This window comes from Macrotis lagotis, chromosome 3 (genome assembly GCF_037893015.1).
Source record: "Macrotis lagotis isolate mMagLag1 chromosome 3, bilby.v1.9.chrom.fasta, whole genome shotgun sequence".
NCBI classification, from domain to species: Eukaryota; Metazoa; Chordata; class Mammalia; order Peramelemorphia; family Peramelidae; genus Macrotis; species Macrotis lagotis.
Genome location: NC_133660.1, coordinates 18013764 through 18084969, shown reverse-complemented (window position 1 = coordinate 18084969; position 71206 = coordinate 18013764). Strand labels below are relative to the sequence as shown.

The 71206-nt window shown below is 47.2% G+C and overlaps 1 protein-coding gene across 1 annotated transcript; it reads left to right on the top strand.

Moving 5' to 3' along the window:
• The first annotated feature begins 27267 nt into the window (after window positions 1-27267).
• Window positions 27268-70583, top strand: MFHAS1 (multifunctional ROCO family signaling regulator 1). The gene is made up of 4 exons (XM_074228230.1): window positions 27268-29681; window positions 29734-30429; window positions 68937-69063; window positions 69910-70583. Exons 1-4 carry the CDS (start codon window positions 27296-27298, stop codon window positions 69941-69943), a joined length of 3243 nt encoding a protein of 1080 aa, XP_074084331.1. The 5' UTR covers window positions 27268-27295; the 3' UTR covers window positions 69944-70583.
• Window positions 70584-71206: the final 623 nt, after the last annotated feature.

Sequence of the window (71206 nt, the reverse complement as noted above, 5' to 3'; positions counted from 1 at the left end):
TGAGCTCATGGGACCTGAGGAGGGCTAAGTGCCCCTGAGTCAGTGTTAGGGGCTAAGCTGGCAGAAAGAGAAAGGATGGGCAGAGTGCCAAGTCATTTGGCCACAAAAGCCTCAGAATTATTAAGAAGGGGGGCAAATTTAAGAACTCATCTCCATGGCCATCCAACCACACATGTGGCAGAATGGGATTGTCATCCAAAGCCTGAGCCCAGAGTCCATCTGTGAATCCCCCATCCCCTTGCCCAAGAGCACCTAGCATCTCCTCCCAGAGTCTCTTTCCAGGGAAAGTTTTACATCCATTGATGGGAAAACAGGAAAACAGTCCAAAATTGATTTTAGGGTCAGACATTGGATCCTGCAGTCAGTTTACCTTTGTGGCCCTGACTAAATGATTTCTCTGTGAGTCACCTCAGATGTAAAAAGGAGCTGTATCAGAAGGTTTCTTGGGTCCCCTCCAACCCTAAAATCTGCGAGTTCCTTGAACTCCATGGAGGCGGCAGAGCCACACTCTTCATTGGTTGGATATGTGTTCAGTTCATGCCTCTGACTATGGAACAACCAGGGGTTGTTACTATTTTGTTGGTTCTGCAAGACTCTGGACTGTCAGAAGCCAGGATGGTCTCATCTTTTAGGAGAAAATGAAATGATCTCTCTGATAGAAAGTGCATGTGCAGCTCCCCACAAAAGGCTGTCCTGGAGTCAGGGCCCCACTCTCTGCATCACCACCCACTCAAAAGTGTAGCGCAAGATTCTCCATCCATGACTCCATCCTGAGAATGCACGAGGTCCAAACAAAGACTCTTAATCAAAGATCATAGCAAAGAAAATGACAATATCCAGGCATGCACAGAAACATGGGGGTGAGTGTGAGGAATCACAATTGTCGAAGCTCACAGCTTTGGGGAAACTTCCTTCTTCATACACACCAACCAGCAGGAAAGCATCAACCCCTCTTTGCTTATCTCGGTGGCTCCCAATGGTTTGGGGCTTTCTTGTTTGTTCAGTGAAACAGTTTTAACAACAACAAAACAAGTGTTGGGGACTCACAAGGTGATTTAATATATTAATCAAATATTCCTTACATCAATATATTGCCTAAAGTGCCAGAAAGAACGTTTAACTCAAAGTCCTTAGACCATCATCATGAACCCCTAAGGAGTTCTCAAGCAACCAAATAAGAACCACACCTTTATCTACCTAGGACAGAAGTCTTTTCTCTGTCTCTCTCTCTCTCTCTCTCTCTCTCTCTCTCTCTCTCTCTCTCTCTCTCTCTCTGTGTGTGTGTGTGTGTGTGCCTGTCTCTATCTCTATCTCTGTCTCTCTCGCTCTGTCTCTATCTCTCTATCTCTGTCTCTCTGTCTTTCTTTGTCTCTCTCTCTCTCTCTCAAAAACAAATTGTAAGCTACTTGAGAATAAGATTGTCTTTTGCCTCTATTTTTATCCCCATTGCTTAGCACAGTGCCTGGTATAGAATAGACTCTTAACTAGTGCTTATCAATTGATTTCTGCCTTGTAAAACTCATGGAGTAAAGGGTGCAGCTGTCCAAGGGAGCCAGCCGAGCAGGCTGCTGTGGCATAGTGAACAGCAGATTTTAGTGTCTGGAACTGGGTTCTACTTCTGCCTCTTAATGACCTATAATAAGTCACTTAATCTGTGCTTCACCTAGAAAATTGGGGGCTTTCAATAAAAACTTCTAAGGCTCCTTCTCTTAGAAGTCTTATAGAAAGTCTTTGATGAAGCATTTGGGCCTCATTTGAAGTATGATTTGGGTAGTAATTATATATTTGTTGTGTTTGGCACATGACCCCTAATAAATCACCTGAAACAGGTGCATCCTGGAGGCAGATGAGGAAGGAGCTAAAATGGACTCATGCTTGGAAGTCCAAGCATGGTGTTTCGCCCAGTTGGGCTCATCAGGAAGTGATTGTAAATCCTGAAATTTGTTTGAAAATGATTTGGCAGGAGAGTCTCCTGAAAATAACTCCCATTATCCCAGGGGGCTCAGCCTCCTGTCAGGACTCCCTTCACAGGACTTCTTCAGAGCCTTCTATTAGCTGGGGCACCATTGTATTTTTCTAGTTGAAAAGTCAAGCAAAGTAGCTTATGTAAGCAATAGGGAAGGTGTTTTGCCTTTTAATAAGAGTTTTACCCAGGCACGAACAAATCAAATCAGAGATAAAACACTAAAGTGGAGCTATGCACCCAACCCTTGTGGTGCCAAAGCACCAGGAGGTACACATCTCACCCCATCCTTGCCTTTCTCACTTCCCATGGCAATAGACAATCTGGCAAGATTTGGTCCAGACCTCGTGATGGAAATCTAAGCTGCTAAAAACTAGGAGTTGTATTTCCTTTCAGTTCACAAAGATAGGACATTATGGAGTGATCAGAACTAGAGGAAGGTTAGAGTTTTTCTGAATGAGCATGAGATTTAAATCTCTCTGGAGAGGGAGAGAGTTAGAGAGCAAGAGACCCACCAAGAGGAGGGACCTCAGCAATGGAGTTATCTTCCCCAGCCATGGCTAGGATTTAATGAAAGGAGGTCCAAATTGGAAGAGACAATGGAGAGCCATCTCTAGACATCTCAGGGCAGAGGACTCAGGCTGAAGTCAGTAGCTGGCCTACCTATGCAAGAACTAAAGGAAAGGATTTCTTCCCCTTCCTTCCTCCTTGTTCATTAAACAGACCCTGTAGCACACTCTACCCATTTCTTTATCTCCAACACTTCCAAGAACCTGAAATTTTGTCTCAACCATAAAAAAGTCCAAGAGTTAGCTAAAGATAAACATAAATTTAAACTGAGATAAAGAGATAATTTTCTTCCTAAATGTTAAGAAGTTTCCTCTTAACCCCATTGCCTTGTAAAAACTTTAAAAAAAAGTTTCCTAACAGGAGACTGCTCTTAACTCTTCATTTAATATAAACTCTATAAAGCAGTAGGAGATGGGGGAAGGAGGAGGGACCTAAGGGTTCATTATAATTCCCAGGTGCTAAAAAAAATGAGTCAATTGTTGTAATAGAATGTTGCTGATTAAATCTCCAGAGACAAAGGAGATGGGGAAATAAGGATCTTGAGGACTTACACCCACATCCACAGGAATTACACTATGTACAAATGCCTATGTAAATTCACTATGGACCTATGAGCTGAGCTAAGAGCTAATCCAACACAAATATATGACTGAATACAGGGCAAGCTTTTTAACCAGGGGTATAATGCTAAAAGTTTAACAACAAGCTCTCCAGGAAAAAGTCTTACTTTGAGCTTTAATTCACAGTATTGACATTTTATCCAATACTTTCTTAAGTCTAGAAAACCCACAAAACCATAAATCAAGCTCTGATTTGGAGCCTTTGTGGTTTTGTGAGGTATAGATGCTCCTATTGAAAAATTTAACAATCTCTGAAGCTGTATTGAACCAGTTCAAGCACCCATGCTTCTAACCCTGGGTCCATGCTAATGGAGCAGGTTAAGCCCTGAAGAAGTCTGATATCTAGAGAGCTCGGCCCTTTTTCTAACTCTCTGGTTCTTTATATCCCCTGGAGCTGCAGGAAAACATTTAAATTTTAGTTTTGGCTCAAGTTTAGGAGAACTAGAAAGGTCTTGAATGTGCAATGCAGACCAGACATAGGACAGCTATTTATTGCTCCCACACAAAAGAAAATCTTAAGCCACAAAAGATCCACAACATACAAACAACTTAAATGTGAGGTGGTAAATTTTAACTACAGTTAAGACTCTCCTAGAAGATTAAGAGTTTAAAACCTGAAGCACTGGGTGGGAGCAAGGTTCTGATCTCACCCTTGGACTGAGCTCCCATGGCTGCTCTCCAGGTCTGGTGTTTAGGCAAGCCAAGTTAGACACACCCTCCTGTTGGTTGTCTTCTCCAAGAAAGGCATTTTCATTTCCCACAAGGCAGCTGCCACTGAGGTTCTGAGAACCCCTCATCTTCTCATCTTGGTGAGGCACTAAAGAAAGGCTCTTGTGGAAGAGCTGCAGAACAGAAACTCATGCTGCTGTCTCCCAAGGAAAGGAAGGTGTGAGATCTGTCTCAGTAGAGAGAGTAAGTCCATCCATGGCAGCATCACAGATCCATAAAGCACCCCAAGCCAAAGAAAGGTAGATCAGTGTTGCACATAGGGTCACAGAGACCTTTCAGAAACCTGAAATTCTACCTCTGGACCTTGTTTTGACATTGTCTCATTCACTGATCTTCTTGGAGCCTCAGTTTTCCCATCTATAAAATAGGTTAATCATGTCTGTCTCCTAAGGATGTGAAAAGATGCTGTAATTTTCTCACATGCTTTGAAGATGAAAAGGACATCATACATCAAACCAATAGAATAAATTCCTTCCCATGAAAGTGTAGGAAACATGGTGACCTCTCACTATCCCAAAAGTGAAGAGTCAAAATGAATTGGGGTCCTAAGTTTAGAACTGGAAGAGAATTTAGAGGTCAGGGAGTTCTATCTCTCATTTCTACAGATAATAAAACTGAGTCCAAGGTTTTCAATTCCAAACATGCCTTTATTAAATACCTACTGCATACTAGGCACTGTAGGAATAACAGAAGATCAAAAGACGCACAAAGAAACAAATAATCCCTTCCCTCCAGGAGCTGATATTCTACAGAAGGTAAATACATGTATAGCAATAAATACAAAGCAGTTGGGAGGAGGGAGTGAAAAAATGGAGAAGATGAGGACGATCTTCTTGCAGGAGGTGGCATTTGAACTGAGCCTTCAAGGAAAGTTGGAATTCCAAGCTTCTGAAGAGAAGAGGAAGAGCTATCCATGAATGAGGCATCCTGTGCAAAGGTCTGAGACAAAATTCCACATGAAGAGAACAGTGAGCAAGCCAGAGTCATTGAATCACAGTGTTTAGAAGGGAGAGCAATGTGAAATCACTCTGGAAAGAAAGTTGGAGTCCAATGGGAAGAGCTTTAAGTACCAAATGGATGATTCTGCATTTTATTCTAGAGGTAATAGAGAGCCACTGGTGTTCACAGTGCAGCGGAGTGACATGGTAAGAGACAAGCATGAGAAATATCTATTATCAGATTGTAGAGGAGGTACTGTAGAATGGGGAGACAGGATGGAGGGAGATAAATCAAGATAGTCCGGGGGGAGATTTGATGAGAGCCTGAAGTAATATGGAGATGCCTAGTGGAGAGAGGGTAATGAATGTGAGAGCGTGGAGATGTGACTTGGAAAAGGAGGGGAGCTAGCCAAACAGCAGGAGTGAAGGACAAGAGAGAGGCAGAGAAAGCCATCTGGTACTTCAGGCAGATGATCCATGGAGGCAAGAATTACTCAGGATGGGGCGGCTAGGTGGTGTAGTGGATAAAGCACAGGCCCTGGAGTCAGGAGTACCTGGGTTCAAATCCGGTCTCAGACAATTAATAATTACCTAGCTGTGTGGCCTTGGGCAAGCCAATTAACCCCGTTTGCCTTGCAAATACCTAAAAAAAAGAATTACTCAGGATGGAGATGGGAGAGGGCTGGTTGGGTTACAGGTGGGGAAGGAGCACTCCACATCTGAGAGATCACCCATTAATCCCACTCTCCAAGCCTGAGAATGAAGAGCCAAGCTGACCTCTCTCCTCAACTCCAGACCAGTATCTCCACTTGCCTTCAGGACATCTCCATCTACCTTGGGCATCCCATCAGCACATTATTTTCAAGATAATGAAAACCCTGCATTTTACCTTTTATCCAATCAGTGACTCTACTCTGTTTCAAAATCCATCCCTCTTCCTCACTTTACTACTTCTATTTCTGGAAACATCATTCATCTTATGGTCTAGGGCAGTAAGTCACCTCTCCCCACTATTAAGTCCTGTTCATTGTGAGGATCCAGCTCAACCTCAACCACCATTGAGAACTTACTATATATATAAGGTATCATCCTGAGTGGTTGTTGTTCAGTCCTTCAGCATGTCCTTCATGACTCCATGACCTTTCCGTCCTCCACCATCTCTTGAAGCCAAGTTTGTTATTTCCATGAAACCATCTATACATATCATTCTCGTCTGTTCCTTTTTCTCTTTTGCCTTCCCAATATCAAGATCTTTTCCAATGAATCCCATCTTCTCATTATACGGCCAAGGTGTTTAAATTTCAGCTTCAGTATTTCAGTGAATAGCCTGAATTAATTTCTTTAAGTATTGAGAGTCCATGGGACTCTCTCTCATTGCTACAGGAAAAATCATAGCTTTGACTATGTGAACCTTTTTTGGCAAGGTTCTGTCTCTGGCTGTCAAGATTTACCATAGCTTTCCTTCCAAGGAGCAAGGGACTTTTAATTTCATGCTGCAGTAGACATCTGTAGCAATTTTTGAACCCAAGATATAAAATCTGACACAGCTTCCCATTTTTTCTCTTCTATTTGCCAGGAAATGATGGGGACCAGTTGCCAAGATTTTAGTTGGTGGGGTTTTTTCATGTTAAGCTCCAAGTCAGCTTTTACACTTTCCTCTTTTACCCTCATCAAGAGGCTTCTTAATTTTTCTTCACTTTCTGCCATCAAAGTGGTATCATCTTCATATCTGAGATCATTGATATTTCTTTCAGCAACTTTAATTACAGTTTGAGTGGAGGACAAGCTACAAATAGTTCCAGTACTAATGAAACAGCTGAGCCAAGACTTTAAAGGAAGCTCATTTTCAGAGGCATCTGGTGATGAAAGGAATAGTCTGATGCTATAAAGATCAATAGTGCATAAGAACCTGTCATGTAAGATCTCTGAACCAAGGTAAGCTGTGTGGTTAAACAGGAGATGGAATGATTAGATCCAACAACTTACGTGTTAGTGAATTTAAAAGTGAAATAGGTGAAATTAATTCAGGTAATTGTTACATATACTACTGTAAGCAAGAACCCCTAGAAGAAAAGGAGTAGCTCCCATGGTCAATAAAAGGATGAGAAAACTAGAATTGGAGTATAAGCTCAAAAATAACAGAATATCTAAGGAAAATCCACCAAGAGAAGTCTATGCTCTGACCACTGATGCCAAAGAGGCCAGAGTTGATCAATTCTATGAAGATGCACAATACTTCTAGGGGGAAAAAAGCACTAAAAAAAGATGTCCCATTCATTGTAGGGGATTAGAGTGCTAACACAGGAAATCAAAAGATAATTGGAATAATCGCTAAGTATGGCCTTAAAAGTACAAAATAAAACTGAGGCAGAGACTGCTAGAATGTTGTCAAGATAACTCCTTGGCCATAGCAAGTAATCTGTTTTAGTAACAACCCAAAAGGTGACTCAACACATGAACATCACCAGATGGCCAATACAGAAATCAGATTGATTAGATAATTTAGTCAAAGATGGAGAATTCCTATTCAGAAGCTGACTGTGATTTATATCATAAGATTCTTTTGGTAAAATTCAGACTGAAATTGAAGAAAGCAGGGAAAAACCATCAGATTAGATAGATATGACCCAAACAATATTCCTTACAAATAAGATAAGTTATGGATGGTAAGGGATTAGATCTGGTAGAGTGTCTAAAGGACTATGGACAGAGGTTCACAATATCATACAGGAGGCAGCCACAAAATCTTCCCAAAGAAAAAGGAGGGCAAGAAAACAAAATGGTTGTCTGATGAGACTTTACAAATAGCTGAAGAAAGAAGGGAAGGGAACCCAAAAGGAGAAAGGTTAAGACATATTCAAGTGAAGGCAGAATTTCAGAAAATAGCAAGGAGAAAGATTTGTTTATTTTTGTTCATTTGGGCAATGTAAAGATGAAACAATATAATGGGGGAAAAAGACCTCTTCAAGAAAATTGGAGATGTCCAATGAAAGCTTCATGTGAAAATGAACGTGTTAAAAGACAAAAAATGAAAAAACTCAAAATAAATAACATCTTTCTAAAAATAAAATAAAATAGCTGGGAAAAAGACCAAAATGATAGAGACTTAACAGAAGCAGAAGAGTTAAGAGATGAGAATACACAAAAGATTAGGCAAGAGTGAGTGCTGACATGAGAAATAGTCCTTTCAAGAAGTTGACATTCTAGTCCACTTCTTTAAGAATTTTCCTAGCCATTGTCCTTGATCTGGTCAACTGCCACAACCCTGGTATAGGTCCTTAAATCACCTCAGCTTGTTGACTCTCAGGACCACCCCCAACAGAGCTTTCTATCACTGCCCTTTCCTCCTTCCAAGTTATCCCTTCACGTTGCTACCTGAATAATCTCTCTTTATTAAAGTTCTAGTCATGCTACTCTTCTACTACAAAATCTTCAAGGGTTCCCTATTGCCAAGCAGTGTGATCCTGGGCAAGTCACTTAACCCTCCTTGCCTTCCATCCAGGGGCATCTCCAATCATCCAGAGAAGAAAGTGAGACTGTTGACTTAACATCGGTCCCCATCACTCAAGTCCAGTTCATTTGCTTGCTGTGGCTTTAGCTCCTGGATATTATGATCTTCTTTGAGAATGAAGGTCAAACATCATCATCACCACCTACAGAATAAATTTAAAACCAATTTTCTTGATATTTGAGACACTTTTCCCTGTTCTGTCTCATCACTCCCCTCCCCTCTATCACAGCTGAACAGAAGCACTCTATGCTTTTGATCTCTGTCCACTGAACCTGGAATGTTCTTCCTTAGATACCTCCTCCTCCACCACCATGTCAATTGAATTCCTACACATATTTTAAAGCCACACTCAACTTTTCTTCACAAAGCCTTTCCTAACCTCTGGTGACTTTTCTCTTGGGTCTTCAAATCACCCCTCTCTCTGTGTGTCTTTTTCATGTACTCATAATATATCATTTGAGTCCTGGAAGAAGGGTTCAGGATCTCCCACGAGGTCATTCCCACCATAGGGGCAGGTCCTTACTCATTCCATGTCTGCCAAATTCTCATCCATATCCTTCCATCCATTTTTCAGATGGACATCACTCCACATGGTGAAGGCCATGATTCTTCTGGGGTCTTTTAAAATTCTATGTATACTATACTGACCTGCCTTCTCTTCCAATAATGTTCATTTTTAATGACTCTTTTAGACCACTTCTTGAGCACAAGTCATCATTTGTGACTTTACTGACTGTAAGTCACCTGCAAATCTGTTTATAAAATCACAGACTCTCAGAGTAACATGTAGGCTAACCCCTAGCCAAAAACCTATCTCCCTTCTCCACTCTCCACTAAGTCTTTGCTTGTATGAGGGGGACCCTAAGATCTTGAGAGGCAGCACATTCCTATTTAACTCTGTTGGTTGAGAAGCTTTACTGATGTCTCTCTTCCCCAGGGACATTGCCATGGTGACTTGGAGGAACAGGCATTATTCAGCATTGCCTAAATTACCAAGACTTAGGGTCTAGTCAGAAGAGAAAAAGCATCATCCTCTGACATGATAGGCAAAGACATGACCAGGTATAACAGGAAAAATGGACTAGGGTGCAGCTCTGTTTGATTATCCTCAGCTGCTTTGGTTGGTAAGACACCAGAGTCTAGGACACAGTATTTTCTTGAAACAAACATTTTAGGAGAATTCTTTTTTTTTAATTAAAGATTTTATTTTTGAGTTTTACAGTTTCCCCTCCAATCTTACTTCCCTCCCCCACCCCCACAGAAAGCAATTTGTCAGTCTTTACATTGTTTCTGTGTTGTACATTCATACAAATTGAGTGTGATGAGAGAGTTATCATGTCCTTAAGGAAGAAACATAAAGTATAAGAAACAGCAAGATCAGACAATATCAAGTTTTTTTCCCCTAAATTAAAGGGAATAGTCCTTTGTTCAAACTCCACAGTTCCTTCTCTGGATAGAGATGGTATTCTCCATTGCAGACAGCCCAAAATTGTCCCTGATTGTTGCACTGATGAAATGAGTCCATCAAGGTTGATCATCGCCCCCATGTTGCTGTTAGGGTGTACAGTGTTCTGGTTCTGCTCATGTCACTCAGCATCAGTTCATGCAAATCCCTCCAGGCTTTCCTGAATTCCCATTCCTCCTGGTTTCTAATAGAACAATAGTGTTCCATGACATACATAGACCACACTTTGTTAAGCCATTCCCCAATTAAAAGACATTTACATTTCCAGTTCTTTGCCACCACAAACAGGGCTTCTATGAATATTTTTGTACAAGTGATGTTTTTACCCTTTTTCATCATCTCTTCAGGGTATAGATCCAGTAGTGATATTGCTGGTCAAAGGGTATGCACATTTTTGTTGCCCTTTGGGCATAGTTCCAAATAGCTCTCCAGAAGGGTTGGATGAGTTCACAGCTCCACCAACAGTGTAATAGTGTCCCAGATTTCCCACAACCCTTCCAACAATGATCGTTATCCTTCCTGGTCATACTGGCCAGTCTGAGAGGTGTGAGGTGGTATCTCTAGGAGAATTCTGTTCCTCTTTGCCCATCTGACAATTTTTCTTCCTGTTTCTCCTTTGACCAGTGGGCAGAGTTGTAAGTCTGGAAAAGAGATTAAACTCCCTCATCCCTGGATGCAGCCATAGAGGCCTGTAAATCCTTCAATGCTCCTATACTCTTTGAAATTGCTATTAAGGGGGCAACTAGGTGATGTAGTGGATAGAGCAATGGCTCTGGAGTCAGAAGGACCTGAGTTCAAATCCAGCCTCAAATACTTAATAATCACTTAGCTGTGTGAGCTTGGGCAAGCCACTTAGCCCCACTGCCTTAAATAAATAACATTTTTAGACAAAATTGCTATTAAACTTATGATTATTGTGCCTAAGTTTGTCACTATATTTTGGATTCAGGTTGGTTTGTGTGTGTGTGTGTGTGTGTGTGTGTGTGTGTGTGTGTGTGTGTGTGTGTGTAGAGGGGTAGAAGGGTGGAGGGCTGGGGATTGGAGAGGGAGAGACTTATTAGAAAAAGAATTTCTGCAATGTTAATACTCTCTGAGCATTCCACTCCTGCTATAGTACTCACAATCTGGGGAGATAATTGTTGAGGAAATGAGTCAATGAAAGTAAGTAACATGGTCTGTTTACAGAATCAGCCTGTTCCTACTCACTTCAAGCCTAAACTTTTCTCTTTGGAACTTCTGTTTTCTTGAGACTTCCTTCCTCTCTTTGGGAGGAGACTAAATGATTATCTGGAGTGGGTCCTTCATGCACGGAGTCTTATGATCTACAATGACTATGCAGAAAAATGCTGGAGAAAAATATATAAGAACTATAAATGGTTATCTTCTAATGTTTGCTAACTGTGAGACCCTAGTCAAATGTCAAATGTCTCTAAGTCTCAATTATTTCCCTTGTAAAATGGGTACATTGATATCTATAGCTTTTCTCTTCAAAAGTAGAGTCAATTTTATCTTCCAAATTAGATTTTTCCATCATTAGTATGTACCCATCATTTTGGAAATTGAATTTATTGTTTGAAAAAGCAATTATTCATTCCCTACATGTACCAGTAATGGACAGTCCTCAATGAGTTTTCTCGGGTGAGTAATTCTTCACCCTCCTTTTAAGTACCTGCTAACTAATTAACCAACACAGGTGATTGTCTTTTGTGGACAAAATTCTTTGCCACTTGTTTACTTTTTCTTTCCTGAGGCCTCCTGCAGTCCACCCAGAAACCTCAAACCTGTAATTACTGCCTTTAACCCAATTTAGGCACAAGCCACAAACATACTGGGAAAAAGGCAGCCCTTTTTAGGTGAGAATTTTCAAAACTATGGGGTAATGGGCTTGCTGTGGTTAATTAACAACAACCATTTATTATGCATCTGCTATGTGCTTGGTTTTGTGTTAAAGGTGATGAAGCCATGATCATAGTTATTAGATTGGCTCCAGTACAACTCTTTCACCAATAAAACCATTTTTTTTTTCAGTAAAAAACGAAAAAAAAAATTCAGTTAAAAAACACCAAAGGCAAAACCAACGTGGAAAATTTGCTCCAAATGACATTGAATGTCGTGATTATTTAATAACGAATGCAAATGAGATGAACTTGAGGGTATGTGATTTCTGTCACTACTTGGGGAAAGTAGGGCTTTCTAAACAATCTTTGTGTGGAAGTGAAGATTCCCTAATAATTCTATTATTTGTCATTTTCATTCATTTTGGCAAATACAAAAAAAAGCTAATATCTCTAAACTTGTAACTTAAAAGAAATAAAAAAAAAATCCTATATAGCTTATATATCTCAAATGAGAACATATATGAAGTCCTTTGCATACCTTAAAGCTATATAATTGCTACCTATTATTATAACATGTAACATGTGAGGTTTTCATTAATTAAATTTTAATATTATCTCAAATGTTTTCATGTATACAAGTTTTTTTTTGTTTTGTTTTTTTTAGGTTTTTGCAAGGCAGTGGGGTTAAGTGGCTTGCCCAAGGCCACACAGCTAGGTCATTATTAAGTGTCTGAGGTCGGATTTGAACCCAGGTACTCCTGACTCCCGGGCCGGTGCTCTATTCACTGCGCCATCTAGCCGCCCCCTCTACAAGTTTTTTTTAGTTAAATAATATCCTTCCATGATGGACAAACATAGAACTAGTTAGAAGACAAACATCATTGAAACCATTAAGGTGAGTATAAAATGGAGCCAAGAGCATAGAAATGGTTTAATAAATGCAAATTAAGTCCTAATCCAGCAAATGTATTCCACTCTCTTCATAATTGAATTCCCAAGCATTTTTACTGATGGATCAGAAAGGCTGCTTTGCTTACTTTGTGGAATGTGCTTTGGTTACAGACATCATGGAACCTATTAAATTGGAACAGTATAGAAAGCGTACTGTAAAATTTACCAGCAAGACAAGAGAATTTTTCCAAGGAAAACAAGATGCTTTTAAATTTTTTTCTAAAAAAAAAGCCTGTATCATCAAAAATTGCTTGCACATATAACATTACTGACAGAATTGTTAGGTATAAAAAGTCTCATTCAATAGTAAAAACATCAGTGCTACTAGTAGCTATTTATATAATGGAGATGATGCTTGATGAACCATATGCAAAACACTGGCAAATGGTTCCACTAGCATACAATATGATGGGAAAGAGAATTGTCCATATGTCTGAAGACCTCATCTTATTTGAGAAATTAAAACTATTCCTATATTGTACCACAAGTGGATAAAACAACAGATATACTTTAAGATGTTCATTTGATAGAAAGATAAAATATGCTGTTGAAAGTGATGTTGGAGGGGCGGCTAGGTGGCGCAGTGAATAGAGCACCGGCCCGGGAGTCAGGAGTACCTGGGTTCAAATCCGACCTCAGACACTTAATAATGACCTAGCTGTGTGGCCTTGGGCAAGCCACTTAACCCAATTTGCCTTGCAAAACCTAAAAAAAAAAAAAGTGATGTTGGGAAGCCTTGGTACCTTACAAACCCAATGGTGGCAATGGCAATGCCATGACAAAAGAGATTTTTGATGACACTGATGATTTTTTTTAAAAAGATACAATATAGAAGATTTTATTGGACTTTGCAGTGATGGAGGCTAGTTTTGATGTCAGAACAAATTATAGGTTTGGAAATACTCACTTAAAATGTGATTTCTTATCATTTGGACATGTTCACAGATATTCAATCATATCAAGAAATAAAAGTGAAGGGGTGCAGTGGATAGAGCACCGGCCCTGGAGTCAGGAGTACCTGGGTTCAAATCCGACCTCAGACACTTAATAATGACATAGCTGTGTGGCCTTGGGCAAGTCACTTAACCCTACTACTTTGCAAAAAATACCTAAAAAAAAACTAAAAAAAAAGAAAAGTGAAGCACTTTGTACAGTTTTCATGTTGCAAGAATAATCAACTTTATTTAAAAGAGTTCATTAAAGAGAAAATTCTTTGGAAATATGTGGGATTGCTTAAGGGTAGACTAGAAGGCAATACTATTGTCTAGGTAAGTAGGTGGTACTGCATGTAGAATATCTGATTAGGAAACTAGGAGTGCAAATCCAGTCTCAAACACATACTAGCTATAGTCCCTAGAAAAGTTATTTAATTTCTCTGTTCCTCAATTTCCCTGTCTGTAAAACAAAGATAATGGTTTCTATTTCCCAGTGCTGTTGTAGAGATTAAATGAGGCAACATCTGTAAAATGCTTTGCAAATCTTAAGGCATTTTATAAATTATATTATTGCCATATATATTAATATTGTATTGTTACCTATATATTATATTAATACTATAATTTTATATTTGTTACAAAAGATATTAGCTTTCCCAAAGGACTTTACAGGATGTTTATGTCCAAAGCAAAAGTTACCATTTTTTTAAGTGAATTTTCTCTTGAAACTCCTATATATGGTGTATTGTTTTGGATTAAAAAAAAACCCCGGTTACTATAAAGAATTCCAGGTAAGAGTCTCAAAATTGTTCTCTTATAGAAAGATCAAGTAAATGCATTTACGAAAAATATAGAAATAAAGGTAATAAAAACTTGTGGAAAATGTCCCAGTTTATACTAATGAATTGTTGGTAGAGTTGTGAACTGTTCCATCCAGAGTGATTTGGAGCTATTCCCAAAGGACAATCAAACTGTGTGTACCCTTTGATCCTAGATCTGTATCCCAAAGGGATTATAAAAAAAGGGAAAGGGGACTACATTTACAAAATTATTTATAGCAGTTCTTTTTGTGGTGACAAAGAATTGAAAATTGAGGGGATGCCCATCAATTGGGGAATGGCTGGACAAGTTTTGGTGTGTATGGAATATTACTATGTTCGAAGAAATGAGGAGCTGGCTGACTTCAAAAAAACTTGGAAAGACTTGCATGAACTGATGCTAAGTGAAGTGAGCAGAACATGGAGCCTGAATGCAGATGGAAGCAGACGATTTTCACTTTGGGGTTGTTTTTTATGATTTTTCTCTTTTGTTCTGTTTTTTCTATCACAACATGACCAATGTGGAAATATATTAAACAGGATTGTACCTGTATTATATATCACATTGAAGGGGGGGAAAGGGAGGGAGGGGAAAAATTTGGAATTCAAAATCTTACAGAAAATGAATATTAAAAACTATCTTTACATGTAATTAGAAAAAATAAAATACTATTAGGTGTAAAAAAAGATACTACTAGGTGTAAAAAAAAAACAGATTCCAGGAAAAAACCTGGAAAGACTTCTACAAACTGATGCTGAGTGGAGTGAGCAGGACTTAGAGAACATTGTAATGTTAACAGCAACATTATATGATTATTAGCTATGGTAGACTTAGTTCTTCTCAGCAAAACAGTGAACAAAGACAATTCTAAAGACCTTGTGAGGGAAAGTGCCATCTACATCCAGAAAAATTAGTATGGAGTCTGCATGCAGATCAAAACACACTATTTTCCCTTTGGGATTTTTCTGGTGTGGTTTTCCCCTTTTGTTCTACTCTCACAATATGACTAATGTGGAAATATGTTGAGCATGATTTCACATGTATAATCTATATCAGATTGCTTGCTGTCTACAGGCTTGAGGAGGGAGGAAAAAACTGGAACTCAAAATCTTATAAAAATGAATGCTGAAAACTATCTTTACATGTAAATGGAAAAAATAAAATACTGTTTACAAGAAAAGAAAATTATTCCAGTTTAAACATGCCAGTCCTGAAAATGAAATAGAAAGGCAAATCCTTCTGGTTAATTTCTTCATTGATCTATTGGAAAGCATTCCCATTTTATTGCAAAGGCCCAGGCATTTTCTTTTTTTTTTTGATTTTTTTTCAAGGCAATGGGGTTAAGTGACTTGCCCAAGGCCACACAGCTAGGTAATTATTAAGTGTCTGAGGTCGGATTTGAACACAGGTACTCCTGACTCCAAGGCCGGTGCTCTATTCACTGCACCACCTAGCCGCCCCACGGCCCAGGCATTTTCAAATATAACTAGATCAGGAATTCATTTGTCATTTGATCTCAATAGCAGCAACAAGAATGATGTAGAAGCAAATAGAAACAAGACCTCAGCTACGTTAAAAGAATTAAGAAATGACATTATTATGATTCTGATGAAACAAGAGACTACATATAAATACATATTAAGTATTTTTAAAATTTTTGAACCATGGGTTCAAAAATTTTGTGTGTCACAAACCCCTTGGGCTGTCAGACTAGTGAAGCCTATAGATATTTTCTCAAAATCATGTTTTTAAAGGCATAAAAGACATAGGACTACAAAGGAAATAAATTATATTGAAATAAAGATAGTATGGTGGAATTTCACTGTAATCCCAACTCTTGGGAAAACTGAGGCTGCTGTATCTCTTGGGCTCAGGAATTCTGAGCTAAATCTAATTGGGTGTTTTGCATTAACTTGGAGAGCCATGATGTGTGTGAATGTGTGTGAGGGGGAGGTATGGAGGGGGGGTGCTAACAGTGCCAGGCTAGAGAAAGAGCCGCAGAACCATTCCCCTATGTTACTCAGTAGTGGGACTGTGTCCATGAGTGGGGAGAAAAGGGAAGGGAAAGAAAAGGGGAAAAGGAAAAGGAAAAGAGAAGGGAAGGAAAGTTAAAAGGAAAGGAAAGGGAGAAAGGGAAAGGAAAGGGGAAAGGGAATAGGAAAGGGGCAAAGGAAAAGAAGTGAAGAGAGAAAGGGAGAATTTTTTTTCTATGAAAGTTTATGCATCTCCTGAAATCTATCCACAGCCTCCTTGGACCCCAAGTTAAGAACAACTATTTTGAGCACTATTTAATAATAATAATGATTGTTGTAATATTTCCCTTGATTAGAAGACTTAATCACTTTCAGGGACTGACATGAGTTCCCCCTAAACTAATTTCTTAGAGAGGGTTTACTTTATTTATGGTGATCAGAGTAGGAATGAGAATGTCCTTTGACTTAAACCAATTTTTTTAACTCAAGTATAATGCTTCACATTTATTTCCATTCCATTCCATTTCATTTTATTGAATTCCGTCCAGTGTTCAAGCCCAATAGGCTCTTTATAGATCCTAATGCTTGTACGTTATCTCTTCCTCACAGCTTTGTGCCATCTGTAAATTTGAAAAACGTGTTGTCTGTATCTTTATCAGAGTCCTGGAAAGAAATATTAAAAAGCCAAAGGCCAAGCCCAGATCTCTTGGGTACTATCATATAGAGATCTTCACAAAAATTTCAATTTAACCAAGAGTGACTTCTCTGAATACAGTCACTCAGCATGTTCCAAAAATATTTAATATTTTAAAATATTTTAATGTTCTCTCATCTAGTCAGTCTGTCTCCATCTTTCATAAGAGTAGAATAAGATACTTTCTCACTTGTTAAAATCTAGACAACCTGTATCTATGGAATTCCCCTGATCTACAAAAGAGATGTCAAAGATGCAACCTACGTCACTGCCGAATGCCACTCAAAATAGATTAAAATGCAATCAAGAAATATTTCGTTAATATTTAGTTTTTGGGTGATACTCAAAGTCTAGGAACATGACCTGGTTGATGATCCAGCAAAGGAGACAGAACAAATGGTCAGTAAGGTAGGAGAACCAGGAGAAAGTCATGCCACCAAAACACCTACAGGAGAAAGGACTTTGATGGGGTCATGATATTCTCCAGACCCAAACAGCAGCATGTCCATAGGAGTAAAGGCGGCAGATGGTCAGAGTGACCTAAAATTGAAGTTTGGCTAGACGTTTGGTGATATGGGGGTGGGGGAGGGATTCGAGTTTAGAGGTTAACATCAGGCTGAACTGGTTTGAATCAAAATAAGAAAGGGAGAAGAGTGTAGAAAATACAGATGTTACCTGGAAAACAACTGGTGGTTGGAGGGATAGAAGGTGATGAAAAAGATAAAAAACAGCTTTAGGTCTTAAGGGAAAGGAAAGAGTTGAATGATAAATGACAATGATCAGATAAAGGAATTTCAAAGTTCATAAAAATGGAAATGGTGTATTTATGGGCAAGAGTAAGATTTAGTTTTGCTATGTCTTGAACATTTCAGATTGGATATCCTGTAGACATCTTAAATTCAACATCTCCAAAACTGAACTTATCACTTTCCCTCCAAACCTACTCCCCTTCCAAACTTTCCTATTACTGTCAAGGGCATCAGCATGCTACTCCTCACTCATGCTCTTAGAATCAACCTTGACTTCTCAAATTCATCCCACGTGTCCAGTCCATTGCCAAATCCTGTCATTTCCAATTTCCCGATATCTTGTCTACCTCCCATTCTCTCTCTCCTGACTATCTTGGTGCGGGTCCTTTCACCTTTCTCCTAGACTATTGCAGTAGCCTGCTGGTTAATGTCTCCACCTCAAATTTCTCCCCATGCTGCTCCACCCTCCAACTGCAAAAGGAATTTTCCTAAAGCCCTAGTCTGATCATGTCACTCTCCTTCTCAATAAACCACTCTATTTGGCTTTTAAAGCCTTCAGAATTCAGTCTTTTCCTACCTTTCCAGCCTTCCTAAAATTTTATTTCTTTCCATGTATTCCATAATCCAGTGAAACTGGGCTTCTAAGCTGTCCCTACCATCACCCCCAACATGTCACTTCCATGAGTCTATCTCCTAATTTTTCCTCCTACTTCTCTGTTCCTTCTAGATCTTTTACTAGCTTCTTATCAGGGTTCCTAGCTTTGTTTTCATTCAGTAGCAAGAGAACCAGTACTCTCATTTCAAGTTCCCTGCCAACCTTGGCAAGAGAAATGCCAACCTAGGCATGGACAAATTTCTTCATTTTTCTAAGCCAGAAGGAAATTCCTTCAAGGTCAAAATCCCTGAAAACCTGGGGAACTTTGGGTAATGACTGTGTGTCAAGGTGCCCATATCACTGCTCACCAATTCTCAATAGACAGACAAAGCTAGAGAAAGCATTTATTAATTCTAACTATGGGCCAAGAGTTCTATCTCAGTGCTTTCCAAAATCTTAAAAAGCTATATGTGTCAATTATTCATATTATTATGAATCTATCAATCTTGGGCATTGGTCTGTGAAATGAACTTCTGGAAATCTTGGGAACAGAATACACACAGTCCTCTCTATGTAATCCAAGGTCATTCCTAACAATACCTTCTAAAGTTTCCACTATTCTCCCAGATATCCCAGGGTCCAAGATCATGCAGTCCTTGTGGTCAGTGTCCATATTTTTCCTGACTGCCTTCAAGTCTTAGCTAAAATCCTACCTTTTATAAGAAGCCTTTCCTAGCCATCCTTAATTTGGATGTCTTCCCTTTAAGATTATCTCCAGTTTCTCCCATGTGTATCTTGCTCAGACATTGTTTTTATGTTGCCTTTCTAATTAGATGGTTTTGTCTCTGTATCCTCAGCACAATTTCTGGGACATAGTGGGTGCTTTAAAAGTATTTGTTGCATGTAAACACTAACAGTATGCCTTCTGTGGGGGTGGAGGAAATCAAGAATGAAGGAAAATGTAAAAGTCAAAATAAAATCTTTCTGAAAGAAAGAAAGGAAGGAAGGAAGGAAGGAAGGAAGGAAGGAAGGAAGAAAGAAAGAAAGAAAGAAAAGTGTTTGTTGACTCACTGTTCTGACACTGGACAGGGAGTTAGAATGAATTTAATTGGGGGTGGGGGTTGGAGGAAGGGAGATGGTGATATAACCAGAGTGTCATTTTGGTTGTGATAAGGAGGAAGGACTGAAGGGGAGGACTGTCATGCGGGATGAGCTGATGAGAGCAACACAGGCTAGGGTAATGGCAGTAACCATGGACCAGAAGGAGAGGGCCTTGGGGAGATTTCAAAGGGAAAATCAATGAGACTTGGAAACTGGCTGTGACTATGGTAAAGGGATGAATCAAAAATGATTCAGAGTTTTTGAAGCTGATGACCTGAGGCAATAGTGAGACCAAGAGCAAAGAATGGGAGGTTTGAAGGTGGAGCTAGGTTTGAAGAAGTTGACAATCTGAGTAGATGCTGAGATAACCAAATAAAAAAATACCAGAGACCCCTTGAAATATATGACCAGAGTGCAGGCAAAAGAATTGACTTGAACATAGAGATCAAAGTGTCATCATTGAAGAAGTGATGGCCACTTAGAAGGAGGAGTTGAAATAATTAGGATGAATGGATTCTCCTAGAAATACAATTGATAGGGGCAGCTAGGTAACGAAGTGGATAGAGCACTGGCCCTGGAGTCAGGAGTACCTGGGTTCAAATCCGGTCTCAGACTTATTACCTAGCTGTGTGGCCTTGGGCAAGCCACTTAACCCCATTGCCCTGCAAAAAAAAAAAATACAACACTAAAAAAATACAATTGATAAACAGAGACAGAGAAATTAGAGACAGAGGGGGAGAGAAGTGAATATAATCCATTAAGACTTGAATGAAGAGAAATGAGAAGATATCCCTAATTTAAACTTCTTGTAATGGGTGGGGAACAGGTGTTAAAGAAATATTGCACATATTTTCAGACTGGCTTAATGTATCAATCAGATGTCCTGATATTTTTTCCTCTCTAAAAACACTATTCATTCTATGAGGAGGTTTTCTGAGAGAGGCTAGGGAGCTTATACTTAGGATAACTGTTGTGATTTCAGAAATAGAAAATTTGAATAGGAATGTATCTTTTAAAAAAAAGAATCAAAATTTGTTTTTTTTAAAAGCCCTGTTATTCTGGATGTGAAGACAAAGTTGAAGATAAATTTTAGTACTTAATTTCAAGATATAGGTTGGACATAGTAGTTCACACATTAATTAATCAACAAGTGTTTCTGAAACACCTACTCTCTGCCAGTCACAGATCAAGGCATTGGGGATACAAGATAGAAATGAAAGTCATTCCTTTTAAAAATAATTTAATTTTTTAAACTTCTAAACAAATGTCAAATTAAATGAACCTTTTCATATACAAAGTAGAAAAGAAAGTAGGTCCTTATAATGCAGCTTGCTTTTCCCTTTAGGCACAAAATCAATTCAACAAATAACTTTCAAAGCTTGACTTGCTTTCCCCTGACCTTTTATCGTCTTTTCATTTAAAAGATTTTTTCAAAGAAAGATTTTATTTTGAGTTTTACAATTTCCCCCATCTTGCTCCCCTCCCCCACCCCCCCACAGAAGGCAGTCTGTTGGTCTTTACATTGTTTCCATGTTGTACATTGATCTCAGTGGAATGTGATGACAGAGAAATGATATTCTTAAGGAAGAAATATAAAGTATGAAATAGTAAAATTACATTATAATATGTTTTTTCCTAATTTGATGGTAATAGTCTTTGGTCTTTGTTCGAAGTCCATAATTCTTAAAAAAAAATTAAATAACCCTCCTTTCTTTTTCTTCTTTTTTAGGGGGGTAGTGGAGGAGGGAGGAGAGGCACGCCCTCAATCCTTAGTCCTTAATCCTCTACTCTCAAGCACAGATGAAAAACAAAATAATTATGCCTATTCTTGCAAAAACAAAATTCTTATAATGACTTTGCCCAGTTAGGAATAGATCATTCTGCATCTTTAGTTGATTACTCAGGGTCGTTGTCTTCATTGGTCTTCTAGAGCAGAAGTTTTTAACCTGGAGTCCACAGCCCCTTTCCCAGGGGGTTCAGGGATAAAGTGCAAGGTCCATGAACTTAGACTTACCTCTCCTCAGTCCCCTCTGCCCCTCTGGACTCTATGACTGGGGGACAGGACTCTGGGTTCTAGCATCTCAATTGAAGGAAAAGTCTTTTCCCCATTTCTCATGAATCACAATGAGTCTGGGTTTCTCTGGCTCAGGTACCTTCTCCCCACTCCACGTTTTCACTTTCTTTTTCAGGGTTGTCTTCTTCATTAGATGACTCATTCCCTGAGGACAGGGGCCATCTTTTTAAAAAACTTCTATGTGGGGGGTGGCTCAGTGGTGCAGTGGATAGAACACTGGCCCTGGAGTCAGGAGTGCCTGAGTTCAAATCCGGTCTCAGACACTCAATAATTACCCAGCTGTGTGCCCTTGGGCAAGTCACTTAACCCCATTGCCTTGCAAAAACCTAAAAATAAATAAAAAATAAAACTTCTATGTGTATTCCCAGTGCTTAATATAATGTCTGACATGGGGTAGTTGTTTAATAAATGTTTCTTAACCAATGACTATTGAATTTGAATGAGAAAAAAATGGCACCTTTCTTTTCCCTTCTCTCACTGAATTTTAGCTTTTCCTTTAATTAGTTAAAAAAAAACTTCATTTGGGTTATGGGTTCATTGGCTTCATCAGGCTGATTGCTATGAATAGTCAAGCTTGCCTACTATACAGTCATAGATGGACATGGCCTTGGTCAGAGGTCTTCCCTAGTGGTTGCCTTTACCAGGTTTGTTGTTTCTCCACCTGACTTTCTGCTCAGTTAACATTGCATTGGACAGGTCGATTCTATGCAAGGAGAGAGCATCCAGACAGATGAGTTTATGTCTCCCAACGAAATATAACAGTTTTGGGTGAGGAGCAGCTCAGGGATCTAGTAAGATCTCCAATTGGAAGACAAATGAATTGTGTTATGAGGGAATTCTGGGATCCCAAGGGTAGAGATGAGGAAGAAGGGCTTTCTAATAATGCAAAAAGGTCTACAGAGACAGGAAATGGAATAGCAGCAAAAAATCCGGTTTGGCTGGAATGAAGAATGGGTGACAGGCAACAATGGATGATAATAAGGCTGGAGAGGAAGAGCTTAAAATGCCAAACAGGAGCTGACTGTTGATTCCAGAGGCACTAGGGAGCCCCAGAAAATGACTTTGCAAAGTAGTTGCACAGACATATCTGTGCTTGAGGAATGGTCTTTTGGAGAATGAAAGCAGGGGAACCAAACAGGAGGCTCCGACAGCATAGCCCCAGAAAGAGGCGGCAAGTGCCAGAACAAGGGAAGAGAAAGGGATAGAAGGCAGAGCTTTGTGGAGGCAGAAACATTAGGCTACTTGGTGGGTCCTCGAGGGATGAAAGAGAGTAAGGAGTCAAGGATGATTCAGAGGTTATAAAACCAGGAACTAGAGTGCCCTGGATAGAAATAAGGAATTTAGGAAAACTGATGAGTTTTGGGAAAATGATAGGGAAAGATTTGTTTTAGATATAGGTCAGGGCTGGATATAGTGATCTGATAAAGAGATGGAGGCTGAGGATATAGCCCACACAGAGGAGAGAAGGATGATGAGCCAGCAAAGAGAAACAAGAATGGGCAGACAGCTGGAGAAGAGAGTTGTGGAAGACAAGAGAAAAGGAACTTTCCCAGAAGAATGTCTCAAGCTGCAGAGGTCAATGAGGCAGGACTGAGACAAGACCTTTGGTTTTAGAACTAATATGACCATTTGTGATCTGAAGCGGTGAGCTAGATGGCGAGATCAGGAAGTAATAGATGAAAAAATGAGTAAGAAAAGAGGAAGGAGAAGCAAAGTAGGCAAACGAACCTTTCTAGGAGTCTGGTTATGAAGGGGAGGAAAGCACCCAAGCCAACAGCTCAACAGGAGGGTTCTGTCAAGGGAATAGTTTTTTGTTTTTTGTTTTTTTAAGAAGGAAGGAGACCTGGGTAGGCTTGTAAGGTTAGCAAAAGAGCCCAACATGGAGAGGAAGGGTTAAAACAGAAGGGCATGGGGCAGGCTCTCAGAGAAGGAAATCCAAAGCAGAAGTAGAGGAGTTGGCAAAGGTTCCCTCTTCCCCAGGAAAGGGAACAATAGTGGAAGGAATGGGTCATGAAGGAGAGGCACAGAGACATCTGTTGAAAGAGAGAAGAGGGAGCTGGGTCAAGTAGGAACCAGGGTCCTCTGCTAGGAGGGAAAACTGAAGGAACAGAGGAGGGACCAAAAGAGAGAGGCATTGGGGGAGGGGAGATGGGTAGGGAGTGATTCTTCTCCTATTCATCACCTTCCCCCCTCCCCTCACAGGCTTTCACATCTGGATTCTCATAGTAGCCTTCTACAATGACTTCCTTGCTTCCATTCAATCCATCAATCAATAAACAATACCCCAGACACTGTATTAAGGGCTGGGGAGACATTGAAATGGTCCAGTTATGAACGATTTTTTTTCCTCTCTCTTCTCCCAGTAGAATCTAAGCTTCCTGAGGGCAGGGACCATCTCATTTTTATATCAACAATACCTCCAACAATATCTCTTTTGGGGGGGGAAGGTGGTACAGATCTGTGATTCCATTGCTAGAGGAAATTCCCAGTCAAGGAATCCCAGCTAGAACAAAGGATGGCAGATCCTGATGATGCACTTCCATGGAGACTAAGGCTGTTGTTGATCTGGTAAGAGGTGGTGCTTGAAGCAGACATCCTGGCTCGGAGACTAAGCTTTCTCTCCACTGAACCGAGCCGCTTCTTGCTTCCACAGAGTAAGTTCTTGAGTCACCATGGCAATGCCACAGGTAGAGAGTGACCCTGGGAGATTAGCTACCTCAAGCTTGTCAACTGCATAGTGGAGTAGGACAAGAAAAAGCAGGTGATGAGTACTTTGAGAGGTCTGGCAAGGGATGACTGATCATAGACATGGAAGGAGAAGGGGCTAGGATCAGAGCCAGGAACTCCAGGATCTGGATTCTGGAAGCTGCTGTCATGGATGGCCCAGAGGATAATGAGCAAGCCTTCTTCCAGGGTGGTGCTGAATGCTGCACTCCAAGAACACAGAGGCTCAGAATAGGGGAGGGGTGGCAATCCCCTTTGGAGCGGTGCCCTGTTTCTGGTCCCCTCCAAAAGGACCAAGATCTCTTTGAGTTCTAAGTCACCTGACTAGAGAATTCAATGTGACTGCCTCTTTTTTCTGTAATGGGGGTAGAGAAGGGAGGGGAGAGAAGAGGGAGCAATGTTTGTGGGCTGTTCAGTGGTCCGATGGCCAGGTGCCATGCCTTCACCTGGGCTCGTATGCTGTGTTCCTGAGCATGCTGGCACCTGGTCTGGATGTGGTCCAGTCCGCTCTTGTTCTCAGTGACCTGGGAGCTGGGGACAGGGAGTATTGTATGGTAATACAAAGAAAGAAATGCCATTTGATGGAGAAGACCAGAATCCTGTCCTTTGGCAAGTCTCCTGGGCAAGTCCCAGAAGTCCAAATCTCACCTTTCTATTGAGGACAGCAGGGGAGGGGAGGAAAGGAAGAAAAAGAGAAACTATGCCCCTAAGATGCTTTCCCTTAGCTCCAGGGGCCTGGCTCTGAGACATCCATCTCATGAGCTGCACAGAGATGATCCTGAGGTCTCTGAAGGCTCTGCCAGTGGAGCACAAGCCTCACAGGTCACAACCTGCCAGGTCGGAAAGCCTTGGAAGACAGAGCTGGCAGAAGACATTTTGTTCTTTGAAGATCTGACTCCAGGTCCACTTTTCAGCCTCAGACATTCTCTCCAAAACCATCTACAAAGGTGCAGAGGGCTTGTGGGCAGAGTTAGTGGCCAGGACATCCACGTCCATAGAATAGAGCCAGAGGAGGAGGAAAATGGGGAGTGAACCTGAACCTGCGGAAAGAATAGTGGATATGGAGGCAGAGAACCTGGATTCCGTGGCTCTGTCACTCTTGGTGTGACCTTCTGGGCCTTGGTTTTCTGCTCTAAAGTGAGATTGGACCTGATCTAGGACCCCATAACATTCTGAGGTCTGGAAAGGAACATATTCAAGGAACCTTCTGGGAATAGGAAGGTTCAAGAATGGCAAAGACCCTTCCTCAAGGAGCTTCCTAGCCAAGTGAGGGCTGGGACCTGAGATTTGACAGCTTCTTGTGATCAGACATGCCCAGGGGGAAGCCCAGGTGAGTGGCTTTACTGGAGTGGCCAAGCCAGGTCTCAAAGGAGGCTCTCGAACTCAGGTTTTCCAGGCTTTGAGGTTTTTCTAGCCTGCCACTGCTCCATGCTCCCTCTCCCCACGGACGGATAGCTGGAGGGTTAGCTCTGCTTGTGAGCCTTCCTGCACCTAGTCCTGAGGACTAGGGAGTCTTGCAGGTGCATATACCTTTCCAGGGTCTCTGCCCTGGACCACCCGGAGCAAGTCCGAAAGGGCAAGGAGCATCTTCCTGGGGGACACAACAGCAGCGACCCCAAGAACGGGGTGATGTTGTCCAGAGGTTGGAACAACTCCTCTCCTGGCCGTTTTACCCATGACGTCTCTCCCTAAGGGTCATGGGAGCTAAGAGCGCTGGGAGGTCTCTCCCTTTCCCTTCTCTCTCAGATTTGGGCGTGAATAATAAGTGCTTTCCATTCATTCATTCATTCATTCATTCACTCTGTCCATCCATTCATTCACTCATCCAGCCCGAGGGTTGGGTCCCAGTGGGAAGAGCTGGCTCGGACTTCTGGGCCCGAGGGGCTGCGTGCTAGCAGTGTGGTCCTGGGGCCGCCGGCCCTTCCTGGGCTTCTCGCACCCATCTGGAGTGCGTTCCCTGATCCGTGGAGGCCGCCTGACAGAGGCCCCGCACGGAGAGGATGCGGAGGACCAGGAACACCCCCACCCCACCCCCGGCCGCCCCATTGTCAAGGGAGAGGGCCAGCCCCCCCCCGCTCCACCCAGCGGTGCCCCCCCCGTGATGCTCCGTGAAGCCCGGGCTGGGGGGCGGCGGGGCAGCGGGGAATATAGCGGGGCGGGGTGCGGGCTGGCTAACAAAGGAGCGGGCGGGCGGGCGGGCGGCCTGGCTGGCCCCTCCCCAGCGGCCAGCCCCGCGCAGACCCCGGACTGGGCCCGCCCACCAGAGCAGCACCCCTTCGCCCGGCTAGCTCGGCCCCGCCGATCACGTGAGCGCCCCCCAGCCCCGGAGTCCCCGGCCCGCCTCCCCGCCCCCCCTTCCTTCCCCCCCCCCCCCCCCCCCCCCCGGTCGCCGCCGCTGCAGCCGTCGCGGGGCGGGGCCGGGCGGGGCGGAGACAGGAAGGCCCCGAGGCCCAGCAGAGGAGCCGGGCGGAGCGGAGCCGGAGCCGGAGCCGGAGCCGGAGCCGAGCCGGGGCCGGAGCCGAGCCGGGGCCGGAGCCGAGCCGGGGCCGAGCCGGAGCCGAGCCGGGGCCGAGCCGAGCTGGGGCCGGGGCCGAGCCGGAGCCGAGCCGGGGCCGAGCCGGAGCCGAGCCGGGGCCGGAGCCGGGCCGGGGCCGGAGCCGAGCCGGAGCCGAGCCGGAGCCGAGCCGGAGCCGAGCCGGAGCCGAGCCGGGGCCGGGGCCGGAGCGGAGCCGAGCCGGGGCTGAGCCGAGCCGGGGCTGAGCCGAGCCGGGGCCGGGGCCGAGCAAGCAGCCGCAGCGGCCCGCGCCGCAGAGCCCGGCGGGCGGCGGCAGCACCGCCCGGGGAGCAGCACCGGCCCGGGGACAGCGGCGGCGGCGGCGGCGGCGCGGGGCGGCGCGTCTCGGCCCCGTCGCGGGCCATGTGAGGCGGGGAGGATGCCGGTGGCGGCCGGCCCCCCGAGCCCCCCGAGCCTCCCCGCCGGCCGCCGGTCGCCCCGGGCCGCCCCGACGGCGGCGGAGCCCGGGGGCCGGCATGTAGCGGGCCCGCCATGGCCGGCACGGACGGCGGCGGCGGCGGCGGCGGCGGCGGTGACCACCTGAAGACGGCCCGCCTGTGGCGGGAGGCCGCGCTGCGAGCGCGCAAGCTGCGGGGCAACCTGCGGCAGCTGAGCCTCAGCGGGGCCGCCTCGGACCCCGGCCCCGGGCCGCCCAGCCCCGCCCCCCGCTCCCGCTCCCGCTCCGCCCCGGGCCTGGGGCCCGGGCCGCCCAGCCCCCCCTCCCCCCCGCCGCCGCCCCCGCCGCCCCCCGCCGACCTGGCCGACGTGGAGGTGCTCCACCTGGGCAACAAGGCCCTGGACGAGCTGCCCGCCAGCCTGGCCGCCGCCCTGGGCAGCCTGCCCCGCCTGCGGGGCCTGGTGCTGCGCCGCAACCGGCTGCCCCGGCTGCCGCCGCCGCTGGGCCAGCTGGGCGCCCGGCTGACCGAGCTGGACGTGAGCCACAACCGGCTGGGCGGCGTGGCGGCCGAGGTGCTGGCCGCCCTGGGCCAGCTGCGCAGGCTCAACCTCAGCCACAACCAGCTGGTCGAGCTGCCGGGCCAGCTGGGCGCCCTGGGCCACCTGGAGGAACTGGACCTCAGCTTCAACCGGCTGGCGCGGCTGCCCGAGGCCCTGGGCCGCTTGCGGGCCCTGCGCGCCCTGGACCTGGACCACAACCGCCTGAGCGCCTTCCCGCCGCAGCTCCTGCAGCTGGCCGCCTTGGAGGAGCTGGACCTGTCCGGCAACCGGCTGCGGGACCTGCCCGACGGCATTGGGGCCCTGCGCGCCCTCAAGGTGCTCTGGCTCAGCGGGGCTGAGCTGGGCAGCCTGCCTCCGGGCTTCTGCCAGCTGGCCGGCCTGGAGAGCCTGATGCTGGACGGCAACGGGCTCCGGGCCCTGCCGCCGGGCTTCGATCGGCTGCGGCGGCTGCGTATGCTCGACCTCTCCTCCAACCGCTTCGAGGACTTCCCGGGCGCCCTGCTGCCCCTGGCTGGCCTGGAGGAGCTCTACTTGAGCCGCAACCAGCTGACGGCCCTGCCGGCCCTGCTGTCGGGCCTGCGTCGCCTGCTGACCCTCTGGCTGGACCACAATCTCATTCGCTACCTGCCCGACTCCATCGTGGAGCTGACGGACTTGGAGGAGCTGGTGCTGCAGGGCAACCAGATCGCTGTGCTGCCCGACAACTTCGGCCGGTTGGCACGGGTGGGCCTCTGGAAGGTCAAGGACAACCCGCTGATCCAGCCGCCCTACGAGGTCTGCGTGAAGGGCATCCCCTACATCGCGGCCTACCAGAAGGAGCTGGCCCACTCGCGGCCGGCCGTGCGGCCGCGCCTCAAGCTGCTGCTGCTGGGCCGCCCGGCGGCCGGCAAGACGGCGCTGCGCCGGGGCCTCACTGAGGGGGCGGCCACGGGCCCCGAGGGCGGCGACGGCGGCCCCGGCGGCCCCGGCAGGGCCATCGAAGTGACCAGCTGGACGGCCGACGCCGAGCGCGGCCTGCGCTTCGTGGTCTACGACCTGGCCGGCGACCCCAGCTACGAGGTCATCCGGCCCTTCTTCCTCTCCCCCGGCGCCCTCTATGTGCTGGTGGTCAATCTGGCGGCCTACGAGCCGGCGGCCTTCCCGGCCGCCGTGGGCTCCTTCCTGCAGTGCGTGGGCGCGCGCGTGCCGCAGGCCGTGGTCTGCATCGTGGGCACGCACGCCGACCTCTGTGGCGAGCGCGAGCTGGAGGAGAAGTGCCTGGACATCCACCGGCAGATCGCCCTGCAGGAGAAGCGCGCGGCGGCCGGCCTGGGTCGCCTGGCCGGCGCCGTGGACGAGGCCCTGGCCGGCGACCCCGAGCTGCGGCGCGCCAGTCCGCAGGCCGCCTTCTACGGGGTGTCGGACAAGAACCTGCGGCGGCGGCAGGCGCAGCTGCGCCAGCTGCTGACGCACCGGCCGCGGGTGCTGTCGCCCGTGCTGCCCGTCAGCTGCCGTGCCCCGGCGCAGCTGCGGCGCCTGCGGGCCAAGCTGCTGGCCGTGGCCGAGCACCGCGACATCTTCCCCAACCTGCACCGCGTGCTGCCGCGCTCCTGGCACCTGCTGGAGGAGCTGCACTTCCGACGGCCGCAGGCGCAGCGCCTCTGGCTCAGCTGGTGGGACTCGGCGCGCCTGGGCCTGCAGGCCGGCCTGACGGAGGACCGGCTGCAGAGCGCGCTCTCCTACCTGCACGAGAGCGGCAAGCTGCTGTATTTCGAGGACAGCCCGGCGCTCAAGGAGCACGTCTTCCACAACCTGCCACGCCTCATCGACATCCTCAACGTCTTCTTCCAGCGGGACGCGCGCCTGCTGCTGCGCAAGCTGCTGCTCTGCGGGGCGGGGGACGCGGCCCCGGACTGGGCTCCGGACTGGGCCCCGGACGCGGCCCCGGACTGGGCCCCGGACGCGGCCCCGGACTGGGCCCCGGACGCGGCCCCGGACTGGGCTCCGGACGCGGCCCCCTGAGCGGGCTGCCCAGCTGCACCGCTACGTGGAGGGCTTTCTGCTGCACGGACTGCTGCCGGCCCACGTCATCCGGCGGCTGCTGCGGCCCCACGCGCAGGCCCCGCAGGACCTGCAGCTGCTGCTGGAGCTGCTGGAGAAGATGGGCCTCTGCTACTGCCTCAACAAGGTCCAGGGCCGGGCCCTGAACGGTGCCGCAGCGGCCTGGTACAAGTTCCCCTGGTTCGCGCGGGACGAGGCCCCGGCGGCGGGGACGGCGGGGCAGGCAGGGCCGGCCTGGCCAGAGGGCGGCCCCTTGGCGGCCGAGCAGCTGCAGATCCGCTACAGCTTCCCCGTGCTCTTCCCGCCTGGCCTTTTCGCGCGTTACAGCGTCCAGATCAACCGGCACGTGGGCCAGCGCCGCGACGGCAGGTTCCAGATCCGCGCCTTCCGCGGCAAGGTGCCCGTGGTGGTCAGCCACCGGCCGGGCCGCGGCCCGCTGCAGCCCGACACGCTGTCCATCGGCAGCCACGCCTCGCTGCCCAACATCTGGGCCGCCTGGCAGGCCATCACGCCGCTGCTGGAGGAGCTGGACGCGCTGCTGCAGGAGTGGCCGGGCCTCTGCTACACCGTGCACATTCTCTGCTCCAAGTGCCTTAAGAGAGGCTCCCCCAACCCACACGCCTTCCCAGGTGAGGCCGGGGGGAGGGGGCTGTGGAGGGGACGGGACCCCACTGCTGGGCTCGGTTCTGGCAGCTACGAGGCAGGGGCATCTTCTTCGTTGGGACTCCACCTTGGCAGTTTTCCCAGGATAGCTCGTCCTTCGGACCTGGGGCTTCAGGCACTCCGGGGGCCTGTAGGTTTTCTTAAATCCTAAGAGATGCGTAGCCCAGCCCCAGGCCCAGGTGGGTGACAGGCTTCCTGCCTTAACAGGCCAGGAATGCTCCTTGTCCCAGATCTGGGGCTCCAGGACCTTGTTCCTCTCTTTCTACTAGATTCTGTACATTCTTGCCCCTGTGTCAGGAGGCACACCCTCCTTTTCCTTGGAGTCTCAAGGAGAGGCAGAGAAAATTCCTTGGAGGAATTCCTTAGCCCTGGAGGAATGGTTCCAGAAAGGGCCCCCTGGCCTGGCAGGGGATCATTTCTGAAGAACATCTGTGAGTCCAAGCTCAGAATGGCTAGGAGACCAGGCCAGGGAGGCCTGGAAGCTTTCCCTGTTGGCACTAGTGGGTAAAAGGGGATTTCCTTGGGCTTCTGAGGAGCCCAAACCTTGTTTAGTTTTTGTTTTTTTGCCTTGGGTATTCATGTGTGGTTGTTTTGAGGGGCCTGGGGGTGTTGCAGGTTGAAAAGGTTTTGGGACAGAGGCAGACTCTTAGTGGCTTTTGTCCTCCCCCTGCTGCTCCTCAGACCTTTGAGTGCTCATCCTTGGGAAGCGGGGGAGACCCAGACCTAGGGATGACTTTAGGGCTTCTTCCTCTCCAGTGGCCAAAGTCTCATTCTTTTTATGGTGGTCAAGCATTGTTCCAAAGGTGCTAATCAGAAACACATTTGGCTAGATTCTGGCCTGGGTCACTGTTGGCCTTCCCCACCCCACCCTGGCCTTGTTTCCTGGGTCCCCCTCCTGCTGCCTTGTGGGGGCTGGTGCCTCCCTGGGTGATCCGTGTCCTCAGCCGAGGGTATCCGAGGGGAACCTCTCCTCCAGGGACCGTACAGACACCGGACGCGGATGTTTCTGATGGGCTGCCCCAGATCTGAGGCCAGGCTGATTCATCCCCTGAAAAGGCCTCCAGATTGCTAGTTACCTGAGCTAGTGAGAGTCTCTGTTATCTTCTCACCTCTAGCCACTCTACCTGCACCTCAGTCTCTCTTGAATACCCTCTTCTGTTCTCTGAAGCCAGGCAGGCATTGTTATCTTTGCCCAAGAGACCACAGCTTAGAGAAGAGAAAGGACGTATGCCTCCCCCCCCCAGTCCAAGGGGCCAGTCTGGCTTAAATGCTTGCTGTGAACAGAACCTTGGGGGACAAAGACAAATGGAACAAAAACCCACTCACAAGGAGTTTACAGCCTCATTGTGAGGACAGGGAAACACACACACACAGAGGTCTGAAGACAAGGGAAGGTGAGGGAAATGCCAATAGACGCGGGCAAGATGCCCAAAGAGTTGGGATGGCAGAGAGACTGCTTCGGAAAGGCACCAGGGCAGATTAAGACTACCTGGGAGAGGTGAACATGATTCTTGGATGAAGGAAGGAGACATAGCAATTGGAACCTGGGGCAGGGGTGGGGGGAGAAGAACATTTCAGATTAAAAGATGAGGCAAAGACACCAAGACAGATGGGAGGGAGGCAGTACTAGTTTGGCTGGAATAGAGAGAAGGGGATAAAGAGAAGTAGGAGGAAGGTTTACAGGGCTAATTTGGACAGCAATGGTGGAGTTGGAACAGAGGATGCCTACAGATAGGTCCTTGGGCAGCTAGGAGAAGGTGATGCCATGACAAGTACAAGAAGTGGATTTGAGTGAAGGGGTGGTGTACAAAATCATCGACCTCACTTTCTCCTCTAGAGAAAGGTCCAGTGGCCAGATGGGAATCAGGATACCTGGAAATGGCCCTGGATGTGAGGCGATCAGGGTTAAGGGACTTGCCTGAGGTCACACAGCTAGTAAGTAGCAAGTGTCTGAGACTGGATTCAAACTTCTGTTCTCCTGACTCCAAGGCCAGTGCTCTATCTCCTATGCCATCTAGCTGTTCTTGGAGAGAAGGCATATTCTAAAGACCTTAGGTCAGCTGAGAGGGGCCTCTGATGGTAATCTTGGGTGGGGGTCTATGGGATGGGTAGGAGAGACATTTCCGAGGTGGAGTTTAGAGGGGAGAGTGGGCAGGGTGAAAAAAAATCTTCAAACCTAGATGATGGTCTTGGACAGAAGTAAGAAGGCTAGGGGGGTTGGATAGAGAACCCCAAGATAGAATTGGAAAGCACTTTAGAGGTTTTTTAGACCTGAAAGGAGTCTTAGGCATAACTGAGTACTCCATCACCACCCCCTTTTTACAAATGAGGAAACTGAGGTTGAGAAAGGTGAAGTGACTTGCCCAGGGTCATGTAGATTGTCCTGGCTCTAAGTCCAGTGCTCTATAACCATGTCTAGATTGAAGGAGATTCAGGACTGGAGGTCTTGAGAGAGGTCAGGGCTGGCCATATCGATTTGGGAGTCATCTGAATGGAGGTGCTCACGGAAGCCACGGGAACTGAGGAGAGAAGAAAAGAAGGATCAGGATGGATCCTTTCAGAGTGTCTATGGTTGAGGGACAAGAGAAAGCTGAAGATCAGAAAAGGAGGCAGAGGGAGTGTTTAGGTAAGAAGGAGACTTGCCCAAGATCACACAGCTAGTAAGTGGGATGAGGGATGAGAGATGGACTGAGAGGTCCCAGCAGGGTAGACCTGGGCTGGCAGGTTGCCTGGTTCAGCTGGACTTGTAAGCCAGAGACTCTCCACAGCCCCCCTCAGCCCAAAGGCTGGAGACTGGAAAGAAAAAGTAGCACCTAAGTGATCCCATTCCTTTCTTTACTGAGTGTCTCCTATGGGTGGTCTTGTGGCTAAGAAGACAAGTCTGAGTCCAGTCCTGGCATTCATGGAGCTTGTAGTTGACCTGTGCAGAGAATGGGCTGGAACAAGTTCAGAGGTGGATCTAGATCTTTATCCAGTTCTAGGTCTGTCCAAATCCAGACCATTCACACATAAAGAGATGTTGATCTATATATGCGTGTGTCTATAGATAGATGGATGGTTGGACGGACGGACGGACGGACGGACGGATGGATAGATATACATGTATATAGGACAGACAGATGACTTGGGAGAACCAGGACTGGTTTCCTATAGGAACTGGGGCATGAGCTAAGCTTCAGGGGAAGCTGAGAATTCTAGGAAGTGGAGAAGAGTTTGCAAGGGCATTGTCATTTAAGCTATAGGTGGCCACCCAGGGCCTCATTGGACTATATTCTAAGGGTCTGGGACATTGGTCATTGCATCAACCAGAAAAACAATTTCGAGCTCCTTTCCTCATCTTCTCCCTTCCCCTTTCAGATCACTGGCCAGTCTTTGCATGGAGCTCTAAGTCTGCATAGAGAGAAGGGACTTTTTCCTAGTGGGACTTCTGCAAGAGGAAAATGAACCTACTGTTGAAAAATCCTGAGATAGGTTGGGGGGAGGGGTGGAGAAAGAGGAAAGTGTGACCTATTTGTATAGTTCTGAGCATGGATTTCTGTCTCCTTTGCTCTGGTTGGAGGTGGGGTTGGGGGACCCCCCTTTCCTTTTGCTAAAGCTGGAGACTTTCCCAGAGTAACTTGAAAGATAATCGAGGACAGGAAGTATAGAAAAGCATAGAGGACTTCTATTTTCCCTCAAATCAAGGATAAGCTGGGCTCACACTGCCTATTTTTCCAAAGTGATTGTCATAATTCTCACACTGTTGGGAGGGGGGGAAGGGGTGTCAAATGATCAGCTGCAAAAAACATATACACAAAACCCCATATCACAGTCATTGTCACCAGAGATGGCTCTCTGGGAAGGGGAAAGAAGGGATTCTGGGGAGTGTGTGGAGGATGTACAAACAAAAGAGATCGATAAACGTTGATTTTTTTTAAAAAATGTAGCAACAGCCGGTCCTGCAGCATAAAGAGACTAGGTTTGGAATAACCTGGGTGGTAATCCTGGCTTTGCTAACAATAATTATCATCGTCATATCACCAGTAATCAATGGTTGACGTTCCCATGAGCTTACCCCCTTTGAACCCCTACTTTCCATCTGTGTGTCCTTGAGTGAGTCGGTTCCCTTGTCTTGGCCAAAGGGAAGTGGGGAGGAGGATAGGCATGCATTAAACACCTATATGTTGTATACCAAGCACTCTTTACTAAAGTCTCTGACCCTCTCTTGGAATCATTGTTCAGGTCCCCCACCATGTCTATTTCTAGAAAAGACCAGTAACAGTAGTTTTCCACTGTTTAAATGCCTAAAGTAAATGTGTTTGTTTCACTGGGATTTAGGGGAAGAGCTCTTGATCTGGGGTCAGAAGACCTAGGTTTCAGTCTGCCTCTGCCCTTAGGACCTTAGCTAAGTAACAGCCTCTGCCCTTAAGATCTTAGAAGTAACAGCCTCTATCAGGGCTGTTTTCTTATCTGTAAAGTGGCAGGCTTGGTGATTGCCCAGCAGTCTTGCTCTGAATTCAGAGGATCCAGAGGGAACATTGGGAATCCTGGTCATTGGGAGACCCTGGTCATTCCCAGGTTGCCCTGGGGTCCAAGAAAGGACACATGTTCTCCTGTTTGTATTTTGTCCCAGAGAACCATTTGCAGGGACTTTGACTTCTTCTTTAAAGTTCCACCCTGGTCTGAGGACTGGGCTGCCTAGGGCCCTGATCTGAAGTCTAGGGAGTGATGAGCAGACCCCAAAGGGGAAAAGGATTTTCAAAAACTTCAACAGATTGAGGAAGACAGCCTCATGAGGAGTTCTGCCCCTTGTCTGTATTTCTCATTTTTACCAGAAAGTTCTACCATTGTGAACTTGGACATAACCCCTCCCCCTGAGTCTTGACCTCAGTTTCCTCCTCTGTAAAACAAAGAAATGATCCCTTGATCCTGGGATCCCAGGTGGGTTGATGCTAAGTGCACAAGCAGACCCTGCTCCCCCTTTTGGGGGGTGTCCCCATAAGTTTCTCTAGATGGGGAGAATCAATAACATTAAAAGAGAGAGAAAAAAGAATCCTTTATACTCTTTGGATTTGGATTCCATTTCTAGACTAGCAGAGTGATATAGTGGATAAGATTTGAGCTGGCACCAGGAAGGTCTGCATTCAAATTCTACCACTGATAATACTGGCTGTGTGACCCAGAGCAAGTCACCCACCTTAGAGCTCCAGGAACCTCCCTAGGTCCTGTCCTGAATTAGCAGGGAGACTTTTCACCCCAGCAAGTTCTCCATAGCAATGACCTCAAAGTTCAGTCCCCATCTCTACGACATCCATACATAGGTTTGTCGTGTTGGACATCAGTTCCCATTAGGGCAGGGTGAGTTTCTCAGACAAACTTGATGTCTCCTTCAGTTTTCCAGATCAGGGCTCAGGGCTCTGAACTCAGAACATTCTGAAGGCATGTCTGTGGGTTGCGTGAAATATTGGAAAATTTTTGATTGGTTTTAGTGAATTTTTTCAAGTAATATCAGTGAGTCATTTTCCCTTTTTCTTTTCTATTTAAAAAAATTCTTTCTAGCAAGGGTTTGTTTAAGAGTGAGGAGAGATAGAGAGAAAGCTAGGAGATGTCAAAACAAAAGATCAATATAGCCTATTTTTAAAATGCTCTCCAAAACTCATGTATAAATTGAACAGCCTAAAACTTTTCCTGAGCTTTCAAACAACAGGGCCTTCCCATTGCTAAACTTTGCTCTGTGCCTGTCTTAAGGGACCCACCAAGCACCCATCATGTGCCCATCACCTCCTGCTTGGTATTGGGTTTATTTGGGGCCAAGGAGTCTCAACCCCCTGCTAGAAATTCTGGAAACTCTTCCCCCCATCCCCCTCTACCTGCCTATAGGTGTTTAATGCATGCCTATTCTCTTCACTCTTTGAGGGACCCAAAGATTGTCGCTTTGTTGGTCAGGGGTGGGTGGGGTCCTCCGTTGGTCTCCCCTGAAGGTGTGTCTTCTCATCTTGCTGGGTGTTCTCCCCGGGTTCTGTCAGTTCCCTTCTGGTCCCTCTCCTCCCTGTCCCTGTCCCCAGGGCGCCCCATTCATGAGGACAGAACTGATTGTTCTTCTTGCCCTGAATGGCTCTCTTAGTTTGACTAATGAAGCAAAAGAGGTGAAGGTCCCAATTCTGTTTGCATTATCCCTGGGTTGGAGTCTGTCCTCTGTCGGAGACCGACAAAATAGTGATTGCCCTCTTTCTCTGATTTCCTCTGGCTATCAATAGATACTCCCCCCCCCCCGTTTTCCTTAGGGCAGGCCTAAGATTTATATGGTACTCCATCATTGCATTGACCTCTGCCATCCTGCTCCCTTTGTCCTGTAGAAGTGACTCTAGACTCCTGCGGACTCCGTCAGCCTTAGGGTGGTGGGGAGAGTGGTGTGCTGGCCCTGGTCTGTGTAGCTAGTGTGAGGGAGGGCCTGACCAAGGACTTGGTAGGGGGAAGCCAGACACCAGGTGATGGATTCTTTGCCAACGGAAATGCGCAAGCCAAAGTAGACTACAAAGTGGTCCTCAGAGTCATAGAGTCCCGGAAGTTTGTCCAGAAAGAGGCCAGATAGAGCATGCTGAGAATCTCACAATTCTTAGACCATGGTCAACATGGAGTGTTTGCCCCCAAAGTCTTCCTGAAGTTTTTAGGTATTGAAGGTGACTTTGGAAAAACAAAGTCTATTCACTGTAGGGACTCTCAATGTCTAATGTCCACTACAGAAGGACTGGATCACCTCAACCTTGATGTTTCTCCTGGAAATGTAACTGGAAGCTAGGAGATTTCACTGGTTTAATGGCATGGTTGTCCAAAGGTGACATCACTGGTCATCTTCATTGTAGAGGGCCTGATTGGAATGTTGTGAAAATGCAAAAGTAATTACAGCTGCTGTTGGAGAAAAGGAAGAGGTAGACAGTCTGACAAAGACTGACAAACTCCCCAAAGGTAATCAACTCACAAGTGCCATCATTAGTGGCATCATTGTACAGGTGGGCATGGGGAGGAGGGAAAAACCTCCCTTGAAAAGCTTGCTTCAAACCTGAGAAATGGGAGCTTAGAGGAAGCCTAGGACCCTCATCTCGTGATTGATTTCTTCTGACTTTGGGACTCAGAAGATGCTAATGGGGCTAGCAGGAACCCTATAGCTTCATGGAAAATAAAATTCTTTGGATTCTAAATGATGTTTTAATGGAGAAAGGGATTGTTTTGAGGTCAGCTGTTCATGTGAGGTCAGACTGCTAGTTGAGGAGAGCAAAAATAAAAAGCTCCACCACATTGGAAGAAAGAACAGAATCGTTTAAGTGACACATAACTGAAGCAATTCCTACCTGAGTTATTTAAACAAGGGAAATGGGAAAGAGGTAAAATAACCCATCAGCAGCATTTTCTGGGTAAGTTTAAGCATTGTGAATCCATCACCACAACAAGAACAGGTGACCCAAGAAACTGCCATGGTTTCATTACCAAAAGGTCAGAGATGACAATCTGGGGCATCGTTAGTTTTGTCAAAGCTGAGGGAGGAAGATGGAGAAGGTCATGGACAATCTTGTCTCATAAAAGTAAGAACTCTAGGAAGGAAAATGGAATTTAAGAAAGCCTGGAGAGAAACTAAGCTAGGTCATACCAAGGTAGCCATGTTTATTAAGAGTCAGACATTGAAGGGCAGCCAGATGGCACAGTGGATAGGGCACTGACCCTGGAGTCAGGAGGACCTGAGGTACTAGCATCTTCAGACACCTAGCTGTGTGACTTTGGGTAAGTCACTTAACCCCATTGCCTTGCCAAAAAAAAAAAGGGTCATACATTGAAAGAGTACAAGCAAGACTGTCCCTGAGCACTCTCAGGGAGCTTCTGTTCTAATGGAAGACGTGACAAGACTAAAATCGGGTTGGAAGGGTGAGGGAATGGTATTGGAGACAGTTGAGAAGCTTTGTAGAAACCCCGATCTAGGCTTGCCAGGGTTTATGGACTGATTAATATAAACAGCGCATGCTTGGAGTATCTCCTTGTTGAAGTGAGGTAGTGTATTGGGAGATTCTCCTGACAGATTTTCCATATCAGATTACATCCTGATAGCCTCAGTCTGTGAGTAGGTAGTGCAGCCTATCATCCCCCAAGACTTGTGCAAGGCAGCTTTATGAATGGGGTCATCAGAGAAGACTGTGCTGAGAAGAAGAGCTGGGTAGTCATGGAGAGGAGCGCAGGGGAACAATGGACGCCTCTGGATTCTACCCAAAAGATCCAGAGGAGTGTTCAGGTGCATTGAGGGTTCTGTGTTGGAAGGATGAGGAGACAAAAGGGAGCTATAAGGAGGCGTATTCCAGGGGAGTACTTGGATAAATCTGGCAGTGTTACAGAGCTTGGATGGAGGGAGTGAGAGAATAGGGGCAGGAAGACCTGGAGGGAAGTATTGTTCCTCTTCTGGGCTCTTTGATGGGACTCCTGTCAATCCCCAAGGATAGCAATGGGTCTTCCTGGAATAGCAAGGTCCTGTAACTGCTCCAGGTCCCCCCATAGCAATCGCAACAATGAGGGTGGCTTTGATTAGGGTGCTTTCCCAGCATATCCTCTGCTTATAACACAGGTCTGTTCATAGGCTTTCTAGCACCTTCTCTCTCAGGCAGGATTTCAGCCAAAAGGAACCTGGAGGTAGCCCGAGTAATTGAGTGATTCACCTCCCTGGCAGACCCAACTGAAGCATCTGCCCTGGAGCCAACAGGTCCAAGCATGCCAGGACAGCAGGGAGGGAAAGAGAGGAGCACCAGGCTTTGGATAAGTTTGCTTCTCTGCACAGGGAGGGACATGGAGTGATAATGCAGGAAGAAGCCCTCTCCAAAATTCTTTTGGAATTAGACATAGAGACAGACAAGGGAAGAGGGGGAGAGGGATACAGAAAGAGAGAGACGCACACAGAGAGAGAGAGAGAGAGAGATCGATTCTTTGGCACAAAGGAAATCTGCCCAGTGAGATGGGCAGAGCCAAGACAGACCTGACCAGGAGGAAGGGGTCTTTCTCTCAGTGGAAGGCACCATACCAACACCAGGGGACTCTTCTTGTCCCACAGGGATGTTGGAGAGAGAGGTTTGACTCAGCTGCAGGCTGGACCAGAACCTCTGAGGTCCTGGAGAAGGGGTGATTTTGAGAGCAGGGGAACATTTGAACAGGAGATTGACCAGCAGGGTAAGGAGAGACTGGTAGCCTTGAATGAGAAGCTGATGTTTCACAAAGCCCAGAAACATTCTTCCTATTTCACTAAGGACCACATCCTCAGCATCACTTCTGCTGGCTGGTACTCTAGGTTGGAGTAGAGAAAAGGTACCGTCATTCCCCCCAGGGTGTGGTGGCTGTGCTGCTGTGTTCTGGATGACTCTCAGCCCCTGGGCTCTGGGCAGAGATTGGCTCCCCCTCACAGGTAGATTAGGCCTGTGGGCCACATCCCCAGCCAAGGCCAGACTTGGCCTGGGGATTTCCTGGCTCTGAAATGAGGTACCAGATACATTCGATGCCTCCTCAGAAGGCTGCAGTTGTTTCCTCAGCCGAGGGGGCAGAGAGCCGATTGCTCTTGTATCTGGCAGGCCCTGTCAGGGACCTGGAAACTCAGTAAAGCTGAGGAGACACACAGAGCCCTAAGAAGGGGCCCTGCCCTCAGGAGGGCTGCAGTTATAGGGGTCAAAGTCTAGCCTTGAAGCTTTATCAATTGGCAGGGCCTCCTTGTCCAAGTTGGGGGCTGGGAATGAACTCAGATGTCCTCTCTGACCTTGGAGTGATTAGGTGACTGCTGGAATGTCCCTGGTTTCCGCAACAGGGACTGCAGGAAATAGTGGCAAACAGTGGGTCAGCTGGCAGCCTGGCTTCTGGTGGCTGTGTGGTGGCAGTGGTCCCCTGATAAAAGCTTCCTCCTCTGTAGGGAGGGGATGAAAAAGAAAGTGCCTGAGCAGCCAGAGATGCAGGGGAGGAAATGAGCAGGATTTTCTTTCTTTTTTTTTAATTTTTAAAAAGATTTTATTTATTTTGAGTTTTGCAATTTTCCCCCTAAACTCACTTCCCTCCCCCCACACCTCCCACAGAAGGCAATCTGTTAGCCTTTCTGATCTTTCCAGAGCATGATTTTCTTAACCCTTTTCCTCCATCCTCCTCCCCACCATAAGCCAAATGCCTCACATGAGTAGCAGCAGAGTAGGTTGTCACTTTGGCTGAGGAAGTCCTGTGGGAATGGTCTGGAAAGATAGACTAGAGCCCTCCTCTCTTCCATTCTGATTCTGTATCACCTTATAACTAATCTCCCTGCCCCCTGACTGACCTCCCTGCCCCCTGACTGACCTCCCTGCCTTCTGACTGACCTCCCTGCCTCCAGACTGACCTCCCTGCCTCCTGACTGACCTCCCTGCCTCCAGACTGACCTCCCTGCCTCCAGACTGACCTCCCTGCCTCCTGACTGACCTCCCTGCCTCCAGACTGACCTCCCTGCCTCCAGACTGACCTCCCTGCCTCCAGACTGACCTCCCTGCCTCCAGACTGACCTCCCTGCCTCCTGGAAGGACCTCTCTGCCCCCGACTGGCCTCCCTGCCCTGCCTCCTGACAGGCCTGCTTCTTGACTGACCTCTCTGCCTCCTGACTGACCTGCCAAGGCCTCCCTGCCTCCTGACTGGCCTTCTAAAGCACAGACCTGGCCAAGCACTTCCTTGCTTCACTGTACAGTGCATGGCCATCTGTTGCCCTTGGGATCAACTGCAAATAGTTCTGTTTAGCATTAAAAACGTTTCACAACCTTTTTAGTCTTATCCTAGGGCTGTGAGACTCCATAATCCTGCCAAACTAGGTGCTTGCTTTTCACTCCAGATCCTCCCTCATCTCCCACCTCCTCGCCTTTGCCAGGCCTGAATAGCCACTGGCCTCACTTCTGCCTCTTAGCAGCCCTAGGTTCCTTCAAAACTCTGCCCAGATGCCCCTTCCTGAAGCTCTTCTTGATCTCTGTAGCAGTCTCCTGCCCTTAAAATCCACTGACTTTCTTTTAAGTGTGCTTTTATATGTATTTGTTGCCTCCCCATATAAGCAGAGTGTAATGATTCCCATTACTATCCTCTTCCTCCACCACTTTTTGGGCTGAAAGTCTTATTTTATTGATAGAAGGAACTTCCAGTATGGACACTGCCTCTCCTGACATAGATGGGCATCTCCTAGTCCCTTGGATCCCAGTCCCAGAAACATCTAGAACAACTTCCCCCATCTGACAGGGGAAGAGAGAACAAAATCAGTTCCAAGTAAGGGGAGGGCTGGGTGCCAGTAGTACCAGAGCCAAGAGCTGGGAAGGGAGTTGAGAGACAGGAGGGCCCTGCAGACCTGGGGCACTGCCTGGCAAAGTCACAGGGGCAGGAAACGAATGCCACACTCGGGAACAAGGCTCGGGTCATCTAGTTCAGTTGGGATGTAGGGAGGTGAGGGACAGGAATGGGAACTGTAATCAAATGGGTGATTCTAACAGTAATCAGAGTCATAGCAGATCTCTGAGTCAGGGAAGAATGTGGTCAGACCTGGGCTTTCAGAACATCACTTTGCAGTCATGGGGAGGAGGGTACAGCCTCCAGCTTGGGTGCACTGGAGGGAACTGCTGGGACATTTGGCTGTGCCCAGACCCCCCCCCCCAGTGGAGAAGAGTTCTGAGGATGGGAGGGTGGAAACCTCTGGGGCCCAGAGCCTTTCTCAATAAAGAACACCAAGGCTGGAATGTTTAGTCATGAGATGACCCACAGCGTCCCTTTGGTTCCAGTTCATAAATCTTCCAACTCCTTGGGCCATGTAAGAATCAGGACACGCTCTGCTCTTAGGGAATTTCCATGTGAGCTGTGGCGCCCGTGCTTGGAGGGAGAGGCAGAAGGCCCTGCCCCCCCCCCCCCAGAACTGGGAGTCCCATTTGTGATTGTCCAGTTATCTTGCACACTGGAATCTGCCATTTAGAGAATGATTCTCTGAGTAAAACTGTCTCTGCTGCTCCTTTGCCCTTGCAGTCTCAGGAACCATTCTGAGGTCTGGAGGTGAAGAGACCAGTCCATAGACACCATTTTATATATCAGTCCAGATCCAGTGGCCAGTCTAAGGGAACAGGTCAGGGAGCAGAGAGCAAGGCCAGACTAAGATGCTAGCTCTCTTAACTTCAGATGTAGTGACTATCCCACAATGTGTCTTTGCAAAGTGCAGCAGAACCATTGACTTTTTAGTCTCTGAAGAGGGGAACCTTGTTGACTCTATGGTCCCCCCATGGATTGAGCCCCCATCATGGGGGCCATTGGGTTTCAGAACAAGAGAGGTGTAGAAAAGGTCTTTCTTTCTGGGTAGAGCTTCTCTAGGGGCTCCCTGTCCCATTGGTGGTTTGCCTTCTTACAGCTCATGGATGTTGCTTAGCTCATAGATAGCAAGCACAGAGATTCAACTTTTCTACTTTCTCTCCTTCTGAGACTCTTTTCTCCAGCTTTCCAGATCTAACTCCTCTCCCAGAATCTGCCCCCAATCTAGAAGGAGTGATGGGGAAGCTCTGCCAAGTCAGATGCTATATTTTATGAGCCCAGTAGAATCTTGTTTATGCCTCTCTGAATCTTTCATCCAACTGCACACCTGCCGAGATGTGACCTACCTTAGAATCAAGTTGCAAACCCTCCCTCTTTGCTCCTTGTATTTTCATCATCAGAGCCCTCACTCCCTGCGTAGGTTAGCTCCTATCCAATGAGATCATATTTACAAATTACCAAATGCTTGTTCCTTTCCCCCATCCCCTTTGTGAAGGTTTATGAGTGATAGGAAAGGAGACGTGAGCTTGTGGTTCTAGATAAGGGCTGCTTTCTTCATCACCTTCCTCTGAACTAATGTCATTTTTGTGTCCAGTCATTCATTATTATCCCCTCTTTCAGGGAGGCCTTGAGTCCCTCCCCCATGTATGGCCCTCTTCTCATCTGGAACTGAGATCAGAGTGTGGCACATTCCCTGTTATGGATGGAGAAGGAAAGGAAATAAGTATTAAACCCCAACCAAGGTCAGGTCCTTTACACAGGACTGAGGATTCAGATGTAAGCAAAAGGAGCTTCCATTCTATTAAGGAAAGACAATAAACAAAACCAAATGGTGAGGTGGGGAGGGAAGGGAAGAGAGGGCCATGGTGTTGAAACCTGGAATGTGAGGAGCAGAGCCAGGAAGGGAAGGCAGTACTAGGAAAAAAACAGCGGAAGTTTTCATTCCCATTTTCCAACTCTTCCTTGCCTTCCCATCAGTTCCAACCTTCAACGTTCTTTGGAAGACCCAGTTTTGTAGTTCTCACACCAAGATTGCTGCCAGCTTCTTTGTCCTTTCATAGCTTCTTGTTATTTGGAGGTAATTAGATGAGGCAGCAGAGAGATATCTGATCCTGGAGTCAGGAATCATAGCTTGCTGATCCTGGGTAGGTCACTTAACCTCTGTCTGCCTCAGTTCTTTTATTTATAAAGTGTTTTTGTTTGTTTGTTTGTTTTTTAGTTTTTTGCAAGGCAAATGGGGTTAAGTGTCTTGCCCAAGGCCACACAGCTAGGTAATTATCTGAGAACAGATTTGAACCCAGGTACTCCTGACTCCAAGGCCGGTGCTTTATCACTACGCCACCTAGCCGCCCCCCCCCCCCCTTTATTTATAAAGTGGAGGGAATAATACCACCTGCGTTCTAAGGTCTAGTGAGGAGAAAAATGTGACAATACTTGTAAAGTGCTTTGCAAACCTTGAACTATGTAAATAGGGGCAGCTAGGTTGCCCAGTGGGTAGAGCACCAGCCATGGAGTCAGAAAGACCTGAATTCAAGTCCTGTTTCAGATCCTATTAATTGCCTAGTTGTGACCTTGGGCAAGTCATATTGCCTTAAATAAATAAAATTTTATCCTTTTTTTGGCAAGGCAAATGGGGTTAAGTGACTTGCCCAAGGTCACACAGCTAGGCAATTATTAAGTGTATGAAGCCGGATTTGAACTTGGGTCCTCCTGATTCTAGGGTCGGTGCTCTATGCACTATGCCACCTAGCCACCCCAATAAATAATTTTTTTAAAAAAGAAATCATCATTATTTCAGGAGGCTGTGTTGCCCATGATGTTCCACTTCCCCCCCCTGCCATGGAACTTTGTAAATGCATTTTTATTCTAAACAAATTCTCTTTTGATCAGTTCATGTTGCAAAGAGATCGAGTATCTAATGACTGAGACACTTTCTAGGCTCTTCTGACCTTCCTATAGGGATGGCTTTTCATCTGTTGAACCTCCAAGCAGAATGGTAATGGGCCATGTTAAGGTTCACTGCTTTATCCTTTTTTTCCCCCATCAGTGGCTTGTTTACATCGGTCAAGTCAGAGCTGCTTTTATTGCTGATCATATCTTCTCATTTCTATTCCAATTCGGTGTTGATCTTGGTCATTGAGCTAGGAAATTGAGAATCTGACTGAGCACTGCCCCCTAGTTCTGCTGCCACCCCAACTTCAGAAACTAGTCAGTTCCAGTTCTGATCTTTAGTTTTTAAGGCTGATTTCCTGAGATGGCCATATTCAGCATTTCCTGTGTCTTTCTTGAAGAAAATTTTTATGACTTGTAAATGGAAAACTTCTATATATCACTTCCTTCCAACATTTTTCATTCTCCTCTGTGCCTACCTCTGCCCTACCATCAGGGACTTTTAAGGTCTACCTGGATTTCACCCAAAGGGTCTGCTCATGGTTTCTGTAGCATTTCTCTGTCTCTTCATCCTGGACACCAGACTTTGGCAGGAAACCAGCATTGTTTTCATGGGGTGTCTTTTCTCAAGATTACTATGAGCACTGACTAAGCATCTCCTAGAACTGAATTTTTCATTGCCTTTGAATGCACAAGAAAATCAGCTCCAGAAGCATTAGTGCAGGGTAAGAAATGAGGAATATGAAGACTCCTGGGAAGACATAAATAAAGGAGGGATTTGTTAAGTATTTATTTAATTTGTAGGTCCAGTCACTAGGCTAACCACTGGGGAACAGCACTAGCCAAATGAAAGACAGTTACTGCCCCCCAAGAGACTTACATTCTAGTGAGAGAAGAGAAGACCCAAGGAGAGATACAAATGTATATAGGTGTATGCTTGGGTTGGGGGGGGGAATGCTAAGATATGACAGCCTGGTCCTGGGCAAGATAAGGTGAAAGCTTATCCCTCAGGGCCCGGGATGGTTCCAGGACTGACGTGAACTGATACTGAAAAAAGTCAACAGAATCTGTTAAACAATCTGTAGCATGACCACAACCATATAAGTGGAAAGAACAGAAAGAAAATAGAGAAAGTGGACACTGCATCATTCCAATCCCCGAGCTTGGCCCCTAAGGAGAGTTTAGGAAAAGCACCACCCCCCCTTCTTCTTTGCAGGGGTTTATGTGTGTGAAATACTTCTTACAGGGTCAGATATGGTTTGGCTGCTTTCTTCTTCAAATCTTTATTACAAAGGATGACTTGCTGGGTTGGGGCAAGATAGATTCCAAAATGAAGGTGATGTTCAACCAAAAGAGTCAGTATAAGTTAAAGAAGAGATGCCTAACCTTGTAATCTTGAGATAAGAACACCAGTGAGCTCCAAAACCCCAATCTCTTCTGGTTTTATTAATAGCAATGATGTGAGAATGGCTATAATTTAGCTTTCATTTAGGGCACCTACCTGCCCTACAACAAATTGCCAGACTAAGACTTCAAGATGAAGGTTGCCCTTTCCTATCATTCCTCCACCATTACGCAGAGGTGAGGAAGGATAGGGACCTTGCAGGCCCATTTTGTATTTTTTTATGCACCACCTAGCTGCCCCAATAAATAAGCTTTTTTAAAAACGAACTATATAAATGTTAAGTATCATTTCATCATCATCATCCTTCCATGGTCAAAGAACTAAGTAGTCAGCCTAGAAAAGAAGAGTGGTTGCCAGCTTAACTGTTCCTTGGAAAGCAGACTTCACATGGGACTGGGACCATTCTAGAAGGTTTTCCAGCTTGGCCAAGCTTCTCAGAGCTTGGGCAAAACTGGCATCACTTTGAAAATGGATACCTCCATGCCAATATGGAGCATTAGAACAAGACTCCACCAGACTCTTGCCATGGGGCACCTCATAGAAATTTATAAAAGAGCCATGTAGATGAACTGTGACAAAATGATGGCATGCTAGCTGCTACCCCAGGTTGAGGCAGAGGCAAGAATGTGGTCCAGAAAAGGGAAAGCTCTCAGATTGGGGGTAGGGTGACTTTAAGAATCTGTCCTGGTTTTTCCAAAGTGAATTTGAAGGCCAACAGTAATGAGAGAGAGCCTCCTATGATTCCATTCCCTGATGGCAGAAAGGGGAAGATTGTGAAGGCAGAAGCAGCCGAGTGAATGAGTGGGCTCTTCTCCAGGAAACAGGCATTAAATTAGATCCCTGGATTTTTGCCATGTAATCCCTAAGCAGGCAGAGCATTGTCATTGTTGCCTCTGAAACTTGACAGTATATTTAGCATTCATTAATAAAGATCAGAATGGCATTTCTAGCAGGAAGATCGAAATGGTTTTAGTTTTCCTCTTTGTAGGACAAACACAAACAGGTGGATGTAGGAAATGTCACGCTTTGGACCCATAGCGTAAAGATACCCTTTGTTCAATGATGAAGGATTAGGGGTCACTGTAGGCCTGATTTTTCTAGGATGGGGAGCTCGTGTTCTCTTGTCTCTGGGGATACAGGTGGGGGAAGTAATGAAGGGGAGAGGTCAGCAGCATAATATGAGAGGAAAGATGCGTGACTCAGAATTTCAAAGATGTGAATTCAAATCCTATCCTTGATTATCGCTAGCTGAGTGGCCATGGGCAAATCATTTAACTTCTCTGTACTTCAGTTTCCCAATTTTTAAGACAGGAAAAAACATGAGTACCTTGCCAGGTCCCCTGTGTCATTATGAGGAAAGCATTTGATGAACTTTCTTTCCTTGATACTTGACTGGAACCAAGAGTTCTTTCATATGGATCATCTCTCTAGGAAATGCAAATTTCTGATCATCCATCTCCTCCCATCTCCTGGGTGACTCTTGTCTGGATCCTCTCAGGAAGACCCCTCAGGATACCACTCTCCAACTGCTGGGGCCCTTTCTCTAGGTCTCTTGATGCTAGGCATGCAAACCCCACCCCAGTTCCACAGTTGTAAAGCCCCAACAATCCCAATGGGAGTGTTGTTCCCCTTTGCTCCCCACTGGGAGGGGGGGTTGTAGTCTCTCTCTGCACTATCATTCAGAAACCTCACCTCCTTGGAAGTCATATCATAGCTACTGGAAAAAATATAATAATTTGGAGGGTCTGTTCACTTAGCAAAACTAATTATGTGACTGAGGAAGGAGCTTCTTCTCAACCCTCATTTAAGGATGCCTCTGGTCCCCAAACAAGATTCAGAAAAGAGTCCCTGCCCCAGCAGCTTCTGCCCTCCTTCCAGTCAGTGACCTACATCACTACCCACCTGAGGCAACCTCTCTCTTGTCTCCCTTCCTCCCCTGGCCTCAACTCTTCCCCTGATCCCAGGCCAGCCCCGAGTCCAGAGCACAACCACTCAGTCCTCAGCACAGGGGAAGCATTTCTTCTTTGCTTTTCTATTCATTCATTCGTTCATTCATTGTCTACATTTGTTTTGCTCTGTCCAGAGCCTGTTCCAGGCTAGCTTCCAATCACATTGGACTTGATTTCTTAAGATGTACCTGGTTTGTTGTCTTATCTGTTATGATGCCTGTCCTCCTCCTTGGGAACTTAGATGAAAGAAGGGAGGGAGGGAAGGAGGCGAAAAGGAGGGAGGAAGCATGGAAAGGAGGGAGGAATGAAGGGGGAAAGAAGAGGGAGGGTCAGCCACAGACTCTGGGGTCCTTACTGCTACATGGTAATCCTTTCTTTGTTGCCACCTGTATTCTTGTTCTCTCTCCTTGAGCCCCCAGTGTTTCTCTCTCCCCTTCCCATTTCTCTCAGCTGATGAATTTACTTTGAAAATCAAGGCTCCCAGTCCACCCACACCCTCACACATACACACACTCCACACCTCAGATTCCTCCATGTATACATCCTTGTCTTCTCCTCCTTCACTTCAGTGTCGATGGAAGAATTCTTTTAAGGGTGATCCTTCTTGCCAAGGCTCTCTTCTTCCTGGGTCATCACTCACCTTCTCTCTCTTCTGAGAGCTTATCTCTGTTTCTCAACCTCAGCTTCTCCTTGTCTATGATTGGCTCCATGCCTAGTGGATCAAAGCCTACTTAAATTTCCCTGACCTTGATATTGCCCGCCCCAAAGCTGGCATCCTATATTTCTCTTTATTTTCCCTACCAAAATTCAGGAAAAATACTCCACATTTAGTGAAATCAGTTATACTGAAGTGGCATTGACTGACTCTCATACCATTCATCCCCCTCCTCAACCCATCCTTCTTTTAAAGTCTCTATTTCTATTGTCACTGACTTTCACCAAGATAACCAGACTTGGGACCTTAGATTCATCTGTGCTTCCCCTCTTCTTCACCCCCATCTATCCATTCAGGGCTTGTTTCTACCTACCATCATCACCCCCCCCCCAATCAGGCCCTCATCACCCCTCTAATAATGCTTAATTAGACTCTCTGATTCAAGACTCATCCCTTTCCATTCCATTTTCCACACAGGAAGTCCAAATAATCCCAATGTAATCCTTACCCCCATCTCTTCACTTTACGTCTTTCCCTTACCCCCATCCCCTCTCCCTTTTCTTCTCTACCCCACCTCTTTCTTCCCTCTTTCCTCTTTCCCTTCCTTCCTCCAGTCCTGAAGCCTAAGTCTGCCCTTATTCCTCCCATTTGAATCTGGAGTAGGGTTTCCCCACCTTTTTCCCGTTCCTAGGTCCCAGGGCTTTCCCTCAACTCTCTCATTCCCCCTCCCCATTCAGTATGAAAACTTTCCCCTGTGTATGCACCTAAGATATAGTTAGAATAAAGAAATAAACATTTCAATAGGATAATGAAGTTATTTACCCAGCATTTGCCATAGGCCCCCTAGAAGCTTGTCTATGGCAGACTGCCTGGCAATCAGTGTTAAGGGTTCCTCGAAAGGCAAGAACTATTTCATTTTTGGTTTCCAGTTGCCCAGGGCTAGGCCCAAACACTACTTACCTTGTACAACCATGAGCTTCCCAAATTCAAATGAAATGAGACCCTAGAGATGGTCTAGTCCTTCCATTTTCCCAGAGAAGCAAACTGAGACTTAGAAAAACTATGACATGCCTAAGGTCACCATACTCGTGAGTGAGGGGCAGGATGGAGCCTAGAATCTGGGTCACCCAGTCTAGTGCCAGCCCCTGCTGTGGCACCTGCTCTAAAAATATCTGCAGAAAATTCACATGAGGGTGAAGCGAACAGTCCCCACAATCCCTATGACGCACTCCAGACCTTCAGAAAGTTGCCATCTTTTGGATTCCATTCAGGAGCAGCATGGACCTGTGTGCACAGTTCATGGACCCGCAGCTTTTCCTTCCCAGTCCCCCCCAGCTGTCTGTTTTCAATTCTGTGTCCAGTTCAGTGTTGACATGTATAATATATGTATGAGAGCTTTTTGTAAAATGATTCTGAAGATCAGGATTCTTTCCTCTAGGGCCAGTGTAGGAAGTGGCCAGACTCTCATTTCTGCAGTCTGAGGTAGGGAAAGATCTCATGGAGAGCAGGCCTTGGGAAGGCAGAGGACCATCACACAGACCCAGGCCAACTCACAAAAGCAAAATGGGCAAGTTCACTTTTATAAGGGGAAGGGAGCAAGCATTTGTTAAATGCCAACTGTATAAAAGTTAAATGATTTATAATTTTTATCTCATTTCGTCCTCAAAACAGCCCTGTGAAGTATGTGCTAGTATCTCTTTTTTTATAGTTGAGGAAACTGAGATGGGCCTAGGTTAAGTGACTTTTCCCAGAGTCACCTAGCTAAATCTGAGGCAGGATTTGAATTCAGGTCTTCCCGAGTCTGAGCCTAATGTTCTATCCATTGGACTTCCTTGCTCCCTCTTTTACAAGATCCGAGGTGCTGTGTTATCCATGATTCCCCTTTTTAAAGCATCAAATATAAGCAGCTCAGATGTAGAATGGGTGATATGTACCCTAGACTGATGGAAATTCTAGACTGTGCCTTCTGGTATTTTATCAGTAGGTACAGGAAACACCGTTTGTATGGGGAGCACAGAGGTTCTGTGCCTTTTTCTTTTCAATCATCTTTTGGGGTTTTCCTCTCTCTGGAGATATCCTTGACCAGCCCAATCCTGTCCCAAGCAGGCTCTGCCCTAGACCCTTTCTCTTCTCTCTCTAACTGATCTCTCCCTAGGTGATCATATCAGCTCCTAGGAGTTCCTAGTGCCTAGTTCCTAGGAGTAGCCATTTTTACACAGATGATGGCAAGTTTCCTAGACCTAGGCTCTGTCTCTCACCCAAGCACCAATGCCTTGTGGACAGCTCCACCTGGATCAACCACCATCTCCAAGTCAAAAGGACCAAAGCAGAGGTCTTCTTCTTTCTCCCCCCAACCCCTCCCTCTTCCCAGTCTCCCCATTTCTACCATCATCCTTCCTGCCTGCCTGCCATAGTTCATGAGTTCAGAGCCGGTGTTCAATCTTCCTCCTCCCTTACCTTCATATCAAACAACTGAGACATTGATTTTTAGAACACAACATCACTTGTGTCTATGCACCCCCTTCTCCACTCATATGGTGACCTTGGGGAGGGGGGAGAATCAGTTAATAACTTTTTATTTTCTCTTCCTCCTGCTACTGTCACACTTGGCTTTTCACCTATGTCTCCTGATTGGTCTGTTTGATTCCAAATTTCTCTCTTTCTAATGCAGCCACTGAAGATATATTCCCCTTGAACATCTTCAGTGGCTCCCTATTACTTCAAGGATTAAATAGGAACTCTTCAGATTGGTGTTTAGAGGCCTCCGTCACTTGACTCCAGCTAATCTTTCAAGCTGTACTCTCTGTCATGTACACTGCTTTCCAGCCAAAGTGGACTTGTAGCCATTTCTTAAACTAACCATCTAACTTACCTCTGCTGGGCCCTCTCTCTTCATCTCTGCCTCTCAGAATCTTCCTCTTCTTCAGGACTCAAGACAAGGGCCATCTCCTCCACGAAGCCCTCTCTGATCTCTCCTCTTTCAGTTGGTGTGACTCCCTTCTTAGCTTGCCTTGATCCTTCTGCACAAAGTTGTATCCCCTCAAACTGAAGCATCTGATTTTATGTTCTTTTATGTCTAAATCATTGTTCCATTTGGGATTTATTTGAATGAATGGTACAAGATATGGCTAGAGTCCCATTTATCAGCAAATTGCTATTTTCCCAACAGTTTTATGGTTTCTGGATTCCTTCCTTGTGTTTTATGATTTGTTGCTTATCAAAAGCCAGTACATTGACTATAGTAGGCTTCCAGGAATGATTTTATGATTTGTTCTTTTTTTTAATCCAATATCAATTTGTTTTACATTTACCACATTGTTGTATGGTTTGGAATCTGCCTGTGCAAGTCTCCTTCTAGTCCCAACCCTTGTTTTTCTCAATAATCTAGTCTGTTTGTCCTTCCAAGCATGTTTCATTATTTTATCTGATTACATGAAGCATCCCTTGGGTGTCTCATTAAATCCACAAATTCATTGGAATAATATTGTCATTTTTAGTATATTAGATCATCCTAGTCAGATTGTTTAGCATTTCCTTTTTCTCTGCCAAAAAAATTTCTGCAATATGACTGTGTATGTGTGTGCCTTAAGTATGGTGATACTGAAATGGTTGGCTGAAAGGACAAACACAAAAATATTGATTAATTGCTTAGGATATGGCAAACTAGCTAGCTGGTATTGTGGTTGTAGTGCTGGGACGGAAGTCGGGAAGACTCACCTTGAGTTCAAATCCAGCCTCAGACACTTGCTAACTGTGTGGCCCCTGGGCAAGTCACTTCACCCTGTTTGCCTCAGATATCCTCATCTGCAAAATGAGCTGGAGAAGGACTTGACAAACCACTCCAGTATCTGCCAAGAAAACCCCAAATAGAGTCATGAAATGACTGATTGACAACATGCTGATGATTCTCAGATCAACTGGTCCAGCCCTCACTTCTCTCTTGACTTCCACTCTTGCATCTTCAATGGCCTATTGACATCTTGAACTAGATATCCAATAAACATTTGAAACTAGACGGGACCAAAACTCATGAACGCAAAAGAGGGCCGGGCCCCCAAACCTTCTCGTGCTCCCTACCAGGACTCTGGGAGAGCGACTCAGGGTGAAGTGTGCGGGGTGTGCTGTTCTGACTCTGTGTCCCCTCCAGGACACCCAGAAAGGATCTGTCTACACACCTGGCCCTTGTAAGCAGGATGGAAACAGGTTTAGAGCCACACTCTCTATGTCCCCACAGCAGAGACCCCAAGAGCTCCACAGACAGTGATAGCTTCCTGAGAGAAGAGGATTAAAAACAAATGAATGCAGTGATTCCCCAGCACCCTACTCTGCCCGACAGATGGAGATTCTCAAGGGCTACCCGGGTTTGGGGTCATTTATTTACTTTCAGATAATGACTTTTCCCAACCACTTTCTATTCTTTAACAAACATGAAAACCAATACCCTCTGTTGTGTAAACATGATTATCCAGGTTTTAGATGAGAGACAGACTGTCAGAGTGGGTAGAAAGATTCAGCTTTGAGTCTTTGTGACTTGAGTTCAAATCCTGTCCCTGTTATATCCTGGCGCTAAGTGATTCTCATTGGGAGAAGGATTGTCCTCCCCTGGGAGAAAACCTGAGAGATGGCTGACTCTTGGAGGCCCTAGTTGGGCCTGGAAAGAAGGATGGGATTTAGTAGGTGGAAATCCAGTCTAGTGGACAGACTGCTGGCCTGGGGGTCAGGACACCTGGGTCCCCATGGGACACTCACCAATTCCATGCCCCTGAATGAGTTCCCTGGCCAAGCCTTGGCGTTCTCCTCTGCAAAATGGGCCTGTGATCATTCTGCTCCCTCCCTCCCAGGATTCTCTTTGTAGAGATCAACACAGGGGCTGATGCCCATGGTAGATGGTGTATAATCAATGCACCACAGAGAGATGGGGCATGTAGGAGGTCCTAATAGATACTTCCTCATCCCAGCCTTCCTTCCTTTCTTCTTTCCTTTCCTTTTTTTTTTTAAACTGGATCTGTGACTTCACTAGTTTGTGCAATCGCTGGCAAGGGACCGAAGCATCTCTACCCTCCAGATCAACTCCTGCTCTGCAACTGGGGCTGACTCTGAGAGGTTCTTTCTGGGGCATCCACAGTCTCAATGCCTTTTCATACTGATTGGGTCATTATACCATTGCAACCGCAAGAATGTCAATGCAGGTCTTCCTGGCTCTCTCTGAGACTAATGCGTTTCTCTCTTTTGCTCTCTTGCTCTCTGATTCTGTCTCTGTGTGTGTGTGTGTGTGTGTGTGTGTGTGTGTGTGTGTGTGTATTTCTGTTTGTCTTTGTCTCCTCTCTTTCTCTCTCTGTCCCTGTCTCTGTCTCCTCTTTCTCTTTCTGTCTGTCTCTTTGTCTCCTCTTTCTTTCTCTTCTCTGTCTCTATGTCTTCCTGTCTGTCTGTCTCTATCTCCTCTCTCTCTTTCTGTCTGTCTCTCTCTGTCTCTCAGTTTCTCTGTCTCTCTTCTGTCTGTCTCCTTTTGTCTCTCTGTCTGTCTGTCTCTGTCTCCTCTCTCTCCCTGTCTCTCTCTGTCTCTCTGCCTCTCTCTGTCTCCATGATGCATCACCCTACTACATCTGCTTCCTCACAGTTTCAATGTCATGCCCTTCTATAAAAACATAAAGCTGACACCCTCCTTTTAGCCTTAGACATTTGGGTCTCTGTAGCCGAGCGCCAGAGGGAGGGGTCTCTGGCCAGCCCTCCTGCCTCTAGGGGAGGCCAGAATAGAAACTCTTCTTTGAGACCTTAGAGCCAGATCAGTGCTCATGAGTGAAAAGGGTTGATGGCAAAGAGCCTGGGTGACCCTGGGAAAGTAATAACACATCCCCGGGGCTCAGTTTCCTCATCTGTAAAATGGAAGGTCTGGACTGATGCTTTTGCTCCTTTAGAACCACAGAGTTGAGATTTTTTCTTGTGTATCTTTGTACCCCCCAAAGCCCAGTACGGTGATTGCCACATGGTGGTATAGATGGATGTTTGGTTTCTAATTGAATTGAGCAGCCCCAGGGCCGTGATTCTGACTTGCTGGCTCTCTGCCCTCAGTCTTTTTTGATCTGGCTCTGAGGTCTAAAAGAAGGCTTTCTATCCCGGCCTCCCCTAGAAGTAGGAAGGCTGGCCAGAGACCCTTCCCTCTGGTGCTCAGCCATGGACTCCAGGTGATGTTGGGAAAGAGGCAAAGCCCCTCTGTCCTCTAGGAGAGCTTGGCAGTCAGCATGGGCAATGAGATCATGAGAGCTCATGGGCCTTGGCCATGATCCACAGTCAGAAAGTGCTCGAGGCCGGGTACTCGGTCTGGAGCACCCACTCCTGCCCAACATGGCCAAGAACATGGAAACTTGTTGAGGGTAGGCCTTGCTTCATGTGGCCCCTGGTTTCCATCACTCACTTCTGGCACCCTTCTGGGTGGCTTGCTCACTACCTTTGAGGTGACTGGCATGTGGGTATCCTATGGGCTTCATCAGGAAAATATTACCATTGGGACTTTCTCCTATTCAGTTCCGTTGAAGCAAAGATGGGTGAAAAGCAGCAGCCCAACCAGAGCCGGGGTATAGATGAGACCCAGGCACCTCCCTTCAAAGGGCATGCAAACCTAGAGGCACCAGTATTAGCCTAGAAAGTCTTTGTTTCCTCAGAGACACCAGGACGTCCTGTTTTCCTTGCCTTGCCTACAAGTGACATTGTCCCAGAAGCTTCTCAGCGATCAGCTTCCGGGACTTGTTTTTATTTGGGGCGTCTAGCCTGGGCTAAATTGTTCTTGGCTCATGGAAAACAAGGTAGATGAGGCAGGGAGGTTGAGAGGCAGCCCTTCAGACATAGTGGGTCCTATACATGCACAGGACCAAGCAAAGACCTCTGGGGATTTTGTTCCTCCATCCGTCCTTCCCAAGGTCCAGGACCTCAAGGAGATAGGTCACTCTCCCTGACCAAGTTTTCCAAAATCTTCAGAGGACAAAGAACTTTCCCTTACATGTTTAATTTGTCTCATTCTGTCTTTGGTTCCCCGGTGGGTCAGCTTGGGTCTCCTCTCCCATAGAGAAATAGCTTTGATGATGACATGAGGAGTCTTCCGTGACAGCCATTCCTCTTTGCCCGGCACCATTTTAAAACTAGAGCTGTACTGTACTCAGTCAGCCGACGTTTGTGGGCCCATACGCTGGCCATCAGAGCCAACCCTGGACCTTAACCTGGATCCTTCCTTTGATCGGCCACTGTGTTGCTTCTTTTAAGTGAGACACAATTTCCCACAGGTCTCTGTCTCCTGGCAAGTACCTAGAAGATGAGCTTATTTCCCGTGTAGAGCCCAGATTCAGGAGCCATATACAGTGGTGCTTAATGAATGTCTGTTCCCTTAAAGTACCAGAAAGATGGTTCTTTTCACCTTGGATCCACATCTTCTCTTCTTTTTCTTCCCTTGTGGAAAATCATCAGAACTGGGGGCCTCAAAATAAAACAGTTCCATCCCACCCCACCACTTTGTACCTGCTCTAAGGGCTGAGGCTTAGCAAATGTTTGCTGAATTCAGTCTGAGCTTCACTAAGCCTTTATGATGCACTTGCTGTATACAAGACCCTTGGGTCTTCAGGACCTGAACCCATTTACCAACCCCCCCCCCAGGTTCATGTCAGAGGAGATGATGGCTTGAGAGGGGGGAAGGGATTTGTCCAAGGTCACATGACAGGGTTGAGGCAGCCCACCCTTTGGGTTCTGCGTGACTGGGGGAGGGGTTGCTTTTCTCCTCTTTCTAAAGTCTTGCTTTACTGCTTGAAACTTAGCCTCTAGGCTCCCAAGCCAGTTGACCACTGATCCAAGAGTCTGTTGTTGACTGCTTAAAAATGCAACCCCACCACCTTCTGTGTCACAGCCCCAGAGTTTATTGGGATCAGGGAAAGAAGCTAGATCTGTGATGTCATTGGGCTTGGCAGCTACTAAGGGGAGCCTAGCCTAGATGGGCACTTTCTCGGTGACTCTGAAAGGTCTGGTTACTTACCCCATATGTGTCTGAGGGACGGTGCCCTGCAGTAACTGGAGACCTTCAGTCCTGACTCTGGACTTTTTATTTATCTCTTGAAACCAAAAGATGAGGGTGGGGGACACTGGAAATGAAATACTACATACACCAAAATTTTAGAAGATCTGGCTTTTTTTCAGCATTGTGTTCTAAGGACAGGCTCTCTTGGAGGAAGTTGACTGAGAGAACCAGGAAACATAAGTAATATAAAAACCAAAGATAAAAAGTTTTATTGTTTAAAAAAGAAAGACAAATGGTGACCTTAAGTCCCTAAGGAATGCATTGTTGGGGTCACAGTAGATCAGAAGCAAGCAATGGACCCCCTCTTTTGCAAACCAGCTCCAAGTAGGATCCAAGGAGCCTGTGAGCCCCCCCTTTCCTTTTGAATGTTATTATTTTTCATTTTTTCCTCTTGCCGTTCTGAACTTGACAAACACAAGCATTGTTATAAACAAAGGAAGAACAAGAAAAGATGATTGTCCATGAAACCACAACCTTTCTGACCTACAGCATGAGTTTCAAAGCTGTCCTGATGTTCTGGGGCTCCCTCCAATGCCTTTGGTCTGCTCTCCACACATTTCTTAAAGGCTTCAGTGAGGTTCTTTTCTTTCTCATATCTTCTTTTCTGCTCCTTATTCCTTCCCTTGTAACAGAGGATGAAATGAAAGAGAAAAAAAAAAAGCAATTTAGGAAAGCTAACCAAGCTGTCAACCGACATACTATGCAAGTTGTGTCGCCCACCCATTGGCCAGTGACAGCCCAGGAAGATTCCAAGATGTTCACAGAACACCATTTGTTCAGTGATTCCCTATTTGACAGATTTCTGCTATATTTCCAGTTTTTAGCTATCGCACCCACCTTCACATACATCATTACTGTGTGTGTGTGTGTGTGTGTGTGTGTGTGTGTGTGTGTGTGTGTGTATAGGGATTTTAACTATCACCATCACCATCACATCATCATCATAGCTCATATTTATAAGGAATTCCCTATAGGCCAGACCCTGTGCTAAACACTTTACAATTATTATCTCACCTGATTCTCACAGCAACCCTGGGAGGTTATTTTGATCCCCATTTTGCAGATGTGGAACCTGAGGCAAAATAGGTTAAGTGACTTGCCCAGGGTCACATAGCTAGTAAGCATCTGAGGTCAGTCTGGGTAAGACAGGGAGATCCAGTCTCAAAAATATTAGTTAAAACTTCTTAGGGTAGAAACAGTAACTGCTATTTGTGTGTTTGTGTGTCCCCTTCTAAACTTTGTTGTGCAGTTTTGAGAGACCCTGATGGGTATTTATTCAGTAATTAGTTCACCCTTCCCTCCTTGATCCTTGTATCAGGATGCCCAGTTCCACAATGCCACAGGGCTGTGGCCACATCGTCATCACCTCAACCCCTTCCTCTTTGGCTGCCTCTCCATTTGTTTGCTGCTGTGGGGAGAGGTTCATTCTTTCTTCCCATTGTCATATAAACCATTGTATAAACCCTTCTTCTGGTCCTGCCAACATCTCTCCACATCCGTCCTTACAAGTCATCCCAGAGTTCTCTGAAGCCATTGTTATGTGTGGTACTGTTCTGTCATGGTCCTACACCCCAGTCTGCTGGCCCTATCCTGCCTTCCCTTTTGATAAGCTCTATCTTGTTTTAAATTGGCATCTCTTTTCCCAGAGCCCTCTCTCTGGAATGCCCCAATTAACTGGGAACCAGAATTCTTTTTATAAGCAGTGACTGCTGTGTTTGCAAAGGGTCAGCGAGCCGTTTCCCTGACCCTGGTTCTGGCCCCATGACCCTCACTCTGATCATTGCCCTAGCTCACTACAAGAATCCTCTTCTGGATAATTGTACACGTGGATTATAATAGAGCTCGCTATAGTTAGATATGGATGAAGCACTTTTGGGTTGTCCTTAATGGAGAATTATGACTGGGCAGTGGACAGTCCCGAGACAGAGAGGCTAAGAGCCCCTGCCCATTGGGACATGCGCCACCTCTGCTTGGCACTCCTGGGCCTGTGGGTAGACACAGCAGGCTTGCTCTCCCTCCCCCTCTCCTCTGTAGGCTCTCACCAGTGGGCTGAAGTCCATCTTTACAGCTGGGTCTTGCTGGTTCAGGGGCCATGGCCAGCATCTAGGACTTCCTTTACTTGGGAAAAATGCATTTCAGGCTAAGAGATTGGCATGACCTATGACTTAATGAGGGGACACTGAGTTTGGGTGACCATCAGCTTGTCCCCTGCTAGTAACCTCCAGGAATGACCGTCTACTTCCTGGGTGGGTGGGAACGTGAAAGCCTGGAGGGGCCTCAGGAAACCAGAGGATCCTGAGCAGGAAGGAACCGAGACCTCTGATCCCATCCTCTGAAGTCCAGGAAACAAAGGAATCTGTGAGGTAGGGAGAAGAGTCTGGGATTCTGACTATAGTGACTGCTCATCAGTACAGTTCTCCCTTTAGGTGTGTGTGTGGGGGGGGACACAATGCTTTTGAGGGGACAGTCAAGGGCCACATGGTGCTTTGGGGATCTCGACTGCCTTGAGTCCCCTGGCCTCAGTGACCCATGCTGCCAGGGCCTGATGAAGCTGAGCCTCCTCCAGGCTGCTTCCTCACTGGCCCTCCTGCCAGGCAGCTTGAGACAACCCTCGGCTACTCAGGTCTTCCCATCCTGTTTCTGCACCGATTCCTACAGACCTCTGTCCTAGTGAAAGGGGAAAGAAAACACAGTCTGCAGATAAGAAGATACAGGCCAGACCCCCGCCCCCAATCTGGAGTCTAGAAAGAGCAGGACCAAGGACTGGCCAGGCTTCTGGTCCTGGAGCTCTCCAGACATTCGTCCTCCCCTGGCCCCATGAGGTGAGTGGGTGGGGCACCTCTCCTGTACCTGAGCAGGCTCTTACTGATGGTCTCTGGACAGGAAGCAAGGGCCGACCCAGTCATCCCTTGCAGGCATGAGCAGAGCCCTTTGGAGCCGCTCTGGGCCGGCCAGTCCTTTCAGCCGTGCAGGCAAAGCTTACACAAGTTTGGTGGAGTGATTCAGTCCTCAGTGTCCATTACAGTTTGTTCAGCAGAGACTGATAATGCCTTGGGAGGTGATGAGCTCCCCATCACTGGGAGGCTGCAAGCAGAGGCTCAGTGGCCACTTGTCCAGCATATTTCAGAGGGCTTGGTCAGATGAGAGGTGATTTAACTAAAGGTCTGCAGCCCCCAGCCCTCCCAGCTTTGAATATCCGGTGGGAAAGCATTAAATCATCCTACTTAGAAATGAGTCGACCAAAGAACAAAGCATTTATTAAATTCCTGCTGTGTCCAGGTACCCTAAGGCTGGAGCATGGCCAGGAAATCTGCAGGAAGAAATGAGGTGGGGGGGCGGGGAACAGGGGAGCACTCTATGTGGAAGCCACTGCCAGCCAAGGGAAGCAGGAACCTGCTGCTGTTTTCTTGAAACAGTCCCCCAGAAGGACCAGGTCCAGCCCCAGGAACTGCACGTCCTCAGCAGCTGACCAAGTGGCCAGTCATCCCCCCTCACCCCCCCACCTCACCAGGTTCACTCCTGCCTTGAGGTCCCCAGATCCTTTGGGGGCTGGCTAGAAGAGGGCAGCAAGCCAGTGCATCCCCCTTCAGATCCCCCCACCCCCCTCCACCTTACTAGGTTCACTCTTTCCTTGGGGCCCCCAGCAGTGGGATCTTTGGTTGGGGTCCCCACAGAGCAGATCTTTTTAGGGGTTGGCTAGAAGGGGGCAGCAAAACCAGAGCATTCCCCCTGGCAGAGTACCCCCCAGGGCCCCCACTTCTGCTGCTGCCAGCCCTCCCAGTCACACAGATGCTTTTTAATTTTTCACCAAGAGCCCCACTCAGCAACCTTAAGCCCTGAGGGAAGAGGGGGAGGCAGGCTTATGAATATTCATCCATGCTCAGTATTTCTTTTCCATTTTCAGTTGTGGTCTCATAAAAAATTCATGATGGAAAGAGCAGTTCCTGTTCCCCGTGGGGACAGACAGGTCAGGGCAGCTTGCTCCGAAGAAACCCTGCCCTTGGCACTGGCCTCCCTCATGGAGCCTCAGTTTCCTTGTCTGTAAAAAGGAGATCTTGGACTAACTTCCTGCCGGGGATCCTTTTAGGAGAGCAATCTGCAGACCCTAGGCTCTAAGTAGTAGCATCATCATCATCATCATGTTGGTTGTACCACAATGAGGCAGTTTTCTCTCCTTTTTATAGGTGAGGAAACTGAGGCCAAGAGGAGACAAAGGCTTCTCCTGGCCCAGAACACTTTCCCAAAGCCTCAGTCTGTAGGGATGGAGGACACACCCAGCTCTTGGACAGGTGCAGGTCCATGCCTGGGTGCCCCTGGCTCTGAATGGCTCATCTGCCCTCTACTCTCTCTCTCTCTCTGACCTGCCCCCTGTGTCAGTGTATCCTATGCCCCTGGACTGTCAACCAACTTCCTCCCCATGGGGAGGAGAGAGGGCAAGGTGGCTTGGGATGCCTTACCCCTGCTCCAAGGCTGGCAGAGGTGACTGGAGGCCCCCAGATAGAGGAGAGGCCACAGTACTATGTAAGAAGAGAGCTGAGGGGTCCCACAGAGAGATAGGAAGTTGCCCCAGGACCCCAGGCTAAGGGAGGGACTAGGCAGAAATCTGGAGCCAGGGCTGAGCTGTGGTTTGCAGGACAGGGCCTTGGCCAAGTTTAGGACAGCAGATGCTAGCACATAGCAGAGCCAGACTGGGTAAAAACAGGTCCATCTCCATCCAGGAAGGGTAGAATGGAAACTCAATGAGGGCAGGGAATGTTTCTGGGCATCTCAGGGCCATCCCCATTAACACTGGAGGAGGGCTAAGATAGCGCCCTCCTAACAGAGAGCCCCACTGGTTGAAGGCTCTCACACACCATGGATGGGCAAGTCAACAGCCTCTCTGAACTTCCTTTTACTCATCTGTAGTGGGGATAATATCTGAGGAGCTGCCCCCTCCCAGGGAGACTTGAGGATCACATGAGGTGGGTGAAGCACCCCATGCCCCTCCAAGTCTCCTGAGCATCAAGACAAGGTTGCCCACCTTAGAGGAAAGAGCTGCAGTCCTGCTGGGACTTGGCTGATGAAATGGGGAGAACCCTAGCACTTGCCTCCCCGGCTATGGGGAGGATGGAGGCAGCCCAGATTGGCCAGGCTCTGTGGCAGTGACCACCATGGGATCCTTCTCCTTTCCATCACTTTAACCTCCTGTGGCCCCTTTCCTCACCTGTCAAAGGAGGGGCTTGGACCCCCTTGGGCTCAAAGGCTCCTTTGAGCTCTGGGTCTCTGGTCCCAGGGTACCAAGTGGGAAACCAACTAGTGATCACAATTTAAATTTCCTCCTATGGAGCCAATTCATGGGTGACTACAGGGTCCCCTCAAAATCTGGGTGGGGAAGTCAGATGGGAGAGCCTCTGGCTGGGCTCTCACTGCAAGCCTTGATCAGGACAGCCTGACCCCTAAGGCAGCCCCCTTCACATCAGACCACTAATGACTGGTCTTTGAGGTAGCAAAGTGGTTCAATGGAGGGCGTCCTAAACTTGGAGACAAGAGATCTGAGGCCAAATCTGGCCTTAGACATGTCCTAGCTGGTTGACCCTGGGAAAGTCATTTCACCTGTCTGCCTCAGTTTCCTCTTCAGTCAATGAGGGGATCGAACCAGGTGGTCTCTAATGTTGATTTCAGTGGGGACAGTCTATGTGTCCATTCACCCCAGCTTCACCAGCATGGGGGGTCAGCAGGCCCCAGCATGGGCACTAAGGTCCATGGGGCAGAGAGGGAGCTGTGGGCTCTAGGGTTCTTTGGGGAAGGAAAGGGTTTTCTTGGTGGGCTCTTTCTGTATCAAGTGCCTGGTCTTCCTCATCTCTGGGGAAGCTTGTTTGGCTATGAGTAGAACAGTGGCCATCCTGGGAGCCCTGGCTGTCAGCCCGGAGAAGCCATCCAAAAACAGCATGTGGCATGGCAGGACAGCATGGGAGGGCTCTCCTGACTACAGGATCTTTAGCTTTTGTGTGGCCTGCTCTGCTTCCTCTTCTGACCCTAAGACTCACAGTACAGATGGGTCTGGGTGTATATGAGAGACAGACAGACAGAGACAGAGACAGACACACACAGAGAGAGAGGCTCTGTCCAGTCTGGTTTTCTGCCCTCCTTCCATTCCCTGCCTTGTCTCAGGGGGCTTCGCCTAATGCAGACTTGGTCCTGGGCCTCGAGTGCTTTAGAATGGGACTCGAGGGACAAGGAGCCCAGCCCTTGCCTTTCCAGAGAAGGACTGGAAGTGATTTTTGTTGCTCGTCAGTCATGCCCCCATTTGGCATTTTCTTGTGCTTTGCCATTTGTTTCTTCTGCTCATTTTACAGATGAGGAAACTGAGGCAAACAGGGTGCCGTGACTTGCCCAGGGTCACATAGCTGTCTGTGCCTGGATTTGAACTTGGGCCATCATACTGCAGAAGTAATTTGCCCAAAGTCATAGACAAAGAAGCAGCTGGATTTGAACCCTCCCACCCAACCCTGTACCATTCTTGGCCTATTGATGAGGGTCTGAGCTGAGACCCCCCCCCCAGGAAACCTCGGCCCAGGCCAGGGACCATTAGTCCCTCAGAAAAGCCAGGAGCTGTCAAGCTCTTTGCCAGAGGTGTTTGATTTGTTTTAAGTACATTGGGGGCGGCCTAAGTTCTCGCTACAAATTATAGGTAAAGAGAGAAAAGATGAGTTTCTGAAGAGCATCCTTGGGCTGGGGAAGGCCTCCCTCTCTCACTGGCCTCTGCCTGGGCCTCAGTTTCCTTATCTGTCGGGTGAGAGGGGTGGCCTGGAGGCTCCCCAAGGAAGCCTGTGTTTCTCAGATACCAGGTTCTCATGGAGTCCTCCCAAGCAGCAAGAAGACTCTGGCCCTGGGCCGGGTTTGGACCGTGACCTTGGCCTGCAGGCATGGGGTTAATATTAGCGGACGTCTCCAGGGACCGGAGCGGGAACTTGCATGACATTCTTTGCGTGCCTGGGATTTTGCAGGGCTGGCCAGAAGCCAATCCCTTTGATAATCCCAACAGGAGAAGTCAAGCCTGGCAGGCTGGTGTGGGCAGTGGGGGGGGGGGGGCTGTTTTTTATGCTTAGGAAACTAACCATGCAGTGCGTGCTATAAAATAAGACTAACGAACAGGGATTGATGATCACCAGCTCTGGAAGGGAATTCAGCCTGTTCAGAATCCCTCCATGGTGGGGCTGCCTTCCCCAGGTCCCTGATGCCCAGGCTTCCCCACAGCCAGTCCACTCTGCACTTACTTCTATTTACTCTCCCAGGCCCCCCCTTCTTGTCTGTGAAATGGAATTTGGCTGGGATGAACAGTTATGTAAGAGAGAGCGGACCAGCTGCAAACATCCTCTTGCTGCCAGCCCCAGGAGAGGGCTTCAAGGATAGGGAGGTGGGCACTAGCTGGCATTACAATGCAGGAACTCTCAGGGAGATGGTCCTGGGTCATCCCCAGATCTCCTGGACACATTGGACTGAAGCTTTCAGGTGTATACTGGAGAGAAGCCCACTCTGCCTCATCCACTTGTGAGAAGGTTTTTGGAGGGCCAGCATGGGGGAGAACATAAGAACATAAGGATGGTGTTTAGATCATCTTGCCCAGAGCCCCCTTGCTGCTGGCCCAGCTGGATTGTGAGTGGTTTGGTCCAGAGGAGCCAACTTCCTTTTTTTTGGAGCACTCCCATGGGGGCTTTTCCCCAAAGTCTTCACCCTACTCAGGTGGTTCTTCCTTCTCAAAGACCATGACATCAGGGAGGTGATGCCATGACAGGCACATGAATTAGATTTGAGTGGGGGAGGCCATACTCAGTCACCAGTCTCACTTCCTTCTCTGGAACCATCTGGGTCCAGTGACCAGATAGGAATCATGGAGATGGCCCTAGATGCAAGGCAGTCAGGGTTAAGCGACTTGCCCAAAGTCACATAGCTAGTAAGTGTCTGAGGCTGGACTGGGCGCCCTGGGATCCAGGGAGATCAGAAAGGAGGGGTTGTGGCCACCTCCTCCTCCTCTTCCTCCTCCCCTAGTAGCTGCAGTGATGCTGATGAGCCAGGCAGCTCAGAAGGGCCGGACCCCAGGCTCCCAAGTGTGCCAAAGTTGCCCTCTGGCCTCCTGACCCACCACAGGATGGAGGAGGCCCAGGCTGAACCCTGTTCCCCAACACAGCAGGCACATGGGCTGGGCAGGTGGGTAGCTTGGGGCACTGCCACTTTCCCAAAGGCCGGCCTGCTGCCCTCTCCAAATAAGGAGCCAGCGCCGTCCCAGGCCAGCTCCTCACCCTGAGCTGCCTTAGAGACTGCTGGCTGCTCTCCCCTCCCATTGCGCCGGGCCCCCTTGGATCTGGAAGCCTGTCTGATCTCTGGCCAAGGCGCTGGGACCTTCTCCAGGACAGAAAAAGGGAAATACTTTTCCTTTCTTGGGTGGGTTTGTATTTATATAAACTCTTCACAGTAAAACCCGGCCAACCGGCCAACTCCAGAGGTTGAGCCTGGGCAGGCGGTAGGGAGCAAGGGGGCAGCGGACCCCCTTTCATGTCATGAGGGTGACTGACTTTAGAGCTCCACTGATACTCCAGCTAGTTATTTAGAAGTTAGACAGAATTACTAGTTTTCAAGAGAGGCAAGGCAGGGGCAGTGGGGGTGGGAGTGGTCCCCAGGGGCTGCTCCAGAAAACTCTACAAAGAGCCTCTAATGATGATGATCAGCTCCCATCCCCAAGTTACACAGAGCCTCAGCTCCCAAAGTGCCCCATTCCACTCTAAGATGAAAGGATGGAAGGAAGGAAGGAGGAAGGGAAGAAAAGGAGGAAGGGAGGAGGGAGGGATTATATAAGAGGACCCATGGGCAAGGAGGACAAGGAAAGACAAAGCTAGTCTATGAGAAGAGACAGAAGGAGTATGCCAGCCAGAGCCGGGGCAACCACATCTGCTCCTGAATTTATCTTTCCTTCTTTCAGATGAATTTCTGTTTAATGTTGAATTCTGGGCTCTCAGCCCTTAGGCGAAAAGGGACCTCTGGAGCAATTTGATTCCTTGTTTTACAGATGGGGAAACCGAGAGTCAGAGAAGAGCAGGGATGACTTGGGTTAGGATTCTACCCCTGGGTTTTATCCCCTAAGTTTCTGGGTATCTTGACTGCTATTCTTGCAACCTCTCACCAGGGGATCCCCTGATGCTATCATCAGAGTCTGTTGTTGGGCCTCTGGGTGGAAGATTCTGGGTTCTGGGCCAGAATCTTAGCTTGGGAGCAATGGAGCAGGCTCTCCTCCCGCCATCCCCACCCCCAAAAGCAGAACTGTGGATCATTTCTCAAACTGCTTTAATGTTCATTTTGTCTTTCCAAAGGGGAAGGCCTCTGAGGGGAACATTCCACTCTGCTTCTGATTCTCACCACCCACCAACAAAAAGAAGTTAGTCAATGGGTAGAAAGGATAGGGACCTTGGAGGGAAGCGACCCCTCTGTCCATCAGTAGACAAAGATTTATCGAAGCCTGCTCCCACGTGGACAGTGTACCACCTGATGGGGACACACACCATTAAAATATCCCTGTCCTCAAGACTAATATGGAGATATGCTCAACAGAGTTCCACATCTATAACCTATGTCAGCTTACAGCTGTCAAGAGGAGGGGGGGAGGGAAGAGAGAAAAATATGGGACTCAAAACTTACCAAAAATGAATGTGGAAAACTATCTTTGCATGTAGTGGGAAAAATCAATTAATTAACTTTCTTAAAGGAGTAAAAAAAAATATCCTTGTCAGGGAACTTACATTCTATCAGAATACAGTTTGTTTTAGAATTTGGAGAGATTTTTTTTAAATCAGTGTTAAAAATGGTCTTTACATGTAATTGAGGGAAAATAAAATAGGATTTTGTGATTAAACAATAATTTCTGAGAGAAGAAAGAAATACAGGCTAACACTGATATTCACTGTAGGCTGAGGTAGAGGAGACTTCAGAGGGTTTAGGAAGCATTGGGTTCCTTGGAATCAGATTCTATCAGAGAAGTTAGCCCAGAGGAACAGTAAACTCTGAAGAATAAAATTCTGATGATAGCCAGAAAATCAAATGAAATTGTGTATGTGTGTGTGTGTGTGTGGTATAGAATATAATTATATAAATAATTTAATCTGTAATTATGTGTGTGTTATATATGTAAAGCATTTAACATTAGCCCTTAAAAGTGCTTATGAAAAGTATATAAGGTGAGGAAGAGTGGCCTAAGGAGGTCAATGTGGATGCACAGGGAGCTCCCTGACCACCTCAGATTTGGAATAAGCATGTCCAGAATATGGAAACTGAGGTGGGATGAAGGGGTTGATTCTGCAGCCTGGCACAGTGTTGCAGGAATGGTGTCAGCTTGGCACCCCACCCCAGAAGAAGAGGCAGCTGGGAGGATGGGGATGAGATGGGAGTTGGGGGGGGGGTTGTAAGTGTTATTGGGTAATAGAGGAGAGTCCAAGAAGAGATAGGATGGCTGATGGGGGTGAATGGGAGGGTGATAATGGAAGGCTGAGAGAAGGCAGAAATGTCTATCTATGGTGGTTTCCTCTGCCCAGAAGAATGGTCTTTGTGCTCAAAAGGACAGAACAAAAATGGCTCACAGGGAGGTGAAACCTAGGATAAGGAGGGAATTGTGAGAGTGCTTGGCCACCATTGACAAGGCCAGATGAGAGTGCTCAGAGAGCCATCTGCTGTGGATGCTGAACCCTATCCTGTGAGAAACAGGAGAGCTGTCCCAGAACTGGAGAAGGGGAAGGGTGGCCTGATTCAGAAAAGGAAGAAAATGGAGCCTGCCCACTCTGGGCCAGCAACTTTCAATTCCTGCCAAAGGGTCAGAGAGGTCTGTTAAAGGGATGGTTGGTGCTCTTCAAGAAGAGGTCTCCAGTTCACCCTCATCTCCCTTGTTGACAAGGAACCAGGGAACATTGCAGTTAGATGAGAGGGAAGATGGAAAAGCTCCCTCTACCAATGTCATTGGATATCTCTTCGACTTAGAGTCTTAACTGCCTGGGCACCTAGAGGTGAGTGACTCGGCCAGGGTCACACAGCCAAAAATGGGTCAGAAGTCATACTTGACCCCAGTTCTACTTAGCTCCCAAACTGGCTCTCTATCTACTCAGCCATTTTGCCTGGTTGCCTATTGGGATTCTTCCTGTGGAGCTCACCTCCTCCTTGATTGAAGCCTTTCCTCATCCTTCCATTCTGTTAATTCTCTCCCTTCTTCAAATGATATTCCAGTGGTTTTAAGATACAGCAAAAATAAACCCAGCAGAATGTAGACTCTTGAAGCCATGGCCTGTTTGTTGTTTTCTCTCTATATCCTCAGTCCTGAGCAGCAATGGGCCTCTTCCATCTTTCTGTGGTCTGGACCTATAAAGTGATTGGCATAGGGCACTCCCAGGTGAGGAAATTCCCTCGGCTAAGGCAGAGCATCAGCTCCTAGAGTGGCCAGTTCTGACTCTGCTGGAGCTTGTGGTCCATGGACAAAGCCTAAGGGCTCAGGGAGGGATTAGAGGACATTTGTAGATGGGTTTCCTTGGTTTCCTTTCAAAATAAGAGTTAGCAGTGTGGTGCCGTTGGAAGAGCATCAAGTCTGGCATCATTTGACTCTTGCCGCATTCTTTGAGCTTTGTATCCACCTCCTGCCCTCTGTGGGCTTTGGCTTCCCAATGACTTCCAAAATCCCTATGATCAAGTCAGATGATACAGGCCGGGGGTAGTCCTTTGTCAGCTGGTTCATGGTAAAGCTTCTCCATAGTGAAGTCTCCAGTGACCCGATTAACTTCTTCCAGTCTCTTGGTCCCCTGCTCTGTGGTCTCATCCTCCCTGACTCTAGGCTGACCAGGCCTGGCCTTGATGGATTGCCCATATCATGATACCTTGGTCAGTGGTCATAGTGGCTGAGGTTGGCTTGGACAAGGGAAGCTGGTCCTCTTACAATGTAGAGAGATGGAGAAAGAGGAAAAAGAGAAGAAGAAAGGAGGAACAGAAAGAAAAGCAGGAAAAGAAAGAAGGAAAAGGGGGGGTGGAGGAAGCTTCACCTGACTGTAGCAATGCCAAGAAATACTTGGAAGGAGGCCATAGAATGGGGGCTGTGGCTGGGTGCCAGGTGGCTGGGTGCCTGGCTGCTGGCTTGAGTTCTGGCCTTAGCTGGGGGCTCCCTACCCAACCCCAATCTCCTAGCCTTTGTTTCTCCCAGACTCACCAAACCCTTTTTCTCTTCTCTCCTGCAGGGGAGTTGCTGAGTCAGCCCAGACCAGAAGGTGTCGCTGAGATCATTTGCCCCAAAAATGGCAGTGAGCGAGTGAACGTGGCCTTGGTCTACCCCCCAACGCCCACCGTGATCAGCCCTTGTTCCAAGTGAGTCCTACCCCTACCCTTACCCCTTTCCACAGCATCAGTTGTCCTTGGAGGTCTCACTTTGTAAATCTTGAACTGCTCTATAAATGCTGATGAATATCATTATTTATTATTACTATTATTACCATTTCAAACACATTTTTCCCAAAATTCCACTGAATTTCTGGACTATCTAGATCTCCCCCCCCCCCAGCCAGGTTCTCTGCTAGGTGAGTCCCTGCCTGGTGTCTCTCTCCAGATGTCTACTCCATCACCACTGGGTGATACAAGTCTAAGGAGGGCAGAAGGGAGGGAATGCTCAGTTATGGAGAGCCCGCTGTGTGATAATCACTTTTACAAAGATGCTCTCATCGGTGGGGGTAGGGTGTATTATGACTGCCTGCTTCACAGATGAGGAATCTGAGGTTCACAGAGGTCTGGGGTAGATTTCATACTCAAGTTTTCCTGACCCCAAGTCCATTATGGACCTGCCACACCACCTAGAGACTTAAGCATTATTGTGTATGGGCAGAGGACTGATCTTGCTATCAAATCCCTGAGTTCAAATCCCCTTTAAGACACTCACTGCATGTCTCTGGACAAGTCACATAATCTGGATCTGCCTCAGTTTCCTCATCTGTAAGGTGATCCGAGCCTTAGCTCACAGGGTAATTGTCAGATTGGAATAAATCAATACTTACCTAGTTCTTAGGAAGCCATACAGAGCCAAGCAAGTTTGAGATATTAATCTCATTTTCCAGGTTAGCAGTGGCCACTACCTGTTTCTTTTTCTTGGGGTCAGAAACGATCTTCTCTATTCTTGCTCTCCCTAACAGCATCTTCTCTTCCTCCCTCCACTGTTCACAGGAAGAATGTTGGTGAAAAGCACAGAAACCAGTAATGGCAAGTGGGGCAATGGGATTCCTGAAGAGGAAGACAGCCCTGAACCCATCTGGACCATCTTGGCTCGCATCTGGGGGATGGAGCCTTTGTTGGTCTCCCAGCATGGACAGATGTGGAAGGTACTTTCAGAAGATGGAGTGGACAACCTGGAACCTTTGGAAATGAAGTTGGGAAAAAAGGGCTTGGGGAGGGAGGGCGGAAGAAAGGAAAGGGAAAGACTATGGAGCAAATGTTTTACAATCTGAACTTTCGAACTGTGATCTGCTAAGGAAGAGCTACTTGAAGAAGGAAGGAAAGAAGGAAAAGGAAGGAAGGAAGAAAGAAAGAAAGGAAGGAAGGAAGAAAGGAAGAAGAAAGGAAGAAGGAAGGAAGGAAAGAAGGAAGGAAGGAAGGAAAGAAAGAAGGAAGGAAGGAAGGTCAAATGGCCACTCAGGGATTTTGTTTTCTGTGCACACATAAGCCATAGCTGCCGCCCAGATGGCTGGATCAGAGACACTAAAGTCAGTTCTGTTCCATGGGAACCAGAGACCCTTTCCTGAAGCTCACCGCTGCTGCAGAGCAATGACCAGTGTAAAATATGTATATGTTTATCTTTATTTTTATAATATGAAAATACATTTAAATTTATACAGCTGAAAGCTTCTAGCATTAGTTCACACTGGGTGCAATATTCTGCATGAGAACTGTGCCAATGAGGGGTGGGTTTCTTGTTTCCCTTCATGGGTCGGGGTCTCCTTCTCTTGACTTGCTGGTTTCTCATCCCTCAATGCAGCCATGCTCAGACATACATGTGCAGCCATGGTGGGTTGGGTGGAGATTCCGGTTCATTCTGTTCACTCTTTGCTGCTAGTCTATCCCCATGGAATCAGAGAGGAGGGTCCTTGGGTCCTGGAGGGACATCCGTCCCCCTTCCTGCTGCCACTATGCAGGAGATGCTTCAGTCAGTCATCCTGTCCTGTGTCCTTGTGGTAGACAGAGCGCCAGCCATCCATTTCTCTGAACCTCCTCATCCTCCAGCTTCAACCTTCAGGAGCCCCTCCATGCTGTCTGTCCTCTCCAGCTTAACATAGGCCCTTCTAGGGTTGGCATTCTACGAGCACAGCCTTTGAGAGCCCAGCATCCCTCAGAGCTCCCCATGGAGACACCAGGCTTCCACTAGATAAAAACAAAAATCCTTCATGCAGATCAAGTCTTGGCTCCACTTCAGCCTCTGGGGGACTCAGACCCATAAATGTGGGGCAGGGGCGGGTGAGAGGCCCAC

Excerpts from the sequence above, each read along its gene's own strand:
- MFHAS1 (XM_074228230.1), top strand. The coding sequence starts at position 27,296 with ATGGCCGGCACGGACGGCGGCGGCGGCGGCGGCGGCGGCGGTGACCAC. Across the intron at positions 29,682-29,733 it reads GGACTGGGCCCCGGACGCGG|GGACTGGGCTCCGGACGCGG; the intron begins CCCCGGACTGGG and ends GGACGCGGCCCC. Across the intron at positions 69,064-69,909 it reads GTGATCAGCCCTTGTTCCAA|GAAGAATGTTGGTGAAAAGC; the intron begins GTGAGTCCTACC and ends CACTGTTCACAG.